The sequence below is a fragment of the Gossypium hirsutum genome, chromosome A07 (assembly GCF_007990345.1).
Source record: "Gossypium hirsutum isolate 1008001.06 chromosome A07, Gossypium_hirsutum_v2.1, whole genome shotgun sequence".
Classification (NCBI taxonomy): domain Eukaryota; kingdom Viridiplantae; phylum Streptophyta; class Magnoliopsida; order Malvales; family Malvaceae; genus Gossypium; species Gossypium hirsutum.
In genome coordinates, this window is record NC_053430.1 from 53008465 (window position 1) to 53080553 (window position 72089).

At 36.8% G+C, this 72089-nt stretch overlaps 1 non-coding gene across 1 annotated transcript; it reads right to left on the minus strand.

Moving 5' to 3' along the window:
- Window positions 1-30278: 30278 nt before the first annotated feature.
- On the minus strand, window positions 30279-30385 carry LOC121203980 (small nucleolar RNA R71). Its single transcript, XR_005898908.1, has one exon. It is a non-coding gene; the product is annotated as a small nucleolar RNA R71 (small nucleolar RNA).
- Window positions 30386-72089: the final 41704 nt, after the last annotated feature.

The window sequence follows — 72089 nt, forward strand, 5'->3', positions numbered from 1 at the left end:
TGCCAGTCTCTGTAAGTTTCAGTCCTTTTCCCCACTATCTTCTTGATGTTTTTGTTAGCAGCTTCCACTGCCCCATTCATCTTTAGGCGATAAGGCAAAGAGTTATGATGCTTAATCCTGAACTGACTGCAAACTTCTGCTATCGTTTTGTTGTTCAAGTTCAGTGCATTGTCTGATATGATCCTTTCAGGCATCCCATACCGACAAATGATCTCTTTCTTCAAGAATCGACTCCCAGCCGACTTAGTAACATTTGCATAAGAAGTAGCCTCTACCCACTTCGTGAAGTAATCAATGACCACAAAGATAAAGCGATGCCCATTCGAAGCTTTTGGTGATATTGGCCCAATGACATCCATGCCTCACATGGAAAAGGGCCATGGAGAAGTCATAACATGTAGAGGTGAAGGTGGTACATGAATCTTGTCTCCATAAATCTGACATTTATGGCATTTCTTGGCATAGTTGATACAATCCCCCTCCAAAGTAGACCAATAGTATCCAAACCTCATGATTTATCTAGCCATCGTGAAACCATTAGCATGCGTCCTACAAACACCCTCGTGAACTTCTTCCAAGATTAACTTAGCTTCCACAGCATCAACACATCTCAACAGTACTTGGTCCTTTCTTCTTTTATACAAGATGTCCCCATCCAAAACGTAGTCACATGCTAATCTCCTTAAAGTTCGCTTATCATTTTCAGTTGCCTGTTCTGGGTATTTATGATCTGTCACATATCACAATATATCCTAATACCAAGGATTATCATCATTTTCTTCTTCCTTAATGTTACAACAGTGAGCTGGAGCCTCAAAGATACTCATCTGAATGGGTCTCATCTCCTCCTCTTTATTCACTTTAATCATTGAAGCCAAGATTGCTAGATCATCTGCCATCTGGTTTTCGTCTCGTGGGATATAATTGAAAGTGATGTCATTGAACTCCTCAAGTAACCCCAAAACTACGTTTCAATAATTGATCAGTTTAGGATCCCTTGTCTCCCATTCACCTCTAAGCTGATATATTACCAATGCAGAGTCTCCATATACTTCCAAGGTTCTTGTTCCTCGCTCTATAGTCGCTCGAAGTCCCATGATGCACGCTTCATACTCGGCCATATTGTTTGTGCAATCAAAATCCAACTTGAACGTAAATGGATAATAATCACCATTTGGGGATATCAGGACTGCCCTAATTCTATTTCCCACTACATTGGATGCCCCATCAAAGCTCAAGTTGCAAGAATATTCCTCTGTAGTTGCTACACACATCAATTCCTCATTTGGGAAATCAAAATTCAACAGCTCATAATCCTCTAAAGCTCTACTAGCCAGAAATTCCACTATCGCGCTTCCTTTTATAGCCTTTTCGCTCACATAAACTATGCCAAACTCTGAAAGCAGAATTTGCCATCTCGCCATCCTCCCATTCAACGTTGTTGATTCCATCATATACTTCAGAGGATCAAGTTTTGAAATAAGCCAAGTAGTATGATATAGCATGTATTGTCTTAACCTTCGAGTCGTCCAGATTAAAGCACAACATAAATTTCTCAATTGGCGAATATCTCATCTCACACTCTGTCAATTTCTTGCTGAGGTAGTATATTGCCTTCTCTTTTTTTCCCGACTCGTCATGTTGGCCAAGCACACATCCCATAGAATTACTAAACACTGATAAGTACAAAATTAATGGTCTATCTGGACTAGGCGGAGATAACACTGGAGCATTTAACAAGTATTGCTTAACCTTATCAAAAGCATTCTGGCATTCCTCATTCCAAGTACCTTGGTTGTGTTTTCTAAGGAGGTGAAATATAAGATCACATTTCTCAGTTAATTGTGAAATAAACCGAGCAATATAATTCAACCTTCCAAGAAAACCCCGAACTTCCTTCTGAGTACGTGGTGGAGGCAAATCTTGTATGGCTCTAACTTTGTCTGAGTCAACTTCTATTCTGTTTTCGCTGACCACAAAGCCTAGTAATTTCCCCGACCTAGCTCCAAAAGTGCACTTTACTGGATTAAGTTTTAACTGAAACTTCCGTAATCTCAGGAACAGCTTCCTCAAAATTTCAATATGTTCCTCCTCCGTTCGAGATTTGGCAATCATATCATCAACATACACCTCAATTTCTTTGTGCATCATATCATGGAATAAGTTCACCATAGCCTGTTGGTATGTTGCTCCTGCATTCTTCAATCCAAACGGTATTACTTTGTAACAAAAGGTGCCCCACAATGTTATGAAAGTGGTTTTATCCATGTCTTCTGGATGCATCTTGATTTGGTTGTACCCTGAGAAACCATCCATGAAGGAGAACAACGAATATCCCACTGTGTTGTCTACCAAAGTGTCTATGTGTGGCAGAGGGAAATTATCTTTTAGGCTAGCTTTGTTCAGATCTCTATAATCAACGCACATTCGTACCTTCCCATCCTTCTTAGGGACTGGTACAATGTAAGCTACCCATTTAGAGTACTTCACCTCTTGTAAGAATCCTGCATCGAACTGCTTCTTGACTTTGTCCTTTATCTTCCATATGATATCTGGCCTCATTCTTCACAACTTCTATTGGATTGGTTTACAATCCTATCTTATTGGAAGACGATGCACTATGATATCGATATTTAACCTTGGCATATCTTGATAGGACCATGCGAAGATATCCTTGAACTCATGTAACAACTCAATCAGTCCTTGCCTTATATCATCAGCAATATGCATGCCAATTTTCACCTCTTTCCCTTCCTCTAGGGCTACATTCTCTACTGCCTCTTTCTTATGTGGCATGATTTGTTTCTCCTCCTGTTTTACCATCCTCAAAAGATCTAGAGACACATCACAATCCTGGACATCTTCAAAATCCTGTGATTCCTCTAAACACATGTCTTGCTCACGAGAGAAATCAGGATTTGTAATATCAATGCTCATGTCATTGATATCTAGGGATCTGTGAAGTATAAAGAATATACAAAGAATGAATGAATTTAAGAATGATTATTTATGTGCTTATGAATGAAAGAATAAGAATTGCCAAAATTTAACGGAATATTGGTTGATAAAAATGAAACAATACTCGTTCAAATTGATAAAAGTTATGCTTTATTAAAAAATAATAGATGATTGTAAGCCCATTTCACAAATGAAATCCTATTACTCCTAGGCTCTAGAGTAACAAGAATGTTTCGAGAATTACTCTGAAAAATTCTTAAAGAGTATAGGAAGTTCCTCCACAGTCCAATTGTTCAGAGAGCTTCCCGGTTCGTAAGGGCGAATGACCTCAAGGTTTCCTTGCTCCTTCATTCCTCTCTTTAGAGATTATCATCTCTCTTTTTACCATTTCTTCCCAAATCATCTTCATCGGCGTTCTCACCTCAGCCACGCCTTCCTTTATTCTCCTCTCACTGGTTTCACCAATGGCATTTACTCATTGATTGCTATGATTTGGTAATGGGTTTTCAATATTTGGGGTATTATCGAACTTCACTACCCCCATCTTAATAAGCCTTTCTACGGTCTTCTTAAAACCAGTACAGTTTTCAATCTAATGCCCCGGTATTCCAGCATGGTATTCACATCTGGCGTTTGCATCATACCATTTAGGATATGGGGGCTACAATGGCTTAAGGTGAAAAGGAGAAATAACATGTGCATCGTATAAGCTTTGATAGAGCTTACGATACGTCACGAGGATAGGTGTGAATTGCATCCTTTCAGAATTCTACCTTGTACCTAACTCCTGCCTTTGAGAACTCTGTTGCTTAACCGCAACTGTTTTAGGTTGACCAACTGTGATTGCCCTCATGTTGAAAGTTCTTGTGTTATTCACTTCACTATCCTTTCTTTTTGGGGCCGATCTTTTAGTTGTTTCCCCCTCAATTTTGTCACCCCTTATGGCATTCTCAATCATCTCTCCCGTCATGACTATATCCGCAAAGCTTTTGGTGGTGCTCCCAATCATGTGAGTGATGAATGGAGCTTTTAGAGTGTTGATGAACAACATGGTAGTCTCCTTCTCCAACAACGGTGGTTGAACTTGTATTGCTACCTTCTCCTTCTCTGTGCATATTGCCTAAAATTTTCATTAGGCTTTTTCTCCATGTTTTGCAGCGTGATCCTATCCGGAGTCATTTCAGTCACATGATTGTACTGCTGCATGAAGGCCTGTGCAATATCCCTCCATGAACTTATTCTGGCCCGGCTCAGTTGATTATACCACTTGGCTGCTGCTTCAATTAAACTTTCTTGGAAATAGTGAATCAACAATTGATCATTATTCACATACCCAGTCATCCTCCTACAGAACATCGTAATGTGGGCTTCTGGGCAAGTAGTCCTATTGTACTTCTCAAATTCTGGCATCTTGAATTTGTGAGGAAGCACCAAGTCTGGGACCAAGCTTAGATCTTTGGCATCAACCCTATGATGCCCATCAGCATTCTCTAAAGCCTTGAACTTTTTCTCCAACCATTTGCAGCGATCTTCCAACTGTCTTGTAGCCTCAGTTCTTAGATCCTCTTTTTCAGCCATGTCTAAGTCAGGAATGATAGGATTTGCAGGATTGTCACCCAAATTTAATCCTGAACTAGTTGGGAAATTCATGGGGATCCCAGTATCCACCGACCCTTGTTGGGGCCTTATAGTGACAGATGGCCTCCTAGGAAGTGCCTCAGTTTGTGTAGGCACGTGGGGTGGGGTGAAACTTGGAGGATGATCCTCACCCTCTTCACCAGTAATTGCCATGGGAGCTTTTCCCTTATCAGTGGCCCTCAGAAGTTGGGCCATCTTAGCCATCATGTTCCTTTGTGCCTCCAACATTTGCTCCCTCATGTCGTTTTGCATCTTTTCCAATTGCTCTTGCAATTGGTCCTGCATGTCCTTCTGTAACTGTTCAAATCTTTGGTCTATGTTCTTAGTTTTTGCACGAGTTCCGTAGTGATGGGTTGCTTCCAGATTTTCTTTCTCTTACTCTCTTTCTCCCTATTAATTTTAACTAATTAGGGTCTTTCTATAAACTTGAATGCATATGATACAATGAGATGCTATGAAATGCAAATGCATGAATGCAAAAAGATGTCGATTCTGATTCAATTTCATTTTAGAAAATGTTATTTAAGGAACAAAAATCCTTTCATAAAATGGATTACAAATACGCTTTCGCCTGTAGGCTTAAAGTCTTAACCCTATCTAATAACAATGTTAACTCTTGTCCTCTGTTTGACGATGACTCATACATTATACTCAGCGTTCTAGCTTGTACTGCCAAATCCTACAAGTGTTCAGCAACCTCTCAGATCTGAACTAAGGCTTCTCCCATGAGATAATCCCTATTTCCAACTTGATCCTGAAGATAGTGAAGTTCTCCCTTCCACTGTTCTTCTCTTGCCTCGAGCTGCTCAATCTGTAGCTCACAACCCTGTAGTGTTGCTTCCAACCTTCCGATATCATGTTTCATTTCCTCGATCTTATTCAAGCTTGCCTTTAACTCGATTGTAAGATTACGACTTCGATGATGATGAAGAGATCGTCCAAGTTCAGCCACCTTAGTTTTTAATCCTTGATTTTCCTTCTCTAGGGCCTGATTACGCGACTGCATCTCTTGGAACTTCTTCTCCTAATACTCATCTTTAGCTCTTTCTTCCTGAATCTCTTGCTGCCACTGCTCTGGAGATTCCCTAATCTGACCCTTTTCAACGTTACCTGGGCCTTTTTGTAGTGTGTCTTTAAATCATCTCGATCTTCTTCGATCTTTCTCTTTTCCTTTTTCTCCTTCTCGACTTCCATCTTTTGAACATCGACGTCGAGACTTAAGCACATTTTTTCCTCTTCGAGCTTTTCAATCCTCTTTTCAATCTCCGAATTCTTTCTCTCAAACTCTTACTTCATAACCTCCAACTCTGATGGAATCACTCGTAAGCTCTCCTCTAATGATCGAGCCACTCCCAAAATTGGCCTAGGGACATTATCGTTGACTCTCCTACGAAACCACCCTTTATACTCAAGGATTGACGTCGAGCCTTCAGTCAAGATCTTCATACAGAAAGGCTTCTTCCAAGCCTCAGAAATCTCTCGCATCTTTTTCTTATAGTGATCTCATTTATAAGAGAAATCACTTTGAGCTAGACCCTGTGTAACCGGTATGAACTGCCTCGCTCTATATTACCTTAGAATAAGCAATGGTGCATATCCAACAACTCCCCAAATTCCTGGCAAAGGGACCCAATCAAAACTGCCACAGTGGTAAAGGACTTCACTAGGAACCAACCAATGAGCCTTCCACATAACATCTTCCTCTCAAAGATTCTGAAGAATGTCTATCCACCTCTCCTCTAAAATGTCATCTCTCCTCATCATGTCTACTTCTTCTTTTAAGGGAGAATAATGCTCAAAGAATACTCGGCAAGGAACCTTATCAAGCTTCCAAAAATGACTGTGGAACCAAACCAACAACAACTGTGCACATCTAATGAATCTACCTTCGCCGGTTCTCCAACATGCACCCAAAGAACTAAATATCTCAGCTAGGATTGCTGGTACTGGTGTATTCTGCTTACCAACGCGATTGAACAAATTCACAACTGCCTCATCTATGTGCCCCAACGCCTTTGGGAAAATTACCATGCTGTAAATACTTAAAGCCAGGACATCGACCCTTTTCTTTACGTCTGGATGTGTCGATATCAAATCAAAACAGCCCGTGGAACGCACTTACTATCACCATTTTGTTGTATACGAGCTACAGCCCACTGCTCACTCATCCCAGTAATCATCACCAACTTCTTTGCAAAAGTTGGAAGACTAGCAGGCCTAACATAAGCCTTGTGACCCTAAATCCTCGGGCAACGCAGTAAAGTCATATACTCCTCCAAATTAGGTGCAAGATTAACATCACCAAATGTAAAGCAACTATAAGCAGGGTTCCAGAACTGTACCATAGCTCGAAACAAGTACCTATCTACTTTGACGTCTAGCAAATAGGGAAGGTCTCCATAATTCTAAAAGAAAAGTTGTTCAGCCTCGTCACCCCATTGGGCCCAAATGATTCTCAGCTTCTGAAACTCATTCTGCATCGAATTAATACGGGTGAAGTCCCATAACTCTGACGTATATCCCTCGGTGACACTATCTCCTTCCTCTAACTGGGTTTTCTCTTACTAGGTACAGACAGAAGCATTGTCCTCCACTCTATCAAGGTATTCATTTCTCATTACAAAACTTTCTAATCTAGAAATCGAGCCGTGAATCGACACCTTTAAATGCCAAATGACATGCAATGACAGCAAAATAAAAATAGGTCAGTATCATAAAAAAATGATAAATAAGTACTTACAAGGGTAGCTTACTAAAGGCTATCACTATCTTTCCTAAACTCTTTAAAGTTCACTATATGAGTTTTAGCTCTAAAGCCAGGGTACCTGAACCAGCAGATTCCTTGGTCTTCACCCATTATAGGCTCATATAGACCAAGTTTAGTTCAGGGGGACACATTTCCTTATGGCCATACGGAGATGAAAATCTCACGAAGACATAGGTACAGTATCCCGGAAGCAATCCACTAGCTCATACGAAGGTGAAAACCTTACGAAAGAGTAGCTTCTCACTCCCACTTAAGGGTGTGACCACAACGGTTATGCAAATGCAATGTACAGAAATAAGGTAACAAACATATGCAGCAAACACATGTAAAAAGGATCCAATTTTAAATTTTCCAAACTTTCAACATTAAGACAGGAAATACTCAATTTCTTGGCTTGACTCTCTTAAGTCCTGAGTGGAGTCGCCAAGCTGTCGAAACCATTTTTTAAAGGGATGTTTGAAAAATGGGGATCGACTTTTGAAAAACAAAAACGGGAGTCGCCACAAACCTTTTTAGGTGTGATTGGATCACCTTATAAAACGTTTTGGTCTACGAAAATTAAGAAAACAGGTTCGGGAGTCAGTTACGTACGAGGAAGGATTAGCACCTTCGTAACGCCCAAAATTGGTACCAATTTGAATAGTTTTCTGTCTTAATGTCAAAAATTTGAAAGGATTTAAAAATAGGATCCCTTTTTTAAAACTGAAATTATCTAAGTTGAAAAATCAAGATTCTTTAGCTCCGAAAGAATACAAACATCACATCTAGCTTGATAGGACACGATATTCTTAAACTCTCGTAACTAAAATCATCTCGTGATTTGCAAAATCTATTTATATGGATACTTTAGGCATTTAGACAAAAGGGAAATCGTAACCCAGCATGTTAGGGCACTATTTCCTGAATTCCTAAATACGAAAAACAGTGCCTCATTTTAGAAAAACTTTTGGATAAAATATGACAATTAAATGAAATATTTTTTTAAAATAATGATTTGAGTAAAATTTTAAAAATAATTTACTAAGAGTAATACTAAAAAAATTATTAAAAAATGAAAGAGTTTGATATGATACTAAAATTATTAAAAAAATTAAAATATATAAAAAAATCAGGAAAACATGGCTTAAATCAAAATAAAAAGGGTTGAAAAATGAAGATGAACAAAGAATAAAATAAGAACAAACCGTAGAAAATAAGAACATAAGAGGGAGAGAAATTTGAGTGAAAGCTCTCAAAAATTTTTACTGTTTCCCAAAACTTCAGTGTGTTTACAATGAAGGGAGAGGCCTCTATTTATAGTTGAACCTCCTCAAATCCAACGGTACAGATCAATTACATCAACAGTTAAGATTAAAATGTATCTACAAATTAAATCTCTAAGATTACAAAATCATATCTTCTAAGATTGCCTATCATATCTAAGATTGCTTATCATTGAAGATTATATTTCCATATGAGTCAAGCTTGTAGATGGACCTTAAATCTTTTCAAGTAATAGGCCATTCTGATCGGGCCAAATTATATTTGTAATTCTGGACTGAACTTGGACTTCATTTTTTTTTTGGGTTTATTATTTTTGTTTTGGACTTATTTCTGGGCCTGGGCAAAATTGAGTGTCTACATTCATGATTGGAGAACGTCAGAATTGTTTGGCTAATGTGACCTCTGCATTGGTGGCTAAGAAACTGGTTCCTAAGGGATGTGAGGGGTTCTTGGCCTATATTATCGTTTTCGTTTCTAGGGACTCTACTATAAAGGACATCAGAACTGTAAGGGATTTTCCAGACGTTTTTCCTAAGGAGTTATCGAGTTTACCTCCGAATTGAGAAGTGGAATTTGGGATTGAGCTTCTTCCTAGTACAACTCCGGTGTCTATCGCCTCCTATCGAATGGCACCGAAAGAGTTTATGGAGCCTAAGGCTCAACTTTAGGAGTTGCTGGACCATAGCTTCATCAGGCCCGAGTGTGTCTCCGTAGGGATTACCAGTTCTTTTTGTTACGAAAAAGGATGGGACCATGAGGATGTGCATAGACTATTGGCAATTTAACAAGTTGACCATTAAGAACAAGTATCCACTTTCGAGGATCGACAACATATTTAATCAGTTCTGAGGGGCTTCTGTGTTCTCTAAGATCGATCTCCATTCAAGGTATCATCAGTTGAGAGTTAAGAAGGTGAATGTCCAGACAATAGCATTTAGGACTCGTTATAGACATTACGAGTTCCTAGTAATGCCTTTTGGTCTGACTAATGCTTCGGCTGCATTTATAGATCTGATGAACTGAGTATTTCATGCTTATTTAGATCAGTTCACTATGGTCTTCATCGATGACATTTTGTTATACTCTAAGACTGAAGATGAGCATGACGAGTGAATTGCGCTTCAGATTCTACGTGAGAAGCAACTGTATGCTAAATTTAGCAAGTGTGAGTTATCGCTATGTGAGGTGACTTTTCTAGGCCATGTGGCTTATGCTAAGGGGATTCGAGTTGATCCTCGAAAGATTGAGGTTGTGTTGGATTGGAAACAGCCTAAGAATTTGTCTGAGATCTGCAGCTTTCTAGGTTTGGTGGGTTATTATCGGCTATTTGTGAAAGGTTTCCCTCTGATTGCAGCACCCTTAACTAAGCTGCTACATAAGGGTGTTCCATTTGTCTTGACTGATGTGTAGTAGAAGAGCTTCGAGAAGCTCAAGACTGTTCTGACTGAGGCTCCTATTATGATACAGCCTGAACCTAGAAAGGAGTTTATGGTTTACAGTGACAGGTCGAATGTGGGTTTGGGTTGCATTCTGATGTAGGATAGTAAGGTTATGGCATATACGTCTCGTCAGCTCAAGACACATGAGGCAAAATACATAACGCATGATTTGGAATTGGCTGCCGTAGTCTTTGCTTTGAAAATCTGGAGGCACTATCTATACAGTGAGAGGTGTATTATCTACACTGATCACAAAATCCTTAGGTACCTTCTAACTCAGAAGGAGTTGAATCTTAGGCAGCATAGATGGATTGAGCTGCTTAAAGATTATGACTGTACTATTGAGTACCATCCTAGCAAGGCCAATGTGGTGGCCGATGCGTTGAACCGTAGGGTGATGACTGGTCTGAGAGTGATGTTCACTCAACTTAGTTTGTTTGACGATGGAAGTTTGTTGGCTAAGCTGCAGGTTAAACTGACTTGGATAAAACAAATTTGGGATAGGCAGTTACAGGATGAACCGTTGGGTCTTCGGTTCCATTGAGTTGAGAGTGGTAGCATTACGGACTTTGGGTTGAATAATGATAGGGTACTTTGTTTCGTGTTTAGATTTCTATACCGAATTATACTGATCTGAGGCAGTCTATTCTGAGAGAGGCACATAGTAGCCCTTATGCTATGCATCCCGGTGGGAATAAGAAGTACTGTGATTTTAAAGAGCTATACTGGTGGCCGGGATTGAAATAGGAAGCTACTGATTTTGTGGCACGATGTTTGGCATGCAGTAGGTTAAGGCTGAGCATCAGTTACCTTCGGGTATGCCACAGCTGGTTAAGATTCCACTATGAAAGTGGGAGCGAGTAACGATAGGCTTCGTTAGTGGGTTGCCTCTAACACCCACAAAGAATGATTCTATTTGGGTCATCGTAGATTGATTGACCAAGTGTGACAGCCTTAAAGTGACCCTAGTCAGAAAGCGGTTTCGGGACAGCTAAACCGAGTCACCAAATTATTTGAATATGATATTTATTGTTTAAAATATGTGAATATGAATGTGTGAAAGTTTTAACCTTCGATTTAGTAAATTGCATGTGAATTTAGTCAATAGGACTTACGTGTGACACTTTTGAAATGTGGTAGGTCAAAACATAAGGATCTATTAGTGCATGTAATAAAAGGGGTGGACTTGCGTGTCAATTTCCCCCTAATTAGTAGTGGTCGGCCATGAAAAATAGGGTGGACAAAGTGTGATGGGCAAAACATGTCATAAACATGTTATGTTGGGGTTTCATGGGAGGAATGAATAAAATAAGGAGCATGGTAATAAAATAATGGAGGGGAAAATGATGAAAACAAAGAAAAAAAAAGTGTCCATCCTTTTACATTTTTTTGGCCGAAAGTTCTAAGGAGGAAGGAAGAAGGAAGGTGATCTCTTGCTTCATGTTTGGCTTGGAAGAGGATTAGGAAGAGGTTCGGCCATACTTGTATCTAGGTTAAGGTATGTTGATGTTGTTCCATGAGATTCATGCATGCTTTTAGTTGTTAGCTTGAGTTCTACCTAGCCCATGGTTCAAATCTTTGCTATGTCATGGAGATGATATTCGGCTAAGGTGGATTGGTGTTGATGTCATTTGCATGCTAAAAGTGAAGCTTTGTAAGGATACATGTGAGGGTGGATTGATGACATTTGAATTTTCTTTTTAGCATTTTTGAGTTAGACATTAAGTTCTTTGTTTAACCATGACCAAAATTGAAATGGTATGGTGTTTTGATGCATTCGGCCATGGTAGGAAGTAGAAGAGAAATATGGCTGTTGTTCACGTTATTTGGATGAGAAATGGTAGTAAGGTGAAGTGCAATTGTTAGTGTTTGATTTACTAGTGTATATAGTTGTACTAGCCGAGTTTTGAAATTGAAAAAGGGCTTGAGCACCATGTGTGGTATTGAGATTGTTTGAGTAAATTCATAGTTATTTATATGATGAATTCGGTTGTAGATATACATGCTTGAATAAGATGCACGCATGAATGAATAGATGGATTGGTGTTGCATGTGTTCGGTTATAGGTAAGCATGATGATGAATCTATCTTGACTTGGATAATCGGCTCAAGGAGAAATTGCTAAAGTGCTTAGTAATTGATATTAGGTTAATGATGTGTGTTTTCGGTCATAAAGGTGCACATGAGGAAATGTTAGATTAATTGTATTAAATTACTCAATGTGATTAAAAATGCGTATGACCATTTTGTATTTGAGCTAAAAGTGGCCATATGACCTATCAAACTCCTTGTCATATTCGGCCATAAGCTAGCATAATGAGACTTTAATAAGTTAAATTTGTTTGAATTACCTCAAGAGCTTAGAGGACCAAAGTTGGATAAGGGAAAGGAAAAAGTGATCGAATAGCCGCCGAAATCGTTCGACAACATCCGAGGTAAGTTTTCGAGTAACGAGACTTAATTTACGATTTGATTAAGTCATGACGTATGAGCATAACAAATATACGGTGATATGATGATTCTACTTGAATTATATGTTGAGTTAATTAGTCTATACGTATGACGGGTAGCCGTATGTGCATAGAGATCGTGTCATAAAGCAAACTAAACCATGCTGTTTGTATGTGGCTAGTGAGCCGAAAATGGGATTGCTTAATACGTGACTTGTGTTTGAACTCTAATTATGAAAATGAAATATAGATGTGTCATGATTTATTGATATGTGCATGAATATTTGGATGATAACCGGGCTAAGTCCCGAAGGCATTGCGCTAGTGACTAGTTCCGGGCTAAGTCCCGAAGGCATTTGTGCGAGTTACTATATCCGGGCTAAGTCCCGAAGGCATTTGTGCGAGTTACTATATCCGGGCTAAGTCCCGAAGGCATTTGTGCGAGTTACTATATCCGGGCTAAGTCCCGAAGGCATTGGTGCGAGTTACTATATCCGGGCTATGTCCCGAAGACATTCGAGCGAGTAGCTATACCCGGTTAAATCCCGAAGGTACTTGGCTTGGGAATGAGCGACCTTGCTGTAATAGTTTCAATTAATACGCTCGTAAAATCCCAGTGATGAGGTATGTTTCGTATATGCATTGAATTAGTTGATCCCTTACAAATAGTATTCGCTCAGTCGATAAATGAGCTACCGGCCTTTGGCTAAGTTGATCTTTTGTGTATGAATATAAGGGTTGGTAATGTGAAGTAAGTATGATATTGAGAATTTGTGCATATGAAATTATCCATTTAGCCATATGAATGCTACACTTTAGTTGTGTCTAATTTCATGGCTCAAAACTTACTAAGCATTAAATGCTTACTCCGTTTCTTTGAATCTCTGTTTTATAGATTTTGGTTCGTCAGCTATCGGACTCGGGATTGTCGAAGTCGAAGTCGTCCACACTATCAAAGCCCCTTTTGGTACACTTTTGGTTGAACTTTGAAATGGTATGTATAGGACTACCCTTTTTGATGTTGGTCATGTAATCATGGAAACTATGTAATAGGTAAAGTCTACCTTAAAGGCAGATGCTGACAACAGCAGTGGTATGAATTTGAAAAATCACTAAAAATAGTAGAAATGGAATTAAATAGTGAATAAATTATGTAATCGAACCTTGATGGATCTACTTCCATATGGTAGAAACGAAATGGTCATATGAGTTGTATTTTTAAGGGATATTTAATTTTTCGTGGGACAGGGCCAGAGCGATTTCTGGATCCCATGATCTGACTTTGGAAATTCATTATAAATTAACCAGAGATAATTAGAAGTCAAGCAATATATGTATAGATTCCTTTTTGAGTATAATTTCATTATAATCAAACGGCATAAGTATTGAAGCCCTGTATAAGGAGTTATCTATGTCGCAATACAGGAAGGTCAGTGTAGTCGAACCCCATAACAGGGGAGACTTTAACTAATAAACTGTACTAATTGGCTTGACCAAAAATTCTAGAAACAAATTTGTGGATGGATATATGAGTCTAGTTTCAGGGAAAAATTACAAAACTGATTTTCGAGTTTTGGAACTCAAGATATGATTTTTAAGGTGACAGTGACGCAGTTAGCCAGCTGTCTGGAAATTTTTAAAATGGACTGTGAACATACATGAATTATGTCTGTTAGCACCTCGTGGTCGCTTCCGACAACGGTCTCGGGTACGGGGTGTTACAATTTTATTGGTATCAGAGCTACGGTTTAGTCGATTCTAGGACTACCGTAATACGTTTGGGTCTAGCTATACATGCCATTATGTGATTATTTGATAGTGTGGTGATTTCTGACAATTGAAAATGTGTTTATTATAGTAATGGATCCCGATCCCGACCGAGCGGTAGCTGATGATCTTGAGAGTGTAGCGCCTGCTCCCGCACAAGGGACAGCTCCGGCGAACTCTCAACCTATTGCTAGTAACCCGAATGATGAAGCTAGACAAGCTTTTTATAGCGTGATGAATGATTGGTTCAACCAATACATTCGAACTAATACGGCTGTTCCACAACCTCCATTCCCGACTAATGCCACCCCTGCACCTACAATACCTCCGGCAACTGACCAAATAAGGTCAAATAAACCCCCAGTTGACAGAATCCGAAAACACGGGGCTACTGAATTTAAAGCTACGGACAGCGATGATGCCGAGCAAGCTGAATTTTGGTTGGAAAACACTATCCGGGTACTCGATAAGCTATCTTGCACACCCGATGAGTGCCTAAAGTGTACTATCTCCTTGCTACGTGATTCTGCCTACTATTGGTGGAATACGTTGACTTCTGTTGTGCCCAGAGAGCAAGTAACTTGGGAGTTCTTCCAAACCGAGTTTCAAAAGAAGTATATCAGTCAGAGATTCATTGACCAAAAACGAAAGGAATTTCTTGAACTCAAACAAGGTTCCATGTCGGTTACCGACTATGAACGAAAATTTGTGAGGCTTAGCCGATACGCACGAGAATGCATTTCCTCAGAAGCCGTAATGTGTAAACGTTTCGAGGATGGACTGAATGATGATATAAAGCTGTATGTTGGCATCTTGGAAATCAGAGAATTTGTAGTACTTGTCGAGCGAGCTTGCAAAGCCGAGGAGCTCAGTATGGAGAAAAGAAAAGCTGATATGGGAGCAAAGGAGTTTCGTAAGAGGTCTTCAGGGAGGCCCTTTCAACAATCATTGAAAAAGTTTAGAGATGATTTGGGCCAATCTAGAGACACTTCGGGTTTTTCTAGACGAGACCGTAATCGACCCCCTGTGAGTGCATGAGTCACTTCGGTCGCCAGTGTTGGAAATGACCTTCGAGACAGAACGGAGTGTCAGTATTGTGGTAAATGGCACTCGGGGAGTTGTAGGTTCCATGACCGCTCCTGTTACAAGTGCGGGTCAGCTGACCACTTTATTAGAGATTGCCCAAGATTGTCTGAACACAACGTAAATCAGAGTGGGAAGCCTGGTGCTACTACTGCTCGGGGTAGACCATCTAGGAATATGGGCAATGCTAGTGGCGATCAGAGAGGATCTAGAGATGCTACCACCAGATCTGAGGCTCGTGCTCCTGCTAGAGCTTACGCTATACGCGCGCGTGAGGATGCTTCCTCGCCAGATGTTAATACCGGTACTTTTACTCTCTTTGATACTAATGTGATTGCTTTGATTGACCCTGGTTCTACTCATTCTTATATATGTGAAACCTTAGCATCCAGTAAGACTCTACCTGTTGAGTCTACTGAGTTTGTAATTCGGGTGTCAAATCCCTTGGGTCATTACGTGCTTGTCAACAAAGTGTGCAAGAAATGTCCCCTAGTAATCCGAGGCTCCTGTTTTCTGGCCGATTTGATGCTCTTACCGTTTGACGAGTTTGATGTTATCCTCGGTATGGATTGTTTGACCGTACATGATGCAATTGTAAATTGCAAAAGAAAAACCATCGATTTGAGGTGTGTAAATAACGAGATAATCCGAGTTGAGTCTACTGACTTGAATAGGTTGCCAGCTGTAATATCCTCAATGTTGGCTCAGAAATATGTAAGAAAAGGGTGTGAAGCATACCTTGCGTATGTACTTGATGACAAAGAGTTAGAAAAGAAGCCTGAATCTGTGCCAGTGGTTTGTGAATACCCGGATGTTTTTCTCGAAGAATTACCGGGTTTACCACCTGTTCGGGAGGTAGAGTTTGGCATCGAGCTTGTACCTGGGACTACACCGATTTTGATAAATCCGTATCGTATGGCACCAATGGAATTAAAGGAATTGAAAGCTCAGTTGCAAGAGTTGACGGATAGAGGTTTCGCTCGACCAAGTTTCTCGCCTTGGGGTGCACCAGTATTGTTTGTGAAAAAGAAGGACGGAACCATGAGGTTGTGCATTGACTATCGTCAGCTGAATAAAGTGATGATAAAGAATAAATATCCGTTACCACGTATTGATGATTTGTTTGATCAACTGAAGGGAGCCTCGGTGTTTTCAAAGATAGATTTGAGATCGGGTTATTATCAGTTGCGAATTCGAGATTCGGATATACCCAAAACTGCTTTCAGAACGAGATACGGCCACTATCAGTTCTTAATGATGCCGTTTGGGCTCACTAATGCCCCTACGGTATTTATGGATTTGATGAATCAGATCTTCAGACAGTATTTGGACCGGTTCATAGTTGTGTTCATTGATGACATCTTGGTCTATTCAAGAGATAAGACCGAACATGCTGAGCACCTAAGATTAGTGTTGCGAATTTTACGGGATAAGCAGTTATATTCTAAGTTCAGTAAGTGTGAGTTCTGGTTAAGAGAGGTTAGCTTCTTGGGTCATGTGGTATCCGCATCGAGTATTCGAGTTGATCCGAGCAAAATTTCAGCCATACTTAACTGGAAGCCTCCGAGAAATATTACTAAGGTTCGGAGCTTTTTGGGACTTGCCGGTTACTACCGACGGTTTGTAAAAGGTTTCTCGATGATAGCCACACCAATGACGAAGCTACTTCAAAAAGATGTTAAGTTCGAATGGACAGAAAAATGTCAGAAAAGTTTTGATCAACTGAAAACTTATTTGACTGAAGCTCCAATTCTAGTGCAGCCCGAATCAGGCAAAGAGTTTGTCATTTATAGTGATGCCTCCCTACTTGGGTTGGGTTGCGTATTGATGCAAGAAGGTCGAGTTGTGGCCTATGCGTCGAGACAATTAAAGCCATCCGACCCATGATCTCGAATTAGCTGCCATCGTATTCGCTTTGAAAATATGGCGACATTACTTATTCGGTGAGAAGTGCCATGTATTTTTGGATCACAAAAGTCTCAAATATTTGATGACCCAAAGAGACTTAAATCTGCGACAAAGACGTTGGCTCGAGTTGTTAAAAGATTATGAGCTTGTCATTGACTATCACCCGGGAAAGGCTAATGTGGTTGCGGATGCCTTAAGTCGTAAATCACTGTTTGCTTTACGAGCGATGAATGTACACTTGTCTGTTCTATCCGACAATGTGTTAGTGGCGGAATTAAAGGCCAAACCATTGTTGATTCATCAAATTCGTGAAGCTCAGAAAGTCGATGATGAATTGGTTGCAAAACGGGCTGAATGTGTTCCGAATATGGAATCAGAGTTTCAAATTGATGATGACGATTGTTTGAGGTTCAGAAGTCGGTTGTGTGTTCCAAGAAATTCAGAACTCATTTCGATGATTCTGAACGAAGCACATTGTAGCCGAATGTCAATTCACCCGAGGAGTACGAAAATGTACAACGATCTGAGACGTCATTTTTGGTGGCATGGTATGAAACGAGACATTTCCGATTATGGTTCGAAGTGTTTAATATGTCAACAAGTGAAGGCGGAACATCAAGTGCCTACGGGTTTATTTCAGCCGATCATGATACCTGAATGGAAATGGGATCGAGTCACGATAGATTTTGTATCTGGGTTGCCATTGTCGATAAGTAAGAAAGATGTGATTTGGGTTGTTGTTGATAGACTGACTAAGTCGGCTCATTTTATCCCCGTACGTACGGATTTTTTATTGGATAAACTAGCTGAATTGTATGTTTCTCAGATTGTGAGATTACACGGGGTACCGATTTCTATTGTGTCGGATAGAGATCCGAGATTCACCTCGCGATTTTGGAAGAAATTGCAAGAAGCTTTGGGTACCAAGCTTCATTTTAGCACCGCTTTTCATCCACAAACCGATGTTCAATCCGAGCGGATAATTCAGATACTTGAGGATATGTTGAGATGTTGCATCCTCGAGTTTAGTGGTTCATGGGAGCGGTATTTACCTTTGATTGAATTCGCTTACAACAATAGTTTTTAATCAAGTATTAAGATGGCACCTTACGAGGCTTTGTACGGGCATAAATGCCGTACGCCATTGTTTTGGACTGAGCTCGGTGAAAGTAAAATTTTCGGAGTGGATTTGATTAAAGATGCTGAACAGAAAGTAAAAATAATTCGTGAAAGTCTGAAGGCAGCATCAGATCGTCAGAAGTCGTATGCGGATTTAAAACGAAGAGATATTGAGTATCAGGTGGGAGACAAAGTGTTTCTTAAGGTCTCACCTTGGAAAAAGATACTCAGATTTGGCCGTAAGGGCAAACTGAGTCTGAGGTTCATAGGGCCATATGAAGTATCCGAACGAATTGTCCAGTTGCGTATAGATTGATTTTGCCCCCTGAACTTGAAAAGATTCACGACGTCTTTCATGTTTCGATGCTTCGACGTTATAGATCTGATCCATCACACTTAATTAATCCATCAGAGGTTGAAATTCAATCCGATATGAGTTATGAAAAAAAACCGATTCGTATCCTAGCTCGTGAAGTGAAAGAGTTGCGAAACAAAAGGGTTCAGTTAGTAAAAGTGTTATGGCTCAAACACGGGATGGAAGAAGCTACTTGGGAACCCGAGAACTCTATGAAAGAGCGATACCCAAACCTATTTACCGGTAAGATTTTCGGGGACGAAAATTTCTTAAGTGGGGGAGAGTTGTGACAGCCTTAAAGTGACCCTAGTCGGAAAGCGGTTTCGGGACCGCTAAACCGAGTCACCAAATTATTTGAATATGATATTTATTGTCTAAAATATGTGAATATGAATGTGTGAAAGTTTTAAGCTTCGATTTAGTAAATTGCATGTGAATTTAGTCAATAGGACTTATGTGTGACACTTTTGAAATGTGGTAGGTCAAAACATAAGGATCTATTAGTGCATGTAATAAAAGGGGTGGACTTGCATGTCAATTTCCCCCCTAATTAGTAGTGGCCGGCCATGACAAATAGGGTGGACAAAGTGTGATGGGCAAAACATGTCATAAACATGTTATGTTGGGGTTTCATGGGAGGAATGAATAAAATAAGAAGCATGGTAATAAAATAATTGAGGGGAAAATGATGAAAACAAAGAAAAAAAAGTGTCCATCCTTTTACATTTTTTTTGGCCGAAAGTTCTAAGGAGGAAGGAAGAAGGAAGGGGCTCTCTTGCTTCATGTTCGGCTTGGAAGAGGATTAGGAAGAGGTTTGGCCATACTTGTATCTAGGTTAAGGTATGTTGATGTTGTTCCATGAGATTCATGCATGCTTTTAGTTGTTAGCTTGAGTTCTACCTAGCCCATGGTTCAAATCTTTGCTATGTCATGGAGATGATATTCGGCTAAGGTGGATTGGTGTTGATGTCATTTGCATGCTAAAAGTGAAGCTTTGTAAGGATACATGTGAGGGTGGATTGATGACATTTGAATTTTCTTTTTAGCATTTTTGAGTTAGACATTAAGTTCTTTGTTTAACCATGACCAAAATTGAAATGGTATGGTGTTTTGATGCATTCGGCCATGGTACGAAGTAGAAGAGAAATATGGTTGTTGTTCACGTTATTTGGATGAGAAATGGTAGTAAGGTGAAGGGCAATTGTTAGTGTTTGATTTACTAGTGTATATAGTTGTACTAGCCGAGTTTTGAAATTGAAAAAGGGCTTGAGCACCATGTGTGGTATTGAGATTGTTTGAGTAAATTCATAGTCATTTATATGATGAATTCGGTTGTAGATATACATGCTTGAATAAGATGCACGCATGAATGAATAGATGGATTGGTGTTGCATGTGTTCGGTTACAGGTAAGCATGATGATGAATCTATCTTGACTTGGATAATCGGCTCAAGGAGAAATTGCTAAAGTGCTTAGTAATTGATATTAGGTTAATGATGTGCGTTTTCGGTCATAAAGGTGCACATGAGGAAATGTTAGATTAATTGTATTAAATTACTCAATGTGATTAAAAATGCGTATGACCATTTTGTATTTGAGCTAAAAGTGGCCATATGACCTATCAAACTCCTTGTCATATTCGGCCATAAGCTAGCATAATGAGACTTTAATAAGTTAAATTTGTTTGAATTAGCTCAAGAGCTTAGAGGACCAAAGTTGGATAAGGGAAAGGAAAAAGTGATCGAATAGCCGCCGAAATCGTTCGACAACATCCGAGGTAAGTTTTCGAGTAACGTGACTTAGTTTACGATTTGATTAAGTCATGACGTATGAGCATAACAAATATACGGTGATATGATGATTCTACTTGAATTATATGTTGAGTTAATTAGTCTATACGTATGACGGGTAGCCGTATGTGCATAGAGATCGTGTCATAAAGCAAACTAAACCATGCTGTTTGTATGTGGCTAGTGAGCCGAAAATGGGATTGCTTAATACGTGACTTGTGTTTGAACTCTAATTATGAAAATGAAATATAGATGTGTCATGATTTATTGATATGTGCATGAATATTTGGATGATAACCGGGCTAAGTCCCGAAGGCATTTGCGCTAGTGACTAGTTCCAGGCTAAGTCCCGAAGGCATTTGTGCGAGTTACTATATCCGGGCTAAGTCCCGAAGGCATTTGTGCGAGTTACTATATCCGGGCTAAGTCCCGAAGGCATTGGTGCGAGTTACTATATTCGGGCTATGTCCCGAAGGCATTCGAGAGAGTAGCTATACCCGGTTAAATCCCGAAGGTACTTGGCTTGGGAATGAGCGACCTTACTGTAATAGTTTCAATTAATACGCTCGTAAAATCCCAGTGATGAGGTATGTTTCGTATATGTATTGAATTAGTTGATCCCTTACAAATAGTATTCGCTCAGTCGATAAATGAGCTACCGGCCTTTGGCTAAGTTGATCTTTTGTGTATGAATATAAGGGTTGGTAGTGTGAAGTAAGTATGATATTGAGAATTTGTGCATATGAAATTGTCCATTTAGCCATATGAATGCTGCACTTTAGTTGTGTCTAATTTCATGGCTCAAAACTTACTAAGCATTAAATGCTTACTCCGTTTCTTTGAATCTCTGTTTTATAGATTTTGGTTCGTCAGCTATCGGACTCGGGATTGTCGAAGTCGAAGTCGTCCACACTATCAAAGCCCCTTTTGGTACACTTTTGGTTAAACTTTGAAATGGCATGTATAGGACTACCCTTTTTTATGTTGGTCATGTACCTTTCGGTATTGTACAAATTTGGATAGGCATGCGAAAATGGCTTATATATATTTTTGAGCATAATGTTATAATCGTTTTGTATGTATATGGTTATTGAGAGGTGTGGATGTGCTTGGCAATGATTGGCCATTGGAATGGTTAATCACAATCATACTTTGTGCTATATATGCTAAAGGGTTAGTTGAATCATGGAAACTATGTAATAGGTAAAGTCTACCTTAAAGACAGATGCTGACAGCAGCAGTGGTGTGAATTTGAAAAATCACTAAAAATAGTAGGAATGGAATTAAATAGTGAATAAATTATTTAATCGAACCTTGATGGATCTACTTCCATATGGAAGAAACGAAATGGTCATATGAGTCGTATTTTTAAGGGATATTTAAGTTTTCGTGGGACAGGGCCAGAGCGATTTCTGGATCCCATGATCTGACTTTGGAAATTCATTATAAATTAACCAGAGATAATTAGAAGTCAAGCAATATATGTATAGATTCCTTTTTGAGTCTAGTTTCATTATAATCAAACAGAATAAGTATTGAAGCCCTGTATAAGGAGTTATCTAAGTCGCAATACAAGAAGGTCAGTGTAGTCGAACCCCGTAACAGGGGAGATTTTAACTAATAAACTGTACTAATTGGCTTGACTAAAAATTCTAGAAAAAAATTTGTGGATGGATATATGAGTCTAGTTTCAGGGAAAAATTATGAAACTGATGTTCGAGTTTTGGAATTCAAGATATGATTTTTAAGGTGACAGTGACACAGTTAGCCAGTTGTCTGGAAATTTTTAAAATGGACTGTGAACATACATGAATTATGTCTGTTAGCACCTCGTGGTCGCTTCCGACAACAGTCTCGGGTACGGGGTGTTACACCAAGTCTGTGCACTTCATTCCAGTTAGGACCGAATATTCACTTCAGAAGTTGGCGAAGCTCTAAATTTCTGAGATACTGAGACTATATGGGGTACTATATGAGGTACCGGTCTCAATCATTTCTGATAGGGATCCTCGCTTCACGTCTCGATTTTGGAAAATGTTATATGAACCTCTGGATACTAGATTGGACTTCAGTACTGCGTTCCATCCTCAGACCCATGGTCAATCTGAGAGGGTGATTCAGATACTGGAGGATATGTTGAGTTTTGTTATCGAGTTTCAAGGTAGTTGGGATGATTATCTGCTGTTAGTCGAGTTCGCCTACAATAACAGTTTCTAGTCGAGTATTCAGATGGCACCTTACAAGGCTCTGTATGGTCGTAAGTGTCGTACTCTTTTGTGTTGGACTGAGTTGGGAGAACGTCGAGTTTTGGGTCCTAAGCTAGTTTTCGAGATGAGGATAAGGTTTGACTGATTAGGGATCATCTGAAGGCAGTTTCTGATAGATAAAAGTACTATGCATATTTGAAGAGGCATGTGATTGAGTATTTATGTGGGACTTCGTGTTTCTCAAGGTCCCATCATAGAAGAAGGTTCTGAGGTTAGGTCGCAAGGACAAATTGAGCCCCAGGTTTATTGGGCTTTACCAAATTCTAAAGTAAGTACCCATCCATCCCTACACACAGTGTTGTGATTATATGTCACATTTCAGAATAGTTGCAGCCTAGTTGCCAATTAGTATGCAATAAAATGCCAAAATTAGAAATATTTGTGGCTTAGGCACCAGAACCGATAGATAATTAAACTCACTAACTCCTCTATCTCAATATTCCCATCCCAATGCAAATACAAAGTTGTCAGATATCAAGAGTTTATGTATGATTATCCAGACATAATTCATATAAAGATATACAGATCATAATCACTTAATAGTTATCGTATTAGAAATAATGTTTTAGCAATTATCGCATCAGATGTAAGCATTGATAACAGCTTAATCAACCTCAGATCCTCATATATCAAGTTATAGAGCCTAATTCAAATCATATGAACCCTATGGAAGGCATACGTTCGATTTGAACAATGTTTACGACCCTAGGGAAAATTCTAAATTTCGGCCCACACGCCCATGTGGATTCACATGACCTGGATGCTTGGCCTGTGTGGTCCAAATGACCTAGCACACACCTGTATGGCCCTCTTAATGTCACGCACGGCCTGGCATATAGTCGTATGGCTCAAAATTGTGACTTACACGGTCTAGTACACAGCCAAACGCATGCTCGTGTGACTCAAATCTCAAAATACCTCTCACACGACCTGGACACGCCCATGTCTTTGGATTGTGTGACTTTAATTCCAAAATAGTGAGTTACACGGCCTAAACACACGCCTATGTCCTGTGTGGCCCTAATTCACAAACAATGAGTTACACAGCCTAGCATATAACTATGTGGCATCGACACGCCTAATATAGTTTCGAAGTACAAACAACGCAGAAGACTCCTGAGACCTAAAATGACCACCCAATAACCAATTAAACAACTTAATCGAAAAAAATCATGCAATTCAACACAAAACCAACTATGTCAAAAGATTCGACGCAAAACCTTCAAATGAAACTAACACTTACCGACGAATCAATGGCAATTACTCAAATTAGCGTGTTGGGGATCGCTACCTTCGATATATATGCCTAAAAAGGAAGCCAAGTGATCATTTAATAGAGAATTTAAACAAGCCAAGTCAAAACCCACTTCAACATAAATGAATGAACAAAAGTTTAACAGAAGTTCTACAATAAAACTTATGCAATTAACCTTTCAGTCGACAATAATGAGATGTGTAATTACTTGATTACACTACCGAAACATTTTAAAGGTAAGCCAAAAGGAAAAGAAGGAAAAAAAAGAAAAGAGAAGGAAAAGAAGAACGAAGAAGGAGAAAAATAAGAAACGAACAATAAAAAAAAAGAAAAGAAAAATTAAATTTTAAAAGAGCAATTAAACTAATTCTGCAAAGTAGCAAAAACATATCGCCGCTTAACTTACGCAAAGACTTGAACCCCTAACCTTAAACACATAAGTAAATTACATAGCCACAAAAATAAAGACTTAACTACAATAGAAATCAGCAGTCAAACATTCAAATTTTCGAGAGGTTACATGTAACATCCCAAAAATCGGAGGTTAGTATAATCGGGTTTGTGAATCGAGAAAGAGTGGTCATACCTTTATTTTTTAGATTATCTATGCATTTTTAAGAAATATGCATTTTTAATAAATAAAAGAGGTATTGCTTTTTTAGATAAGTGTTAGTGAAACGTTCCTTGAAACCCAAGTTCAAATCCCTCCTTTTGCATTATTTTCATTATTTTGCACAATTTAGCTTAAACCCTAGTATGTGACATGCCTTGTTTTTAAAATAAATGAAAAATTATTTCAAGAATGAGGAAAAAGCCTAATGGTGAAAATAAATATGAGAAAGCATGGAAATTAAATGAGGTCCCAAGTTTGAATCCTTTCTCTTGCAAAATGATTAAATTTTGCAAAATCCCTTGTTTTTTTAGTATGTGTGCCATCCATACCTTTGAACCCTAAGTATAAATACAAATTTTTATTGTATTTTGCAGCCTTCAATTTAATTTTTCCCTACCCTAGCTGTTCACCCTATTCCTCTCCTTTTTTCTCTTCAATTTTCTTTCGTTCTCCCATTGTTATCGTCGCCTACACCTCCCATTTTACCTTCTCTTGCTTCTTCTTTCTGCATCAAGATTGTGCACCATCTCCTTTACTCTATTTCTTCCATTTATCGTCATCTAGTTCATCCCAAAATCTGAAATCTTCAACCCAAGATTGATCTTGAACATTGCCAAGAAAGTGTTATTGTCGTTTCTCTCAACTAGCTTGGGTAAGATCTCTTTTCTCTTCAATTTCTTGATTAATCTTGTCAATTGAAAAAATTATAGATTTGGAATTTGGGGGATTTTAAAATATTTCAAAGGTTTTTTTTTAGATTTTAATGAGATCTCAAACCGTTTCCAAATTTAGCCCCAATTTTGGCCACCATGGATGGTGGTGCGTGTGCCTTTGTGCATGAAAGGGGGTTGTTTTGTTTCTTGGGTCTTGACCATATTTTTCCAAAATTAAATTGTGTTCTTGAACCCTCCTAATCAGCCTTTAATCAAATTTTAATTAGGAAGAGATTTTCTTGATCAATTAGCCAATTGGATCCCACAAATCGTGAAGCGTAAGTGCAATTAAGGATAACTAGATTGTTATTTCCACATAGCTGTTGGGTAAAGGTTATGAATTGATTAAATGAAAGAATTTAGTCATTAATTAGCTACTAATTTCTAGTATATTATTGAATTAGGTTCTGACCCAAACACCCCAAATCATCCGTAAAGGTGAAGAACGATTGTACGTACAGTTCCCATAGATACAGTGTAAGGAATCTAACTAGTTTGGATTCATAAAATAGTTTTAATTTCAATGATTGGTTTGAAATCATAATTGAGAGTTTGGGGGATGTTTTAGTGGTAAATTGATTAAATTTATACTGAATTTTGGTTTAAGTTCGTTTAAGGAATTATTAAGGAAAATTGGAAGATTCGCTAGTGTGCTGCGAGGAAGCGAAAAATAAGGTGTGGATCTTAAACTCATAATTTTTTTTGAAAATGTTAAATATCATATTTTATTTGATAAATTAGCTTGCTGGGATTGGCTTAATAGTCAAATTATTGTTTTTTTGAGTGGCCGAACTAGGTATGTTTCGAGCCTTAAAGGAAATTGCTAGTTTGATAGTATGAATGCTTGATTGAGTTTGTAATTGCATATTTGAGTTATGAGATATGAGAATGTTTAATTGAATGATATAATGTGTTGAGATATTAATTTTATGTATGATTTAAATAAATGAGATATTTGTTATATTGTGTACTGAAAATGGTGCTATTAATACACAATGAAAATCCGTAAAGTATGTGAAACTGAATGATATTGATTGATACTTACACAATGGAAATTTGAAAGATTGGAACATTGTTTCCATTTACTGAAAGTATGTGATTATTGAGGACATATTGAGTATTTCAAATGAATGTGAAACGTATTGAGATATAATTATGTATGAGATTGTGTGACATATTGCATATGCATTGGGTTGGGATTTTGTGGTTGACAGAGGAGTTCCGTGGAGTACCAGTGGCATATTAAGTCTGTATTATTCGTAGTCAGTGCAGTGCACATGGAGTACCGAGGGGAATGGTGATTCATCGCATTTTTACTGGCAGCTTGTTTGCATTTTTACTTGCAGAATTTTCTACATATTGTTATCGGTGGTTTTAACCACAACGGGCTTAAGCCCATATTGTTTAGGAGTTCGGATGACTGGTTCTGGGGAACTCGTGGTGGAAAGTGGATGGTATGGGTAGGAACTTTTTGCATTGCATCATGCTCATGACATATTCGAATGTTATTGATTTATGCTGTGCATTATATTGTGTTGTATTGAATGGTATTGAAGTTAATGATTGTTACTCGAATGAATTATGACCCATGCTCCTACACCGTTTGACATCAATTTGATAATGGCTATGTAATGATATGAAATTCCAATGATGGTTCTGTGTTCTTCTGTTAATACTAATATGTTTCACTGTATTTGATATTTATGTTTTTGTCTGTTTAAATAATTGTTTGACTCACACTGAGCTTTTCATAAGCTCACCCCCAATAGTGTTTAACTTTTCAAGTAAACCTCGAAAGTAGGATCGGACTCAGCATTTGGATAATCTCCTTGGACCTCGGACTATTCTTAATAAGTATTATTAAGTCTTTATTGGTTTTGGTTTGTAATTTTTAATTATTTATAGACTGTGGCTTAGTAACATTTTTTCTACAATTTTTGCATGCATGGATTTCTCAAGCATAATAATCGGATAATGCATGATATCAGGCTTTATTAAAATTTGATATTGTTCCCTAGTTTCCGCTGCATTGCAAAGGAACTGTTTTTGAAAAGCAAATTGATAAGGCAACTAAGTTTCCAAAATGACTTGAAAAATGGTTTTTCTATTGCATTAGTTTAACATCGAGTTTTTTTTTTAAGAAGAGCGACAAGCAAACGGTTTTTTTAAAACAACACTATCAACAATAAAATGAATCATAAGTAAACACGACTAATAAATCATAAATGTAACTTGTTTTAATCCCATGCTTGGCATGTTTTTGGATGATTTATTACATAATTTAGTGAATTTGATGCTCCTAATCCTTTAACTTCATGTTTATACACTTAGGCGAGCTTAGGGGAGCAAAAGGAGCGAAAAATAGAAAAAATCAGACAAAACGGGCGATCTTAAAGATACACACGGTCAAGCCAATCCTACAAGTGCCAAAATAGGATTTTTCCTATATAATTCGTCACCTTTTTACTTAAATTTGTTGTTAAAACCAAGTAATTACTTAATAAATTAATGAAATATATGAAAATATGAAATTGGGACATAGAAATTATTAAAATGTGATTTTATATTTATTTTATAGTTTTCATGCACAAAATGGCTTCTTTTATATTAATTTGAGCATATTATATTTTCAAGATATAAAGTGGGTCATGCATGATTAAATTAAATAATAAAATATAAAGTTATATTAATAATTTATTTTAATATGTTTCATTAATAAATTGGGTTTTAATTAATTAAGTAAATTGATTAATTAAAATGGTTAAATTACATTTTTTGGTCCTCTAAATTATCTACTATTACTGGACAGGTATGAGAGCTTTATGTTCTTTACAAAACCATCCAAATGGAAGACCAAGTCAACCCAAAATTTGGCTACATGTGGATGTTCATAAATCAAATTTTGGTTTAATTACACAAGATCCTTGAAGAGTTGAAAAAATCAAAGATTTACCCAGAGATTTGCAATTGACCGAGTCCTGATCCTGATGATGTTGTGGCACTTAAATCAAGGAAAAATTAGCCACATTTTAGCAAATCATGGTCAGCCACCATTGGATGAAATTCTAGAAGATGGACACTCCTATTTTTAGCAAACTAGCTCCCTTGTCTCATCTATAAATAAGACCCAATTTCTCACTTTTCTAATCATCCCTCACTCATTCATCATTCTCTCCTCTCTCAACTCTCTTAGCCCTCATGCCTATCATCATCTTAGCCTCTTAAAGAGCCCTTGGTCGGCCACCTTGAAGAGCCATCAGCAAATGAGCGAAGCAAATGAACGAAGGAGCCCTCGTCAGTCAGAGTCTTAGGTGACAGCCACTTTGATTTGGGTTTAATCTTTCTTTTCTTTAACTTAATTCAAGAATGTTTGCTATGTTTTTACTATTCTTGTTTACAACAATGATAGCTTAATTTTATTTAAGCTAGGATAATTAGTTTGATTGAATAATATTTATTTGATTCATGCTTATAATGTTTGTGCCTCAATCGATTATGCTTTCAATTAAAATCAAGTCTGTATTTCGTTCATACGTGATTGAAATGCACCTAAATTAGTTGAGCGATCCTAACCAAACGACGGCTAATGGACACATAATTGAAATGTGCATGCTCAATTTAGATCCTAACCCGATTAAATTGTAGGTTACATAACAACCCTAACCAGGCTCTGTTATCTGCATAGTTTTTAGATTTTTGTGATTAAACTGTTTCAAACCTAACACGTCATTGTTACCTCGCGTGAATACTAAGAAACCCTTAGTAAATAAGGATTTGTAAAATGCGTATTTACTAAGTAAAGGATTCTGAAAGGACCTATTGTGGTTTCCAAACTCATGAAAGATCGAGTTGCCGTGGAATATTTTTCCGAATATTGATAAACATGTTGATAATAATTTGAGTTTAATTAAAGTAACTTTCCTAGCTTATTTATGTTATAATTGTTGCTTATTGTGTTAATTCTGCTAAAATCTATTTCATTCATATAGTTGCATGTTAGGATAAATCACATAAGGGATCATTGCATTTAGTTTAATATATTTTAATCATCACTTCTCAATTATGTTGTTTTATTATCAAATTGTTAATATAATTTTACAAATTAATTGACTTAGCACAAATACAATATATGTGGAGACGATAACTCGATACTTACTTATTACTTGATAACGACTATGTACACTTACACAAACCCGAACGTTACAAGTTTTTGGCACCGTTGTCAGAGATTGTCAACTGTTTCCATAGTCATTTTTTGTGAAATTATTTATTTTCAATTTGGTTATTTCTAACATTACTAACTTATTTTTTTATTATTTTGTGATTTTCTTTTCAGATGTTTATGAGCATAGATCGGGTTATCGATTTATTCCCAATAGACCCTGAAATTGAGCAAACTTTCAGACAAAGAAGACGTGAACAAACAGCTCAAGGACAAGTCGAGATGGACCTTGGAAATCAAAATCAAGACCAAGGTAATGAAGCTGAACATGTACAAAATCCATCCTCATTGCTGATGTTAGGGATCGATGCATCAGACAATATGCTGTGCCACTTTTCAGTGAGTTAAATCTAGGAATTAGAAGGCTAGATATTGAGGCAACCCAATTCGAATTGAAACCAGTGATGTTTCAAATACTACAAACGGTGGGCCAATTTAGTGGAATGCCCACGAAAGATCCATATCTCCACCTTCAATTGTTTATGGAGGTGAGTGATTTATTCAAGATAGCCGGTGTGACTAAAGACGCACTAAGGTTGAAATTGTTTCCATACTCATTGCGAGATCGAGCACGAGCATGGCTCAATTCATTGCCACCAAGTTCTATATCTACATGGCAAGAATTAGCAGAGAGATTTTTGGTTAAGTATTTTCATCCAAGCAAGAATGCTAAGTTGAGGAACGAGATCACAGCTTTCCAACAATTAGATGATGAGTCTTTGTATGAGGCTTGGGAGCGATTCAAGGAGTTACTTCATAAGTGTCTTCATCATGGGATTCCTCATTGTATCTAGTTGGAGACATTCTATAAAGGTCTCAATGCACATACAAGATTGATGGTAGATGCTTTTGCGAATGGTACAATTTTGTCTAAGCCTTATAATGAGGCTTATGAGATCATCGAGAGGATTGCGAGTAATAACTCTCAACGGCCAACAAATCAAACAGCTTCAGGAAGACATGTAGCCGAAGTTCATAAAGTTGATGCTCTCACTTCGTTATCAGCTCAAGTATCGTCTATTTCTTCTATGTTAAAGCATTTTACCGCTAATAGTGCTAATAATTTTGCAGCTCAACTACCAAGTCTGTTTGAAGTAGTTTTCTGCGTGTAATGTGAGGAAGGTCATTCTTTCGAGAATTGCCCATTAAATCTCGAGTCAGTGTACTATGTGGGGAACCAACATCAAAATAGGAGTGGACAAAGACCCTAATCCAACTTCTATAATCCTTCATGGCATAATCATCCCAACTTTTCTTGGAGCAACCAAGGAAATAGACCAAACAACAACTTTATACAGCATAGACCCAGCCAATCTCAAGGTTTTAATGAGCAAGCTGCAAACTATCTCAAGCTAAGGCATCAAACAGTTTGGAGAACTTCTTGAAAGCGTATATGACAAAGAATGACACTTTGATCTACAGCCAAGCAACAACACTAAAAAATTTGGAATACCAAATAGGCCAATTAGCTATGGAGCTTCGTAATAGACCGCACGGAACATTGTCGAGCAATACTGAGAATCCAAGAAACTTGGGTAAAAAATAGCTCAAGGAAATGGCATTTCGAAGTGGTAAAATTTTGGAACCCCAAATGATTAATGTCGAAGACGATCCTGTTGAAAAGGAGGAAAGTCAACCGGCTGTTGAAATTCCTACACCAAAGGAATCAGAATCTGTAAAGACTAATAAGGTAAATCTTAACTTAGTGAATTCAGATACTTTAACATCTTCTATGGATGCAGATTTACCTACTCAGAAGAGTTGTCCAGTTCAACCGAAAGTTCCATTACCTCCATATCCGTAAAGATTACAGCAACAGAAGCAGAAACAGGAGGTGTAATTCAAGAAGTTTTTGGATGTTTTGAAGCAATTACACATCAATATTCCATTGGTGGAGGCTTTAGAACAAATTCCGAATTACGTGAAGTTTATGAAGAATATACTATATAAGAAGAAATAACTGAGTGAGTATAAGACCGTCGCCTTGACAAAGAAGTGCAGTGCATTCCTGCAGAACAAGCTACCATAGAAATTGAAGGATCCAGGAAGCTTTACGATACCCTGTAACATTGGTGAATCTTACTATGGTAAAGCTTTGTGTGACTTAGGAGCAAGTATCAACTTGATGCCAAGTCTATTTTCAAGATGCTAGGGATAGGAGAAGTAAGACCTACAACTGTGACGCTCTAACTAGCGGACTGATCTTTAGCATACCCCGAAGAAAAGATCGAGGATGTTTTGGTAAGAGTCAATAAATTTATTTTTCCTACTGATTTCATTATTCTAGATTTTGAAGTAGATAAGGAAGTGCCAATTATCCTTGGGAGACCTTTCCTTGCCATGGGAAGAACGTTAATTGATGTGCAAAAAGGCGAACTCACCAAGCGAGTTCAAGATGACCAGGTAACTTTTAACATTCTTAAAGTGATGAAATTTCCCGATCTGACAAAAGAGTGTTCAGTTATGGAAGCGTTAGAAACCTTTATTTCTATGGAAAGAAATTTTGAAGACGATCCATTAGAGAAAGCCTTAGGGTTTGACCCTTTGGAGGTTGAAGAAAGTGAAGAAAACATGGTTCTGGTGGAAGCCAATCAGAGAAATTTTATTCAATCCACAGGGTTTGAACCGTAGGAGTTAGAAGTCAGAGAATTTGTGCAACGTAAATTTTCAATCAAAGAACCACCTACACTCGAACTAAAGGTATTTCCTTTCCATTTGAAATATGTTTATTTAGGTGACTGTTCCACTTTGCCTGTGATTATTTCAGCAGAACTGACAAAAGATCAAGAGGAGCAACTAATTGCTGTTCTAAAGAAATTTAAGAAAGAAATTGGTTGGACCATATCTGATATTCGAGGTATAAGCCCTTCATTTTGCATGTACAAAATTATGAAGGATGTTGTGAGAAAGGAAGTGATCAAATGGCTAGATGTAGGAATCATTTATCCTATTTCAGATAGTTCGTGGATAAGTCCAGGTACAGTATGTGCCGAAGAAAGGTGGAATTACAATTGTTGAGAATAAGTGTAACGAGTTAATTCCTACGATAATTGTTAGCAGTTGGAGAATTTATGTTGACTATAGAAAGCTAAATTTTCTATTGCCTTTTATGGATCAAATTTAGATCAACTGGTAGGTAATGAATTCTATTATTTTTTAGATAGTTATTCGGGATATAACCAAATATTTATAGCCCTGGAAGACCAGCATAAAACAACTTTTACTTGTCCGTACAGTACGTTTTCTTTTAGGCAAATGCCTTTTGGTTTATGTAATGCACCTGCAACATTTCAACGATACCTGATGGCAATATTCACTGAGATGGTTGAAAATTTTTTTGAGGATTTCATGGATGATTTTTCTGTTTTTGGTAACACTTATGATATTTGTTTGAGTAATTTGGCTAAGGAACTGAAGAGATGCGAAGAGACGAATCTTGTCCTTAACTGGGAGAAATGTCATTTTATGGTTAAGGAAGGGATTTTCTTAGGGCATAGAATTTCAAAGAAAGGAATTGAAGTCGACAAAGCAAAGGTGGACGTAATTGAAAGATTACTGGCCCCAGTAAATGTAAAAGGAGTCAGAAGTTTCTTAGGCCATGCCGATTTTTACCAAAAGTTTATTAAAGATTTTTTGAAAATTTCTAAACCATTGTGTTTGTTGTTAGAAAAGATGCAATGTTCGATTTTAACAAAGCATGTTTAGAAGCTTTTGAAGAGCTAAAAAAAGGGTTAATCTTAGCCCCAATAATCATTACACCCGATTGGAGCACACCTTTTGAGTTGATGTGCGATGCAAGTGATTATGCTGTTGGAATTGTGATGGGTCAAAGAAAAAAATAAAGTGTTCCGCCCTATTTACTATGTAAGTAGAACCTTGACGGGAGCCCAACTCAATTATACGGTAACTGAAAAGGAACTATTTGCTATAGTCTTTGCTTTTGACAAATTTCGCTCATATCTTATAGGTACCAAAGTTACAGTATTTACTAACCATGCGGCCATTAAATACTTGCTCACGAAGAAAGATGCAAAATCGAGGCTAATTCATTGGATACTTTTACTCCAAGAATTTGACCTTGAGATCCAAGACAGAAAAGGTGTTGAAAATCAAGTAGCTGATTATCTATCAAGGTTGGAGCAAGATGAGGTAACTCGATCACATGTGCCTATCAATAAGAATTCCCCATATGGATTATTTAAGGTGAGTCAAATTCATGAAACACCTTGGTTTGATGATTTTTCCAATTATCTTGCGTGTGGAATAATTCGTCAAGAAATGACATACCAACAAAGGAAGAAATTCCGTCATGATAATCGGTATTATTTTTGGGAAGACCCGTTCTTGTTTAAATAGTATGCAGATAATATAATCCGAAAGTGTGTAGCTGAAAGTGAGATTGCTGAGATCTTATATCATTTCCATTCATCTCCAAGTGGGGGACACTTTGGTGGTGCACGTACTGTGGCTAAGGTTTTGCAAGCAGGATTCTTTTGGCCTACACTATTTAGATGCTTATGCCTATGTGAAGAACTGTGATAGATGCCAAAGGAGCGGAAACATATCAAGGAGGAATGAAATGCACTTAATAAATATTTTGGAGATTGAATTATTTAATGTATGGGGCATTGACCTTTTAGGCTCGTTTCCTTCTTCGTATGGGAACAAATACATCTTAGTTGCTGTGGACTATGTATCCAAGTGGGTCGAGGCTAAAGCGTACCGTACAAATGATACTAAGGTAGTCATGTGATTCCTGCAAAAGCATGTGTTTACACGATTTGGAGCACCAAGAGCTATTATTAGTGATGAAGGTTCTCATTTTGTGAACAAGTGGCTTAAGTGCTTGCTTGACAAATATGATGTGAAGCAGAAAATTGCTACTGCTTACACCCCCAGTCCGATGGGCAAGTTGAAAGAGTGAACCGTGAAATCAAAGGTATCTTGGAAAAAGTAGTATGTTCCAGCAAAAAAGATTGGTCTCAAAGGCTCGATGATGCATTATGAGCCAATCAAATAGCATTTAAGACACAATTAGGAATGACTCCTTATCGGCTGGTTTTTGGGAAGGCATGTCATTTGCCATCAGAGTTGGAGAATAGAGCTCACTAGGCTTTGAAGAAGTTGAATTTTGATCTTAAGCAAGCCGGTGAGAGAAGGATGTTACAATTGGATGAATTGGAAGACCTGAGGTTGTTTTCTTATAAGAATGCCAAAATGTATAAAGAAAGATAAAAAAGATGGCATGATAGTCATATACGACCTCGCGAGTTTAAAGAAGGTCAGAAGGTTTTGTTGTTTAATTCAAGGCTGAAGTTATTTCCTGGGAAGTTGAAATCCCGATGGAAAGGACCTTATACCATCTATCGAGTTTATCCTTATAGAGTTGTTGAATTATACGACAATTACGGACGTACGTTAAAGTCAATGGTCAACGTCTCAAACATTATTGGGATGGTGACGTTGAGCGAGTTGAATCCTCGTTCAAATTAACAGACCCTTTATTTTTCATAAACTGTTTTGTAAATAAATAAATAATTAGGATTTATTTTCTTAATTTAGTACATTTAATTAATTCTGTCTAAGGAGATTGGAACTTAAGCGGGACCAATGTGACCCCTCCAACCTTTCCTGAGAATTAATTTAATGTAATTTATTGAGAAGAAATTTTCTAATTAAGATTTAAAATTTTTTAGTTTCATTTGTTTTGTTTAAATTTTAAATTTTTATGTTAATAAAGGGGGTCAAATTTGGCCTAAGTACTAATAAGATTTTTTTAGTAAGATAAAGTTTGAATATGAGGCCCAAGATAGCAAAAAGAGGGAAAACTCTGCACCTATTGCCGCCACTTTCGTTGCTTGCTGCCCAAGTAACCCTAATGTAGCTAAGTTTTTGCTACATGTTGCCCTAATTTTCCCTATATAAACCCCTCTTCATTCTACCAATTTTCATATCCCTCAAAGCTATTTCCTTAAACCCCAAGAATCCTTAAACTTTTCTCTTATGCCGTCAAACTCAAATCTCGAAAGAAACCCTAGTTCTCCTTCCTTTTTGCAGAAATATCCTAAATTGACGCAAAGAGATCGCTGGAGCATCAATGTCGCTGCTGCACATAGCCGCTAGCGCCACTGAACACTACCATTACTGCCGCATGCTGTCTTTGCCACTACAACCTCTTCGCTGTTGCAAGGTTAACTGAAGTAGATCCTACCTACTTGTCAATTTCTCTTCTTCCCCTGTAAGCAGAACTTTGCAAAATTTTTGGGAAAATACCATGTCTCGCAAAAGAACTAGATCGTCGAAGACTACTCCTCAAAACCCGATTGTGATCAATGAAGAAGTGAAAGAGAGATTTGATTCAATTTTCAAGCATTGACCTATGATGCCGGAAAAAGGTTTTAACTTGAAGAGTAATGATTTGATGGTTGTCTCTGTGCCAATTAGAAAGACAATCAATGCTACAAGTGGGAACGATTTTGTGATGCTCGTTCGCTTCCCGATGATGAACTAGTTCGAGAGTTCTATGCAAGTTTGACCACACAAGATGCTACTGAGGTCATCGTTCGGAAGAAAAAGGTACCTCTTACTTCTAGTCCATCAATAATTTGTTTAACTTACTTGATATTAAAGAAGATGAGTACTTTCTTCATCAAGTACTTGATGTTGTGACAGATCCCTGATCCTAATAGATTATAAGAAAGTATGGAAGCCATTCTTACCAAGGGTATACCTAAAACCAGTAGCAAATGTATGGTTTTATTTTGTTCGCTATAGTTTTATGCTTATCTCACATAGTTCCACCATCTCGATGGAAAGAATGCTCTTCTTATATGCCATGTTGATAGAAAAGTCCATTAATGTTGGAAAAATTATTCTCAAGGAGATTTATGACTGTACTAAAAAGAAACCAGGAAGTGCTTATTTCCCATCATTAATCACTTCACTTTGCTTAAGGGCCCGTATTAAAACACAAGCGAATTTGAAGGGGCAATATGTCCAAGGGTGCATTACAAGTCATGATCTTGAAAGGTTAGTAGAGAATGTGCATGAGTTGAATCAAAGTGAGGAAAAAGAACCAACTGAGCCAGATATTGAGGAGTCAACAAATGAAACTGAAACTGAACCAGTTACAGCCACTGAAAAAGAAAAATCTGATAAGGAACCAAATAGCCCTAAACCAGTTGAACTATCTGAAATCCCTGAACCAAGGGTTGAGCCAGAAGAAGAACCAGTCAAGCTAAGTGTTGAACCTGATTATACAACTCCCATGCCAACTTTTGCAAGTACTTCAAGGAAATCAGAGTTGTCAATGTTGATGGATATGTGCAAGTTCATGCACAATCAACAACAAACTTACTAGAAATATGCAAAAATTAGAGATGATTCGATTTAAAATACATTTAAGAATACCAATAACACTTTTGTTCTTGAGTTCCCAGATGCTATCTTTGAGACATGGACAGAAGATACTGATTATACAAGCGGAGAAGGAGCTAAAGAAGTCAAAGGGAATGAGTCAGAAAAATAAAATAGGGGATTATTGTTTATTTATTTATTTATTTTAGGTCTTTAGGAATTTGTTTCTCTAGTAACTAGGATTTAATTTCTGCAAAATAAAACATAGCAAGCATGAATAAATGCTTCTTTAAAAGAAAAAGCCTAAGTGATGTGGTAATGGGAATGAACATGTCTAGGATTGGATTATGAGAAAAAACTTGGTATTTAAGCAGTCTTAATGACTCACCTCTCTTTCTTTTTAATCCTTCCTGGTGTTTAGTTTTCATTCATTACTTTGTTCTTACAATGAGGACATTGCTTCTTTTGAAGGGGGTAAGGCAAATAATTGGTCAAATTTTTTTAAATCTTCAAGTATGTTTCAATCATTTATTTCATGAGTATGTTTTAATAAATGAATGTTTAGAGAAATTCGTTATCAATGAGATAGCTTGTATGCAAGCATGAATGATGATTTTATCTGAGTGATTGCATGTTATCATGAAGAATGGAATGATTGTATGATCTTAGTCTTAGGTAATGTTTGCCATGAAAACTTAGTTTCTTTTGAGATTAGACATGCATTAAGGTTTATATCTTTAGAATTGACTTAGTAACTTTCTTGAGGCGAAATCCTAGGAGACATAAAAGTCTAAAATGATATAGGCACTATTTTTTTTGGATCGTTTGAGCCTTTTCAAGCCGACCTTATGATATTAGACCCTTGAAACTATAATTTTGAGCTTAAAAGGCTTGTTTATTGCAATGAACCTACATTACAAGCCATATCTCCATCTTTTGAAGTTATCCTAATTTTGTGCACCCATCTTAACTAAAGTTGTCTTGGTAAATGACATTTGAGGAAATTTTCAAAGGATGTACGTGTTCATGCTTAAAAAAAGAGTGAAGAAAAGTTTGCTCAGTTTCCACAAAGAAAAATGTATGAGCATGAGTTCAAAATAAGTTTGGGGGTATTCCAAAGGATCACGTAAAGAAAAAGGTTGAATTTCGAGAAATCCAAGACAAAGTTAAAGGTTAAGATTTTGAAACTGAAATGTCTCATCTCTTAAAATCCCTACATTTAACTGAGCCCCATTACAACCTTATAAAAGACCTATTGATTTGATGATTATGTCGCCTACAGTAGTGGAGAGGGAGTTCTAAGTTCAACATATGAAGATCATAAATAAGCCTTATGATTGTATTGCTTGATTGAGGAGAAATTATGCTGAATGAAGAATATTATCTATGGCTGCGACATATATACATACTATGATTCATGTTGGCATATCTTAAAACTTAGTATAAAATTTTCAAAATGTTTGCGTATGATTTACTTGTTAATCAAGAAGATCTATGAGCATGAATTTATTAATACATGATTATGGGGCAAGGATTGATGCTAGTTACACTTTTAGCAATTTTGCTTTAGCGAAACCTTGTGTGTGCATGAACATTACTTGGGACGAGCAATGATTTAAGTTTGGGGGTGTGTAAACTGAAAAATATATAGGATTTTTCTATATAATTTGTCACCTTTTTACTTAAATTTGTTGTTAAAACCAAGTAATTGCTTAATAAATTAATGAAATATATGAAAATATGAAATTCAGACATAGAAATTATTAAAATGTGATTTTATACTTTATTATATAGTTTTCATGCAGAAAATGGCTTCTTTTATATTAATTTGAGCATATTATATTTTTAAGCTATAAAGTGGGCCATGCATGATTAAATTAAATAATAAAATAAAAAGTTATATTTAATAATTTATTTTAATATGTTTCATTAATAAATTGGGTTTCAATTAATTAAGTAAATTGATTAATTAAAGTGGTTAAATTACATTCTTTGGTCCTTTAAATTATCTACTATTACGGGACAGGTCTGAGAGCTTTATGTTGATTACAAAACCGTCCAAATGGAGGACCAAGTCAGCCCAAAATTTGGTTACATGTGGATGTTCATAAATCAAATTTTGGTTTAATTACACAAGGTCCTTGAAGAGTTGAAGAAATCAGAGATTTACCTAAAGATTTGAAATTGACCGAGTCCTGATCCTGATGATGTTGTGGCACTTAAATCAAGCAAAAATCAGCCACATTTCCACAAATCATGGTCGGCCACCCTTGGATGAATTTGCAAGTTAGCAAACTAGCTCCCTTGCCTCACCTATAAATAAGACCACGTTTCTCACTTTTCTAATTATCCCTCATCCCTCAATCATCCCTCACTCTTTCATCATTCTATCCTCTCTCAACTCTCTTAGCCCTCATGCCTATCATCATCTTTGCATAAAGATTTTTAGCAAATTAGCCTCTTAAAGAGCCCTTGGTCGGCCACCTCAGAGAGCCATCAGCAAAGGAGCAAAGCGAAGGAACGAAAGAGCCCTCGTTAGTCAGAGTCTTGGGTGACAGCCACTTTGATTTGGGTTTAATCTTTCTTTTCTTTAACTTAATTCAAGAATGTTTGCTATGTGTTTACTATTCTTGTTTACAACAATGATAGCTTAATTTTATTTACGCTAGGATAATTATTTTGATTGAATAATATTTATTTGATTCATGCTTATAATGTTTGTGCCTCAATCGATCATGTTTTCAATTAAAATCAAGTCTGTATTTCGTTCATATGTGATTGAAATGCACCTAAATTAGCTGAGCGGTCCTAACCAAACGACGGCTAATGGACACATAATTGAAATGTGCATGCTCAATTTAGATCCTAACTCAATTAAATTGTAGGTTACATAACAACCCTAACCAGGCTTTGTTATCTGCATAGTTTTTAGATTTGTGTGATTAAACTGTTTCAAACCTAATACATCCTTGTTACCGCGCGCGAATACTAAGAATCCCTTAGTAAATAAGGATCAGTAAAATGCGTATTTACTAAGTAAAGGATTCCGAAAGGACCTAATGTGGTTTCCAAACTCATGAAAGATCGAGTTGCCGTAGAATGTTTTTCCGAATATTGATAAGCATGTTAATGATAATTTGAGTTTAATTAAAGTAATTGTCCTAACTTATTTATGTTATTATTGTTGCTTATTGTGTAAATTCTGCTAAAATCTATTTCATTCATATAGTTGCATGTTAGGATAAATCACATCAGGGATCATTGCATTTAGTTTAATATATTTTAATCATCACTTCTCAATTATATTGTTTTTATTTATAAAATTGTTAATATAATTTTAAAAATTAATTGACTTAGCACAAATACAATCCCTGTGGAGACGATAACTCGACACTTACTTATTACTTGATAACCACTCTGTACACTTGCACAAACCCAAGTGTTACAGGTACTATAAATAATAAAACACCTGAGGAGGCTTATGAGTTCATAGAGGAGATGTCACTAAATAATTATTAGTGGCAAGTTATGAGGACAAAGCCTACAAAAGTAGTCGATGTTTTTAACATAAATGCGGTCACCATGTTATCAAACCATGTAGAACTCTTAAATAAAAAGATTGATGGTTCATTTGTTTCTACCCAGGTACATTCGGTGATGCAATGAAACACAAGTGGAGGTGGAATGAACAACTCAGAATATTTACCCTACGATCCTAGCATGGAGAATGAGCAAATAAATTATATGGGTAATAATCCTAGACCTCAAAATAATGAAGAATGAGAAAATAAATTATATGGGTAATAATCTGAGACCTCAAAATAATCTTTACAGTAATACTTACAATGCAGGTTGGAGGAACCACCCGACTTTTTCATGGAGAGGTCAAGGAAATCAAAAACAACAACCCCCTCCAGGTTTTTAGCAACAACCTTATCGGCAGGAACAGAAACTGAGCTTGAAGAGATGTTGGAAAAATTTATTACGGTGTCAGAGACTCATTTTCAAAACACCGAGATAGCATTGAAAAATCAGCAAACGTCAATTCATGGGTTCGAAAATCAAATTGGGCAGCTTGCTAAATTAGTTTCAAAAAGGCAACAAGGTAGTTTGCCTAGTAACACCGAACCCAATGATCGTGTGATTTCGTGATAGGTTTTACATATTTATAATTACTCGTTCTTGAAACTGACTATTATCGCGATGTAAGCAAGTGTTCCTATCGAACAGTAGTATAGTTTTAGCAAGATCGGATTGTCGAACCCAAAGGAACTAAAAGTACTAGTAATGATTATCTTTTTATTATCTAGCCTAAGAATAAAGAGGTTTTTGTTTTAACTAACTAATTATCTAAACTAAGAACTCACAGAGAATAGAATTGGAAAATTTCTTTTGGGAAAATCGATTGAATGAAGGCAATACCTAAGGAAAAATCCACCTAGACTGTACTTGTCATTCTGGCTCCGAATCGGATGATTTATTCATTTAACTTGTTCTGTATAGATCCCTAAGTTATGTTATTATCCCTATTCAAGACTAATAATGTCTAATCCCTAGATTGAATAACCGAGACTTTTCTCTAGTTAACACTCTAAGGTTGTATTAACTCGATCTATGGATCCCCTTATTAAGTTTCACCCTAATTCGGCAAAATCTTGTCACCCTATGTCTAGGTGCGCAATCAACTCTGCTTGATTATAACAAATGTACTCTTAAACAGGGTCTATTCCTCCTCTGAATAAGATCTTATCTTGAATCAGTATCCTGGGATATCAAAACAAGAATTAAGAACACATAATTAAGAACAAGTTAAGTATTTATCATACGATTCAGAAAATAATAACAAGATTCATCTTAGGTTTCATTCCCCTTAGGTATTTAGGGGTTTTAGTTCATAACTAAATAAGAAAATATCTCAGAATAATAAAGAATGCAAAATATAAAGAAAACCCAAAACTCCTGAAGGGAAATTGAGGAGACATCTTCAATCTTGATGATGAATCCGGCTTCTGAAATGGATCAATCGGCTTTCTTGGGGTAATTCCTTGCCTCCTATTCTGTGTGTCCCTTTTCTTCCTCCTCTAGGGTGTATTTATAGGCTTTGGAATGCCTAAGAGCCCTCAAAATTAGCCTTTTCTAAATTGGACTCAACTTGGGCTCGGCAGGGACACGCCCGTGTGACACGTCTGTGTGCGATTACTTCAGACCGTGCTCGAGCCTGCCAAATTGACACAGCCGTGCGGTCCACCCGTGTAAGGAGGTCCAGGCCGTGTTGATTTTGTACTTTGGCCCATTTTCTCTGTTTTTGGCCTGTTTCTCGTTCCTTTCGCTTTCCTATGCTCTCCTAGGTATAAAACATGAAATTAAAGCATTAGGAGCATCGAATTCACCAATTCTAATGGGAAATCATCCATAAAATGCGTTAAACATGGGGTAAAAATATGTATAAATTATGGTTTATCACCCAACCCAAAAGAGCATGTGAAAGCAGTTACCCTAAGGAGTGAGAAGTGTTAACTAAACATGAAAAGAAGCTGCAACAGGAATCCAATAAGAAAAAGGATGAGAAGGTAAAACCTGAAGTAAGTGAAAAATCGGTACTTAAGGAATATAAACCACCAATCTTGTATCCAGTAAAGTTGAAGAAAGACTGCATAGATGCACAATTCGGTAAATTTCTTCAAATTTTGTTGTGATAGGTAAGACAAAAGTTGATTTAGGTTCTAATGAGTCTTCACTGAGATAGAAGATTTATGAGGGTATTGAGGTAAACGATGAATTAAAATTAAAACCCTCTATTGAAGAACCTCCTAAATTAGAACTAAAGCAATTACCAAATCACTTAGAATATGCGTTTATTAGAAATAATTCTACATTACCAGTGATTATTACTTCAGATTTGCAGCCAAATGAGAAAGATGAGTTACTTCAAGTATTGAAGGAGCATAAAAGAGCCATAGCTTGGATGATTTCTGACATTAGAGGAATCAGTTCTTCTTTTAACACCCATAAAATTTTAATGGAGGATAAATACAAACCATGTGTGCAAGCTCAAAGACGACTGAATCCTAACATGAAAGAAGTCATTAAGGCTGAGGTAATTAAACTTCTAGATACTGGATTTATTTATCGTATTTCTAATAGTTCTTAGGTGAGTCCTGTGCTAGTTGCTCCTAAGAAAGGAGGCATGACTGTTGTGGCTAATAAGAAGAATGAGTTGATCCCAGCAAGAACAGTCACAGGATGGAGAGTTTGCATTGACTATAGGAAGTTGAACGATGCCACAAGAAAAGATCACTTTCCTTTGCCATTCATTGATCAAATGTTGGAAAGATTATCTGGGCATATGTATTATTGTTTCCTAGATGGACTCTCTGGCTACTTTCAAATCCCAATAGCTCTCGAGGACCAAGAAAAAATGACATTTACATGTCCATGTGGTACGTTTGCTTATCGAAGAATGCCTTTTGGATTATGTAATGCTCCTGCTACTTTTCAGCGATGCATGTTGGCTATTTTTGATGAACTCGTAGAAGACATTATGGAGGTATTTATGGATAACTTCTCGGTATTCGGTAATTCTTTCCATTTTGCCTTAAAATTTTAAAACGAGTTCTAATGAGATGAGAGGAAATGAACCTTGTACTTAATCGGGAAAATGTCACTTCATGGTTCGTGAAGGGATTGTATTAGGCCATAAAATTTCTAGTAAAGGGATTGAGGTTGATAGAGCAAAAATTGAAACTATTGAAAAATTACCTCCCCCTAGTTCAATTAAGGCTATTCAAAGCTTCTTAGGACATGCTAGATTTTATAGAAGATTTATTAAAGATTTTTTCTAAAATAGCTAAGACTTTAACAAATTTGCTAAAAAAAGATGTGCCTTTCGATTTTAGTCAGGAATGTTTAGAAGAATTTAATACTCTTAAAGATAAATTAATTAATCCTTCGATTGTAGTTGCACCTGATTGGAACTTACCCTTTGAACTAATGTGTGATGCAAGTGATTTTGCAGTAGGTGCAGTTCTTGGACAGCGAAGGGACAAGCACTTTCAACCAATTTATTATGCTAGCAAGACATTGACAGCTACACAAGAAAACTACAGTACTACAGAAAAAGAATTGCTAACTGTGGATTTTGCATTTGACAAATTTAGGCCATAGTTAGTGTTATCTAAAGTTATCATTTACACTGACCATTCGGCTCTTCGTTATCTCCTCACTAAATCAGATGCAAAACCTCGACTAATAAGATGAATTTTATTATTGCAGGAGTTCGATTTAGAAATCCAAGATAAGAAAGGAGCTGAAAATATTACAGTAGATCACCTATCCAGGTTAGAGAATTCACATCTCAAGGAGCTTGATGAAAATGAGCTAAATGACTTATTTCCTGAAGAACAACTTTTGGCTATAACTGACTCTAAAGTCCCTTGGTTTTCAAATATTGCGAATTATCTAGCTGCTAACATCCTTCCAAAAGGGTTGACACAACATCAAAAGAAGGGATTCTTTGCGAATGTGAGAAACTATTTTTGGAAGGATCTTTTTCTTTTTCGTGTATGTGTAGATCAAGTAATTCAGAGATGTGTTACGAAATTAGAAGCGAGTAAAATCTTGGAATATTGCCACTCAGAACTGACAGAAGGACATTACAGTGGGACTAGGACAACACATAAAGCGCTTGAATCAGGTTTTTATCGGCCCACACTATTCAAAGGCACTAACAAGTATGTTACTTCTTATGATAGATGCCAGAGAATAGGTAATATCTTTAATCGTGATGAAATGCCTCAAATGTATATGCTCTCATGTGAAATATTTGATGTTTGGCGTATTGATTTTATGGGCCTATTTCCTAGTTCGTTTGGAAATAAATATATCCTAATAGCGGTCGATTATATGTAAAAATGGGTAGAAGCTCAAGCTTTACCTACTAATGATGCTAGAGTGGTGGTTAGATTTCTCAAAAAGCTTTTTTCTTGATTTGGAACACCTAGAGCAATTATTAGTGATAAGGGTACGCATTTTTGTAATGCTCAATTTGATAAAATACTTAAAAAAAAATGGAGTGCATCATAGGACAGCTACCCCTTATCATCCTCAAACTAGTGGGCAAGTCGAAGTCGCAAATCGAGAGCTTAAACGCATCCTAGAGAAAATCATAGAATCAAGTAGGAAGGATTGGGCGATGAAAGTAGATGACGCTTTATGGGGATGTAGAATTGCTTTTAAGACACCCATAGGAACATCTCCTCACAAACTTGTTTACGGGAAAATTAGTCATTTACCATTTGAATTAGAGCACAAAGCATTTTGGGCTATAAAATTTCTAAATTATGACCTCAAACTTGCAGGTGAGAAGAGATTGATGCAGCTGAATGAGTTAGATGAAAGGCGAGCAAACGCTTATGAGAACTCACGACTATACAAAGAAGTGATAAAGCGATGCCACGACACGACACTCGTTTAAAGTAGCCCAAACAATTAGAAGCTAGAGATATTGTCCTCTTATATAATTCAAGGCTCAAGTTGTTTCCCCAAAAGTTGAAATCAAGATGGTCAGGGCCATTCATAGTACAAACCATTTTCCCATACGACACGATAGAGGTAACTCACCCAGAATATGGCACATTCAAGGTAAACGGTCATCGACTTAAACTTTATAATGGTGAAAATTTTAGAAATGATAGAGAGGATCTTCAGCTCTACGAACCTTCATAATCGTGCGCACAAGGTAAGTCTAGCTTAGACTTTAAATAAGCACTTCTCGAGAGGCAACCTGTAATACCTTGATTTAGGGACTGGTTAAAACAGTGGTCTCGGGACCACAAATTTGAATCTGGGAAATTATTTTTATTATTATTGTGAGGTTTTAGTATGATTATTTTAGTGCATGAAAAATTTGGTGAGTTAATTTTAAAGTTTGCGAGCCCGATTGCGAAAAAGGACTAAGTCGTATAAAAGGCAAAAGTTGCATTTTAGTACCCAAATGTGTTAGATAGCTAGAGAATTAAAATTGGGCACTTTTAAAGTGAAATTAGACCCCTAAATATGGCTTGGCCGGCCATGAGACAAGATTTTTGCAAATGGTCAAAAGTTTAGGTAAGTGATGTCATGATTTAGAGATAAAATAATGCCTAAAGCCTATCTACTATTTTTCTTCTTCTCCATCCTTTCTCTCCACCAAAAATATCAGCAATTAGGGAGGTTTGAAAGCTGAAAATTTGCAGCAACTTATTCCTCTCGTAATGTAAGTGATCTTGATGATTTTCTTGATGATTTTTACATTTTTGGAATGCTTGTATTATGGGCTTTCAAATGAGAGGACTACCTTGCAAAATGGTGATAAGTCTAGGGTTTCACCATGTTAATTTTCATGTTACTTTCTGAAATTTTATGGAAGAATATGAGTCTTAGAAGAGTTCTAAACAACTTTTGTGAAAGGTGTTAGCATGAAAACACATAAAGGGGCTATTTTGCATAAGTTGCAAAATAGGTGATAAGTGTGTGAAATAATGGGATTTTGGGGTTGCTATAAGAGTAGAAATAGTTCTAGGTATGAAATATGATGAAATTCGATAAAAATTAATTTTCGATCATAAGGGTAAAATGGTCATTTTGTCAAAGTCAAGGGGCAAAATGGTCATTTTACCAAAGATGTAAATTTATGATTTCCTAATTGTAATTAGTGATTAAATGAGTGTATTTTGTTATTATAGATCAAGAGTTTCCAAATCCGAACCTAGACCTAGGGAAAGCCAAGCAAGTCGAATAAATCGACTAGTCGAGTACATTTTGTAAACCGAGGTAAGTTGTATGTAAATAATACAACTATATTGCTAATATATGTGTTTCAATTGATATAGCATGAATTGTTTGTTTGTGAATTGGGATATGGTAATTGAGATGGTAGAGATCTCGTTGTAACCCTGGGAAATAAACTGGATATTCATGCCGTAACAATTGGTCACTTGTGTGAGCTAGTGTAAGACATGTCTGGGACATGCATCGGCCACATTATGAGAGCTAGTGTAAGACCATGTCTGGGACATAGCATCAGCATTGAGACGAGTGCTAGTGTAAGACATGTCTAGGACATGCATCGGCTAAACGTTGTGTTTGTGTAAGACCATGTCTGGGACATGGCATCAACACAGATGTGATAGATCTAGTATAAGATCATGTCTGGGACATAGCATCGACCTCGATGATGGTAGCCATGTAAGACCATGTCTGCGACATGGCATCGGCTTCTTATCCCATATTAGAGGCTTATAGAATATCCGGTAGTATTTCAAAAGGTTCAACGGTAGAAGTTATAGATGTGAGTTAATATGGAAAGTGTAAAAATGTTGTGAATGGTATAGGTACTTAAATGGTACGCATGAGTCATGAGCTCGATATAGAAACTATCGCTTGAGTGGACAGTGATGAGTAAGTCAAGATTACGCTTACCCTTGTGCTATGAGCAAGACGATCATTGATGAAATTTATTGTATATTTATTTATATACAACTTACTAAGCTTGTCTGGTTGCTCCCTCTTTCTTTCCATTTTTTTCTCAGTGGCACCTAGCTGGCTTAAGGATCATCGGAGGTCAGAGATATCCATCGCTCTATCAGCCAAAACATTAGTATAGTTGGTTTTATATCTTTGAGCATGGCATGTATAGGACTAGAATTTATTATTTTGTGTCTTGAGAATTGGCCACAAAGGTTGGCTTGGGATAAATCCTACACTTGGTATTAAGCCTTAAATGATGGCTAATATTCATTTTGGTTATATGCAAATATGTCATTTCCATAGCGGAGTAATTCGTCTTGTGAAATAATGTCTATTGTGGTTGACTTAGTCATATAAATAGTGATACTTTGGTAATTGCTTATATCGCATGGAACTATGTATGGGGGGTTGGCAAGGAGGCTTTGGTAAATAGCCTCATATTGTCTACACAGATAGACACATGGGTGTGGGGTCTGGCCGTGTGTCCTCTGCACGTAGGAATTTTAAGTCAATATACAATGTAATAAACACACGGGCAGAGATACGGCTGTGTGTCTCAGCCATATGGTGGACACGGCCTGGTGCACGGGTGTATGCCTTGGTCGTGTGTCATTTTGGGTGTGCTGACGTCAGAAACAGAATACTCAAGTTTTCTCACATGGGCTAAGACACAAGCGTGTCTACGCCGTATGAGCAACACAGGCCAGGGACACGGGCATATACCCAGGCCATGTGAAGTCTGCTCTTATTTTTATGAAAAATTTTATGGAATTAAATTGGCCACACTGGCGTGTAGAAGCACACAGCCTACCGACATGGGCGTGTGCCCTGTTTTTCAAGTAAATTTTTCAAGGTGGGTTTAAAGACTCAGAATAGTTTTGAATAGTTTTTAATTATGGATTTAGGGCTTGTAGGCCATAATAAGGAGTCTAAGGTGATAATTAAAAGATTTTAATTTGGATCGAGTCCCGGTGACTTGAGGTTGTTTGATTGCAGGTGAACAAGTTAGGTAATGCCTCGTACTCTACCCCGGTATGGGTTACGAGTATGGAGTGTTACATTTAGTGGTATCAGAGCTATGGTTTAGTCAGTTCTAGGACTAACCTACTAGAGTATGAGTCTAGCTATACATGCCATAAATATATATTGATAGTGTAACGATTCTTGGCGATTATAAATTATGTTTTTATATAGAAATGGATCCTGATAGAACCACGACGGATGACGTGGAAAGTATTGCGCCAGCTCCCGCAGAAGGGACCGCGCCAGTAGAGAGTGAGCCTGTGAGTATGGGCCAAGGCGAAGGGGCTAGGGAAGCCTACCTCCGAATGATGGATGCTGGGTATACGGATTTTGTTCGTGCAAACCCGAACACTCCACTTCCCTCACCTCCTCTGATTCCTCAGTATGCCCCGATAGCTCCGCAAGGTGCCGACATATTCAGAAGAGAGAAGCCTCTGGTAGACAAGATCCAAAAATAAGGGGCCAAGGAATTTCAGGCTAGTATAGATGACAACCCAGATAGAGTAGAGTTTTAGGTAGAAAACATCATGAGGGTATTCGATGAACTGTCATGCACGTCTGATGAGTACGTGAAGTGTGCCTTGTCACTTCTACGAGACTCAGCTTATCAGTGGTGGAACAGTCTGGTGTCCGTGGTACCAAGAGAGAGGATCAATTGGGAATTTTTCCAAGAAGAGTTCCGAAAGAAATACATTAGCTAGAGGTTCATGGACCAGAAAAGGAAAGAATTTTTAGAGTTGAAACAGGGTAATAAGACTATGACGGAGTATGAACGTGAGTTTGTGGAACTCAGCAAGTATGCGCGAGAATGCGTATCCACTGAAGCTACCATGTGTAAGAGGTTTGAGGATGGCCTCAATGAATACATTCGAGTGTTTGTGGGCATCCTAGAATTAAGAGAATATGTGGTGATCATTGAGAGAGCATGTAAAGCAGAGGAGCTGGTAAAAGAGAGGAAGAAAGTGGCCATTGAGTCGCGAGATTTAAAGAAAAAACAGATGGGGAAAGCACATCAGTCTTCATCCAATAGATCAAAAGAATTTACTACCCGATCGAATGCTTCGGTTGGGCATTAGAAGAGAAACAAGAATCAGCAGAATATGGCATCTAAAGCCCAAACTACTTCAGTCGCAAGTGTTGGTAGTGCTCGGCCAAATAGGCCAGAGTGTTCGCAATGTGGAAGACGTCACTTAGGTGAATACCGAGTAAACGAGAGGGGTTGTTTCAAGTGTGGGTCACTTGACCACTTTATTCATGATTGTCCTGAGATGGATGAGAGAGAGAGAAAATAAGATGTGAAAGCAAGCAGTGCTCCCTTGAGGAGTAGGCCACAAAAGAACCCTGGGAGTGGGATTAGTAGTAGAGGCATGCCAAGAGATGCCGTGATGAGGTCTGAAGGCAAAGCGCCAGTGAGGACCTATGCTATACGTGCCCCGGAAGAGGTAGAGTCTCCTGATGTGATCACTGGTACCTTTTCTATCTATGATATAACTGTTGTAGCTTTGATTGACCTAGAATCTACCCACTCTTACATTTGTATGAAATTGATATCTCGTATGAATATGTTAGTAGAGTCCACTGAATTTGTAATAAAAGTTTCTAACCCGTTAGGCAAGCATGTGTTAGTGGACCAAGTATGTGGAAATTGTCCTTTGATAATTAAGGGCCATTGTTTTCCAGCCAACTTGATGTTGTTGTCGTTTAATAAATTTGATGTAATCATTGGGATGGATTGGTTGGCCTCCCATGGTGTTGTAGTAGATTGTGGACGAAAAGAAATAGAGTTGAGATATGAAGATAGGAATGTTCTTCGAATTGGACTAGATGAATCAGAAAATCTACCTGTAGTAATATCATCATTGACTGCGGAAAAGTATTTGAGAAAGGGATATGAGGCTTATTTAGCTTTTTTGCTGAATACTCAAGTGTCTGAGTTAAAGATTGAATCAGTGCCGGTAGTCTGCGAGTTCACAGATGTGTTCCTGGAAGAGTTACCCGGATTACCTCCAGTGAGAGAAGTTGAGTTTGAGATTGAATTAGTTTCTGTAACGACACTCATCTCGATCGTCCCGTATAGGATGGCTCTAATGGAGTTGAGAGAATTGAAAATACAGTTGCAAGAGCTAACAGACAAGGGTTTTGCTAGACCAAGCTATTCCCCGTGGGGTGCTCTGGTACTTTTTGTGAAGAAGAAAGATGGGTCGATGAGGCTATCCATCGACTATAGACAACTCAACAAGGTTACAGTGAAAAACAAGTATCCTTTGCCAAGGATTGATTATTTGTTCGATCAGTTAAAGGGAGCCACCATGTTTTCTAAGATCGACCATAGGTCTGGCTACTATCAGCTAAGGGTTAAAGAGAAAGATGTGCTGAAGACTGCATTTCAGACAAGATACAAGCATTATGAGTTCCTCGTCATGCCTTTTGGCTTGACTAATGCCCCGATAGTTTTTATGGATCTGATGAACCGCATTTTTAGGCCGTATTTGGATAAGTTTTTCGTCGTCTTCATTGATGACATATTAATTTACTCGCGTGATGAGGGTGAGCACGCGAATCATCTGAGATTTGTATCGCAAACCATGAGAGACAAGCGGTTGTACGCCAAATTCAGTAAGAGTGAATTTTGGCTTAAAGAGGTCGGGTTCCTAGGACACATTGTGTCGGGTGATGGGATCCGAGTGGACCCAACAAGATCTCGGCTATTTTTTAGTGGAAACCGCTAAGGAATGTAACTGAGGTCCGAAGCTTTTTGGGTTTGGTCGGATACTACAGACGATTTGTAAATGGATTCTCTATGATAGCTACGCCAATAACAAGATTGCTACAAAAAGATGTCAAGTTTGAGTGGAAAGAAAAATGCCAACAAAGTTTTAAGAAACTGAAGGCTTTATTGATGGAAGCACCCATGTTAGTGCAACCGGAATCAGGAAAAAAAATTGTGATATATAGTGACGCCTCCTTGAATGGTTTGGGATGTGTGCTCATGCAGGAAGGCAAGGTTATAGCCTATTCCTCGAGACAGCTAAAGCCACATGAGAGAAATTATTCAACCCATGACTTGGAATTAGCGGCTGTAGTGATCGCATTGAAGATTTGGAGACACCATTTATATGGGGAGAAATGTCAGGTATTCAGCGACCATAAGAGTTAAATTACTTGATGACTCAAAAGGAGTTAAATTTGCAGCAACGTCGATGGTTAGAACTAATAAAAGATTATGAATTGATTATCGACTACCATCCGGGAAAGGTAAACGTGGTCGCTAATGCCTTGAGTAGAAAATCATTGTTCGCTCTGAGAGCCTTAAACACCCAATTAAAGGTGTCTAGCAATGGTTCAGTTTTAGCAGAGTTGAAAGCTAGATCGACATTTTTGCAAGAAATCCGCGAAGCTCAGAAAGGTGATGAGAAAGAGCAAGCCAAGAGAACTCAGTGTGAGTCAGAGATTGAATCAGATTTTTGTATTAATACCGATGGTTGTATAATGTTCAAAGACAGAATTTGTGTACCCAAGAACGATGAGCTTATTCAAAAGATTCTGAGAGAGGCACATGGTGGTTGTTTATCCGTCCACTCGGGTAGTGTGAAAATGTACAACGACCTTAAGAAAATGTATTAGTGGTCGGGTATGAAAAGAGACATTTCAGAGTTTGTTTCCAAGTGTCTAGTGTGTCAGCAAGTAAAGGCTGAACATCAAGTACCTTCAGGTTTACTTCAACCTATTATGGTCCCCGAGTGGAAATGGGATCGTATCACTATGGACTTCGTAACCAGTTTGCTAGTAACCCTGAAAAACAAAGATGTAGTATGGGTTATTGTTGATAGATTAACTAAGTCGGCACATTTTGTACCAGTGCGTACTGACTACTCTCTCGAGAAATTGGCCAACTTATATATTTTTGAGATTGTGAGGCTTCATAGAGTACCATTGTCGATTGTTTCAGATAGAGACCCAAGGTTTACCTCAAGGTTTTGGAAAAAGTTACAAGAGGCTTCGGGAACAAAGTTGAGCTTTAGCACGGCATTTCATCCACAAACTGATGGACAGTCGGAAAGAGTAATACAGATCTTAGAGGACATGTTGAGATGTTGTGTTCTTGAATTTCAGGGTAGTTGGGAACAATTCTTGCCATTGGTTGAATTCACCTACAACAACATCTATCAGTCAAGTCTGAAAATGGCGACTTATGAGGCCTTGTACGGGCGAAAGTGTCGAACGCCCTTATATTGGACTGAGCTCAGAGAGAATCAAATTCACGGGGTCGATTTAGTCAAAGAGGCCGAAGAGAAAATTAAAGAGATGACTGCTTGAAAGCCACCTCGGATAGACAAAAATCCTACGCAGATTTGAGACGAAAGGAAATTGAATTTGTAGTTGGTGATAAGGTATTTTTGAAATTTTCCCCATAGAGGAAGGTCCTCAGGTTTGGAAAAAGGGGCAAGTTGACTCCTCGTTTCATAGGACCTTATGAAGTTACCGAGAGAGTAGGACCTGTTGCCTACCAGTTGGATTTTCCACAAGAGTTAGAGAAGATACACGACGGGTTTCATGTGTCCATGATACGCCGGTATAGATTGGACCCTTCGCATGTAATTGCTCCAACAGAAATCGAGATTCATAGGATATGACTTATGGTGAGGAGCAAGTTAAGATTTTGGCTCGAGAAGTCAAACAGTTAAGATATAAAAGTATACTGGTTGTGAAGGTTTTGTGGCATAAACATGGGGTCGAGGAAGCCACATGGGAACTCGAAGAGTCTTTTAGAGAGTAGTACCCGAACTTATTCACCGGTAAGATTTTCGAGGACGAAAATTTCTAAGGGGGAGAAATGTAATACCCCGATTTAGGGTCTGGTCAAAACAGTGATCTCGGAACCACAAATTCAAAGTTTGGAAATTATTTTTATTATTATTGTGAGGTTATAGTATGATTATTTTAGTTCATGAAAAATTTGGTGAGTTAATTTTAAAGTTTGCGAGCCCGATTGCGATAAATGACTAAATCCCATAAAAGGAAAAAGTTGCATTTTAGTACCCAAATGTGTTAGATAGCTAGAGAATTAAAATTTGGGGCTTTTAAAGTGAAATTAGACCCCTAAATATGGCTTGGCCGGCCATGAGTCAAGATTTTTGCAAATGGTCAAAAGTTTAGGTAAGTGATGTCATGATTTGGAGATAAAATAATACCTAAAGCCTATCTACTATTTTTCTTCTTCTCCATCCTTTCTCTCCACAGAAAATATCAGCAATTAGGGAGGTTTGAAAGCTGAAAATTTGCAGCAACTTATCCCTCTCATAATGTAAGTGATCTTGATGATTTTCTTGATGATTTTTACATTTTTGGAATGCTTGTATTATGGGCTTTCAAATGAGAGGACTACCTTGCAAAATGGTGATAAGTCTAGGGTTTCACCATGTGAATGTTCATGTTATTTTTTGAAATTTTATGGAAGAATATGAGTCTTAGAAGAGTTCTAAACAACTTTTGTGAAAGGTGTTAGCATGAAAACACCTAAAGGGACTATTTTGCATAAGTTGCAAAAATAGGTGATAAGTGTGTGAAATAGTGGGATTTTGGGGTTTCTATAAGAGTAAAAATAGTTTTTCTAGGTATGAAATATGATGAAATGCAATAAAAATTGATTTTCGATCATAAGGGTAAAATGGTCATTTTGCCAAAGTCAAGGGGCAAAATGGTCATTTTACCAAAGATGTAAATTTATGATTTCCTAATTGTAATTAGTGATTAAATGAGTGTATTTTGTTATTATAGAGCAAAATTTGCCAAATTCGAACCTAGACCGGGGGAAAGCCAAGCAAGTCGACTAAACCTACTAGTCGAGTACATTTTGTAAACCAAGGTAAGTTGTATGTAAATAATACAACTATATTGCCAATATATGTGTTTGAATTGATATAGCTTCAATTTTTTGTTTGTGAATTGGGATATGGTAATTGAGATGGTAGAGATCCCGTTGTAACCCTAAGAAATAAACTGGATATTCATGCCGTAACAATTGGGTCATTTGTGTGAACTAGTGTAAGACATACTTGGGACATGCATCGGCCACGTTATGAGAGCCAGTGTAAGACCATGTCTGGGACATGGCATCGGCATTGAGACGAGTGCTAGTGTAAGACGTGTTTGGGACATGCATCGACTAAACGTTGTGTTTGTGTAAGACCATGTCTGGGACATGGCATCGACACAGATAAGCGAGAGCTAGTATAAGACTATGTCTGGGACATGGCATCGGCCTCAATGAAGATAGCTAGTGTAAGACCATGTCTGGGACATGGCATCAGCATCTTATCCCATATTGGAGGCTTATAGAATATCCAGTAGTATTTCGAAAGGTTCAACGGTAGAAGTTATGGATGTGACTTAATAAGGAAAGTATAAAAATGTTGTGAGTGGTACAGGTACATAAATGGTACGCATGAGTCATCAGCTCAATATAGAAACTATCAATTGAGTGGACAGCAATGAGTAAGTCAAGGTTATGCTTACCTTGTGCTATAAGCAAGACGATCATTGATGATGTTTGTTGTATATTTATTTATCTGAAACTTACTAAGCTTATATGCTTACTCCCTCTTTCTTTCCATTTTTTTCTCAGTGCCGTCTAGCTAGCTTAAGGATCATCGGAGGTCAAAGATTTGATCGCACTATCAACCAAAACATTGGTATAGTTGGTTTTATATCTTTGAGCATAACATGTATAGGACTAGACTTTATTATTTTGTGTCTTGAGAATTGGCCACATAGTTTGGCTTGGGATAAATCCTACACTTAGTATTAAGCCTTGAATGATGGCTAATATTCATTTTGTTTATATGCAAATATGTTATTTCCATAGTGGAGTAATTCGTCTTGTGAAAGAATGTCTATTGTGGTTGACCTAGTAATATAAATTGTGATACTTTGGTAATTGCTTATATCGCATGGAACCATGTATGTGGGGTTAGCAAGGAGGCCTGGTAAATAGCCTCATATTATCCATACGGGTAGACACACGGGCGTGGGTTCCAGCCGTGTGTCCCGTGCACGTAGAAATTTTAAGTCAGTATGCAAGGTAATAAACACACGGGCAGAGACACGACCGTGTGTCTCAGCCGTGTGGTGGACACAGCCTGGTGCATGGGCGTGTGCCTTGGCGGTGTGTCATTTTGGGTGTGCTGACGTCAGAAACAGAATACTCAATTTTTCTCACACGGGCGTGTCTAGGCCTTGTGAGTAACACGGGCCAGGGACACGGGCGTGTACCCAGGCCGTGTGAAGTCTGCACTTGTTTTTATGAAAAAATTGTTGAATCAAATTGGCCACACGGGCAATGGACACAGGCGTGTCCCATGCCACACAGGCGTGTGGAAGTACACAGCCTACCAACACGGGCATGTGCCCTGTTTTTCAAGTAAATTTTTCAAGGTGGGTTTAAAGACTCGAAATAGTTTTGAATAGTTTTTAATGATAGATTTAGGGCTTGTAGGCCCATAATAAGGAGTCTAAGGTGATAATTAAAAGATTTTAATTTGGATCGAGTCCCGATGACTTGAGGTTGTTTGATTGCAGGTGAACAAGTTAGGTAATGCCTCGTACTCTACCCCGGTGTAGGTTACGGGTACGGAGTGTTACACAACCTGAGTATTAATATTGCTAATTTTCCTTATTTTCATTTTATAATATTTTTTTAAAATTAACTAAACATTAAAAATACAGGTTTTTAATCTACACGGCCTAGACAAACGGGTGTGTCCTTGGCTGTGTGACCCACACGACCTGGATACACGGGCATGTCCTTGGCCATGTGTATCTCATGAATTAGTTTTTAAATTTTAAGGAAATCGACAGAGAGTTACACGGCCAAGCGACACGACCGTGTAACCCACACGTCTAGGACACACAGGCATGTTCTTGGCCGTGTGGACCCTGAGACTTAATTTTTCCAAAAATCGATGGAGACATGGCCTAAAAGAGTCTACACGAGCATGCGACACAATCGTGTGAATCACACAGCATGGACACACGAGCGTGTCCTAGGCCGTGTGAAAACTAAGTTTAATTTTTCAAATTTAAAACAAGTCAGATAGTTACATGGGCAAGACACACGGCCGTGTGTGGGAGACCACACGGGCGTGGGAGAAGCGAAAAGGGTAGCACATGGCCATGCAACACGGCTGTGTGGACCACATGGCCTGGACACATGGGCGTGTCTGAGGCGTGTGAAAGCTAGGCTTAAATTTTTAATGCACACAGGCATATGAGAGGTCACACGAGTGTGGGAGAATCGAAGGAGATCGCACATGGCCGTATGGTATACACGGCCTGGACATACGGGCGTGTCCAAGGCCATGTGAAAATTGGGCTTTCATTTTTAAATGCACATGGGCTGGCAAGAAACCACACGAATATGTGACACAGCCGTGTGGCCCAACATGGTCCTTACACGATCGTGTCACCCATTTAAAGCCTAAATCTATTTTATTATTTTACTTTTGTCTTCTTCTTCTTCACACTAACCCTAGCCATTGCAAGCCCCCTAATCATCCTTTTCGGCCACCGCACCGTCTCCTCTCTCCATTCCTTCCCTCAGTCGTCCCACCTCGTCCTCGAACTTCCTTTCCCTATTAGACCCCTCTCTCAACTGAACCCCACCCCTCAGCCACCTTGCATGCGCCAACCCCGAACCCCCACGTGCAAGAACCCCACCCCTTTCGTCCAACCATCTCCCCCACAACCCTCTTCCTTTTCCTTCTCATTGGATACACGGGCATGTCCTCAGCCATGTGTATCTCATGAATTAGTTTTTAAATTTTAAGGAAATCGACAGAGAGTTACACGGCCAAGCGACACGACCGTGTAACCCATACGTCCAGGACACACGAGCATGTTCTTGGCCGTGTGGACCTTGAGACTTAATTTTTCCAAAAATCGACGGAGACATGGCCTAAAAGAGTCTAGGCCGTGTGAAAACTGGAGTTTAATTTTTCAAATTTAAAACAAGTCAGAGAGTTACATAGGCAAGACACGCGGCCGTGTATGGGAGACTACACGGGCGTGGGAGAAGCGAAAAGGGTAGCACATGGCCATGCAACACGGCTGTGTGGACCACATGGCTTGGACACATGGGCGTGTCAAAGGCGTGTGAAAGCTAGGCTTAAATTTTTAATGCACACTGGCATATGATAGGTCACACGGGCGTGGGAGAATAGAAGGAGATCGCATATGACCGTATGGTATACACAGCTGGACACACGGGCGTGTCCAAGGCCATGTGAAAATTGGGCTTTCATTTTTAAATGCACATGGGCTGGCAAGAAACCACACGAATATGTGACACGGCCGTGTGGCCCAACATGGGCCTTACACGATCGTGTCACCCATTTAAACCCTAAATCTATTTTATTATTTTACTTTTGTCTTCTTCTTCTTCACACTAACCCTAGCCATTGCAAGCCCCCTAATCATCCTTTTCCGGCCACCGCACCGTCTCCCCTCTCCATTCCTTCCCTCGGTCGTCCCACCTCGTCCTCGAACTTCCTTTCCCTGTTAGACCCCTCTCTCAACTGAACCCCACCCCTCAGCCACCTTACGCGCGCCAACCTCGAACCCCCACGTGCAAGAACCCCACCCCTTTCGTCCAACCATCTCCCCAACAACCCTCTTCCTTTTCCTTTCTCATCCAACCCGACCCTCCCAATTCCTTCCTCTCCCTAAGCCAAACCTTTCCCTTCCCCTTTCACGCACCGTCGCGCCCCTTACTCCGGCCACCATTTTCACCACCCAGCCGGTTTCGCCTTTATTTTTTTTCCTTTTACTTATCTTTATTATTTATTTTATTTATTTTATATTGGTTTATTATTATTGGTTTTACTGACTATATTATATTTTTTTATTGCTCTTGTTTATGTAGTTGTTTTTACTGGTTAATTTTGATTTTAGTCTTGAATTAGTTATTGAACATTTTTTCTAGTTTATTTCATTCTAGCTTATGATTCATTCAGCATCAGTTGGCATTTAAATTGTTTTATACTTCATTTTCCTTTTGACTATATCCACACTGCGAGTATAGTCGTCATTTTTATTTTGACCAGTTTTAGTTTTATACTATATAGTAACCTTTTGCTTATAACTCATTCTTTCTATTTAGTCTAAATTGTTGAGTTAAACTTGGCTGCTTATTATGAACTTGCCTATTGTGTTGATTAGTCAATTTGATTTAGTTGATCACTTTATTTTCAGGCCCATTATGACAAACACACGTGGAAAAACCAAGACAGTCGTTTTCGCTTCGAAAAAGCAAAAGGGCCCCGGTAGGACCTACTCATTGAGCTCATCTATCGAGGGTCGCCCCTTTCTCTAATTTGCGGCGGCCCCCAAGAAGACTTATACCATCTCTATCGAGTACGACCACTCGGTCTGGGCTGCTGCATAGATTGGGCCGTGTTGGAGCAGGTCCAATTAGCTAATGATGTGAGCGCTATTATTGCCACAACTCCTTGGGATAGGTTTTTCGCTATCATCGAGCCTACCTACACTGAGCTTACCTTGGAGTTTTGGGCTACATTTTTGGTGCCGCAGGTCATGATGGTCCATGACGAGCCAGGCACCATCACTTTTCACCTCGGTGGTTTGGTGCGATACATGAGAGTCCCAGAGTTTGATGTTGCCATGGGACTCTATACTAAGGAGTTCATGAGCGTCGAGGACTTCCTTCGACTTCATCAGTATATACATCACTCGACATCATGTTGTTGGATCGAATTTACAGATAGCTAGACACCTTACGATGCGAGTCGCTCGAAAGCGACTTCTCTCTCTCTCCAGCCCTACGATATACTCACCCACTCCTCACTTACACCTTGACAAAATGGAGAGAGAGCACTGGAGTCGTTAGCACCCACGACACTTACTTCTTATGAAGCATGGCCCATGGCCATATTATCAACTTGGCGTACTTCAGTGCTCTATCTTTCTGCCATCAGGCTGACCGCCACAAGAAGGGCCTCATCTATGTAAGCCTTTACGTGACTTGCCTCACTTTACATTTCAGTCTTCTCGACATACCAGAGTAGTCCTCGGCACTTTCCTTAGTCAGTTATATGTCCTCTTAAGGTATCTCGAGCATGACCCACATGAGGGTGATCGAACGGGGACATGAAGTAGATCTTCCTCAGTACAGATTGTTTCATTCTGACGTTCAGGATTACCTCGAGGACTTCACTAATGATGTTTCTCCCTATCATGAGGATCCACCACAACTACCACCTTTAAGTCATAGACTTTTTCATTCTACTGCTAGCTCTCGAGGAGTATCCTACAAGAAATTCTCTAGTTTCCGTCAGTACTGTGCTGAGAGGTTTGATAGTATTGATACGACATTACAGCATATTTGTCAGCATTTTCATATTTCTCTTCCAACGCTAATGACATACGCGCCTGATGGTGAGGACATTAAGTCCATTTATTTTCTTTTATTTTTATTTTTTTCTTTTTCTTTTTTATTCTATTTTTAGTTTCATTTCTATCTTTCTGTTTATGTTTATTTTTATTTTACTAAACTTCTTTCGCTTTTATAGTTTAAACTACTATTTTATTTATTATGGTTGTTTCTTAACGAGTAACCATTTAATCTTCTTCAGCATTGTGTTTATTTTCTTATCAATTGCTCAGAATCTTGCACACACCTACATTTATCTACAATTCCACTTTTCACAATTCTGATAATTTCATCCACTATTCAGGGCAGTTTCAATTATCTCCCTCTCTTATGATATTTTGTTTCTATTGTGATTATTGTTGTTTGTATATTGAGGACAATGTACATCTTAAGAGTAGGGAGGTTATTTATATGATTATTTGAAAATCTCTGAATTATGCCTTGTGTTTAACTAATTTTCTCATATTATTATTAGAATGAATTCTTATTGATTTGTAATTATGACTGATGTATTTTAGATTAAATTCATAGATAATGGTGCATTGATTGTTTAAACTTTAAGACATGAGAGAATCAAGCATGATAAGTCTATTTTCAAAATTAAAATTTGTAGGTTGTTTTCCTAAATTTAAGTATTACCTTGAAGTTTGAGATTTGCAAGATTGACATCAAAAACCATAACTTTTGTGAGATTTTGAACCTTTAGAGCATACACCTCTCTTGCTCACATTATTATTGGTTATGAGTGTGTCAATATTGGTTTGTTATTCTAGAACTTTCTTTGATTATACATGTTGAGACCACACCTTTGATTTGATATACTGAGATGATAAAGGCACCTAGGTTTTAACCCACTTATCCCATTAAAAGCCTACCTTCATAATTAACCCTTAGTGAACCCCTTTAAGCCTAACAAACCATTTCTTAATTTACCCATTAATATTAATCCATAGCTCATTTTTAATTCTTTGAGAATTTTTTTCCTATTTTATTGACTTCCTTTTTGTCAAGATTGGATTTGGTTAGTTGCCTAACTATGTTCTTTTTATTTCAATTGTTAAATTTTCTCTTATTATCCATTTGTTCTTGAAAAAAAATACATATATGTTGATTATTACTATATAAAGCCCCAAATTTCTGTAAATTTGGCTTTTGTGATTGTTAAGCATGGAGGTGTCTAAACATTTTTTTGTGTTGGTTTGGCATAAAATTTATGTTGGTTTAAGTGTTTATGGACTCTGGGGTGTGTTTGGGAGGTCTCAAGTTCGAACCTTAACTTGGGCTAGTTTTGGGTTTTTGTTTGAATAAAGCCTGACTTTTGGTTAATGGGCTTAAAAGAAATTATTGGTAAAAACTTAACAGAATGGGCCTACTTGTCTAGTGGTTAAGTGGCAAGGGTTTATGCTAGAGGTCCTGTGTTCGAATCCTGGCTTGGGCATTATTTTTGCCACTAAGGTTGTGATAGAATTGGAGGTGAACTAAAACACTGAAAAGGTAGGGTTTATCAGATTTTTCTGAAAAGTTCCCCAAAAGAACTCTCCCTGCCGAATTTCTCTTCTATTTTTCCCTCTCCGCATTCTTTCTCTTTGTTTTCTTTTTGCCGAAAATCCCCTCTTGTGCTGTCGAAATTTCTTTACACTACTTCCTTTTCGTTTCCTCTCTTTTCAATAGTTTTATTTTCATCTTTGGAGACGCGCTTTCAGAGACAGTCAAGGTTCTGTGGATCACTAATCGACGATCTAAATAGCGAGGAATCGTCATTTTTCTTGTAAGGTTCTGGAGTGCTAGGGATTGCGTTAGCTTCGAATCGATACTAGGTGTGTACTCTAATCGATCTAAAATCGCGTTTCGACAAAATTTGAAAACACTACTATTGACACCACACAGGCGTGTAGACTGCCCGTGTAGAGGCCATGTGGCGATACATGGCAGTGTGATCAATGAGTCAAACCATGCGCGTGCCACACGGGCACGACGGGCACGGGGATGTAAGGCTAGCTAGGCCATGTACGAGACACGGGCTAGATCAGTTGGGCCATGTGGGACATACGGGTGAACCACATGGGCGTGTAGGAATCTGGGCCAGGCCATGTGATCCACACAGGCAAGGCCAATTGGGCCTGTGTGGGCCACAGGGGGCTTGTGGACCCACACTAGCAGGGCATATGGGCGTGTGAGCCCAACTTGTTTAAAATGTTCTATAAGGTTGCACGGGTCGCCCAAGTCGACTGTGACCTGACTGTAAGGTCGGTAAGCGTTATTTAGACCCCATACTCTGATTTGTTACTGGATTGGATGCAAAAGCATGTTAATTTTAAGCATGTGTATCTGTCTGATTTTGTATACCTACTTTGACTTGATGATGGTATGATCTGATGTCTGCATATAAGCATGCCACGTTATTTATGTTGCATTGCATTGGGTTGAGATTGTTGTGAAGAGAAGGAAGACTTAAAGGCTTTTAGCTTGTTATTTGGTAGTTATGTTGCATGCATCTGTAATGTGCCGTTTACGGTACCATTTAGTGTGTAGGGTTGGATGGGTTGATTATATCCCCATATCTGGTGTGTAGGGCTGGGTGGATCGATTCTATCCCCACATGGTGTGCTGGGTTGGACGGAGATGGTGTGCAGGGTTGGTGGACATGTTTCTCTGATAATCTGATCTGCTATGCATGCAATAACTGTATTGGCTAAGGCTCAATTATTCTGATTCTGTATCTGAGTGGGCTAGGGTCCACACCGATTTTGAAAAGGGCTTAGGCCCGAATTATATGTACTCTATTATCTATTCGTATGCATGCTGCCTGTGGGGATGTACACACTAAGTTTGCGAAAACTCACCCCTTTATTGTTTTATCTATCAGGTAATCCCCAGTAGTAGATGGATTGGTGCAGCGGAGGGCTCGACGGTGACCACTACTTCTTATACTCTGGTTTTATGGTTTTAATGCTTTTATTATTTTAACTGCTATGATTGAGAGTGTTTATGTAATTTCTAGACTCAGACTGTTTGGTTTAAATTCGAGATTTTGAACTACTAGTTATGGATTTTGGAAATTGTAACGTATCACGATAACTTTATTTTTTAAGCTCCCGTGTATAAAGAAATGTTTTCAAGCAAACCAATCAATACACATTTTTTGAGCTAAGTAAAAGATAGTAACTGGAACGGGTTAGGGTAAATGCGGTTTTAAATACACTCTCATGTGACATCGCCAGATTCAGCCATAACGTCTAGGCGGGTTTGGGGTGTTACATACTAGTTCTTTGGTTTGACCTTAAATAGTTAATTTCATATTCTGAGAAGAAGCTCGTATTATTCTTTAATAATTTCGATTGATGTAACTATTCAGTTTTAGTTTATTTTTCTAGTTAGGTAATTTATCAATTTTGATCTTGATTCTAACCTTCTTTTTCAGCCTTTATCCACACCTTTATCCCAAACCCTATTACAACCCTTTAAAGACCTTTTAATTTATGTATCATCTCATTTATAGTGGTAGGGATTTGATTTTCATGCAATCCTATGGTAATAACTTTTCATGTTTGACTTTTGAGTGCTTAATTTTTAAACCTTAAACACTTTAAGTGATTGAGTGAATCTTTAGTGAGGATGTCAATTCTTGTCAGTTTTGAAATAAAAGGTAATTATTGAGATAAGGGGAATACCTATGTTTTCATGCTTTAAAAATTTGAGACTTGGATTGTTTGAATCTTTAGTACTCTTTTAGTTGACTTATCAATGAGTAAATATTTGTGACTTATGATAAAACATTGTTGATGAGAATTATGAATTGAGAAAGTTTAATTTTAATTGTGAGTTGAGGATTTTGCTTGAGGACAAGCAAACCCTTAAGTGTGAGGATATTTGATAAATCATAAATGTAACATGTTTTAATCCCATGCTTGGCGTGTTTTTGGATGATTTATTACATAATTTAGTGAATTTGATGCTTCTAATCCTTTAATTTCATGTTTATACACTTAAGTGAGCTTAGGAGAGCAAAAGGAGTAGAAAACGGGCCAAAATCAAACAAAACGGGCGGTCTTAAGGATCCATAAGGCCAAGCCAATCTCACATGGTTTGCGCACACGTCCGTGTGAACCACACGGGATGGCCACATGCCCATGTGGTAGCCCGTGTCAATATCTCTCCCTATTTTCCAAACACGCAAAAAAAGCCAATTTTTAGGGTTTCTGAGCATTCTAAAGTCCATAAATACATACTAGAAGAGGACTTAAGGGGGGCACACAGAGTAGAACGTAGAAATTACTCGAATAACACCGATGAACTCAACTCAGAAGCAGGATCTCCTTCAAGACTGAAGATCTCCATTCAATTTCTTTAGAAGTTTTTGGGTTTCTTTATGTTTTGTTGTTTTCCTATTTTTGAGATGTTTTCCTTTCCAAGCATGAACTAAATTCCCTAAATACCTAGGGAAGATGAAACCTATGACAAATCTTATTATATTTTTCTAAATTATATGATAAATATTTGTTCTTGATCTCAATTATGTTTACTTACCTTCATGTTTAATGTTTTTAGGATATTAATTTATGATTGATGTGCTTATTTAGTGGAGCAAAAGTCCCTATGTAAGAGTAGATCTGGCATAATTGAGTGGAGTTGCATGTAATCCTAGAAATAGGACGACATAAATCTACCGAATTAGAGTCAAACCTAATAGGGGAATCCATAGATCGAGTTAATGCGACGATAGGGGTTTTAATTAGAAAGAGATTTTTAACTAATCAACCTACAGTCAGTTATTTTTACTCTCGAAAGAGATATAATATAATTTAGGGATTTCTACGGATCAAGTCAAATGAATAAATCATTTAATTCAGATTTAGAATAATTAGTGAAGTTTAGGTGGATTCTTTCCTAGGTATTGTCTCTCTCATAAGTTTTCTTCGATTATTTTCCCAATTCGCTCTCTGCCGCTTAGTAATTAGTTTAGTTTAATTTTAAATTAAAAACAACCCTTCAATTTATAGGCTAGATAATAAAAAGATAGTAATTACTAGTATTTTTAGTCATCGTCGATACGATATTCCCGACTCACTGTAGCTATACTACCATTTGATAGGTGTGCTTGCCTTTGTCGTATTTTAGTTAGTTCGTGAAGTCATCAACACGACCTAATGAGTGAATGCTTTTAAGCTAACTCCAAGTTAAATACGATTTTCTCTAAAATGAGTTTATTTAAGGTCTTCAAAAGTAACGTAAGTTAGCTTAGCCATTTCGGTGGCCAATGTAGCCTTCTCAATCTAGCCATAATGTCTAGGCAGAGTTTGGAAGGTTACATTTAGTGGTATCAGAGCCTTGGTTCAAAACCTTAGACTGATTTTTTATTTTCAAAAATGATTCTGCATGCATGCATACATGAAAAAGGGGTATTTGGCGAAAAAAGCCACGATAATTTTGAAAATGATATTATACAAAGAAAATCAGGTCCGAAACTCTAATGTCGATTGCCATAGAAAAGATATTGTTATGTTATAGGTAAACACTTAAGGTGTATTATTGTAGACATAGAATTGAAATAGTTAGTATTTAATTTTTCTAAAGAAAAATTAAAGTTAGCTAGTGATTTTTTTTCTGAAATTGTAAATTAAATTTAAGATCGTAGGATACATAATGAACAATCGTAGAATTAGGAACCATGGAGATCAAAGTCAAGCTACCAGGTTGAGTCATTTGTTTTTCAAGGAATTGTGCCTAACCTTGAGACGAATGAATCGTGATTGAGGTTGAGGATGATGCATTGTCCCAAGCGATATTGGGAGTCTTAGAAAATGTTTTCAAAATTATGGTTGAAAGGACTAATGTTGAGGGAGAGAGTAAACACTTAAAGTGCAAGAGAAAGGAAAAGATTAAAATTTTAAAAAGGAGAGAGTCTACTTCCACTTGTCCAAATCTGTAACCTTTAAAAAGGGCGAGAGGAGCCAAACCTTGATGAAATGTTATAGTAGTTATTACTGGAGAAACTTTTAGATCAGCTAAGGTTCCAAATTGTAGATATTGTGGTAAGCGTAATCCAGTAGAGTTTTTGTTAAAATTGGGAATTGGGGTAGAGGAATATGTTAGTAACATTTTCGTAATAGATTTGCAAGATATATGTTGGGAATTTAAGGAGACGCATTATCTAGAATTATGTTGGAATAAGAGTTGCGCAACGGAAGCTTGGTGGCCCGATTTGAAGGAAAATAAGTAACAGATTTTGTGACTAAGAAAATTTTGAGAAGCGTAATCCAGTAGAGTTTTTGTTAAAATTGGGAATTAGGGTAGAGGAATCTGTTAGTAACGTTTCCGTAATTAGATTTGAAATATATATGTTGGAAATTTAAGGAGACGCATTATCTAGAATTGTGTTGGAATAAGAGTTACGCAGCGAAAGCTTGGTGGCCCGGTTTGAAGGAAAATGAGTAATAGATTTTGTGACTAAGAAAATTTTGAGGACGAAATTTCTTTGAGGGGAGAATTGTAACATCCCAAAAATCAGGGGTTAGTAGAATCGAGTTTGTGAATAAAGAATGAGTGGTCATGCCTTAATTTTTGAGATTACCTATGCATTTTTAGGAAATAAATGAGGTATTGGTTTGTTGGATAAGTGTTCGTGAAACGTTCCTTAAAACCCAAGTTCAAATCCCTTCTCTCGCATCATTTTTATTATTTTGCAAAATTTACCTTAAGACCTAGTATGTGACATACCTTGTTTTTAAAATAAATATTGCAAAATTATTTCAAGAATGAGGAAAAATCCTATTGGTGAGAAGAAATATGAGAAAGTATGAAAATTAAATGAGGTCCCAAGTTCGAATCCCTTTGAACCTTTGAACCCTAATTATAAATACAACTGTTTATTATATTTTCCAACCTTTAATTCAGTTTTCCCTACCCTAGCCGTTCACCATCTTCCTCTCATCTTTTCTCTTCAATTTTCTTTTTTTATCCCATTGATGTTATCACCTACACCTCCCATTTTCTATAATTTCATTTTTTAAATATTAAAATTCAAATTTCGAGGCAACGTTGATTATAGAATCAAAGATAAAGTATAAATTTTTAAGAGGTTAAAATGAAAATTTATCATGTGATGCATAGCAAAGTTCTCGTGTTTTATGATTTTTTATAATTTCATTTTTAAATATTAAAATTCAAATTTTGAGGCCAAGTTAGTTATAGAGTTAGAGATAAAGTATAAATTTTTAAGAGGTTAAAATGGAAATTTACAATGTGATGCATGGCAAAGTTCCCATCTGTTATGATTGTTTTCAATTTCATTTTTAAATATTGAAACTCGAATTTTGAGGCGAAGCCCGTTACAGAATTAAAGATAAAATATAATTTTTTAAGAGGTTAATATGGAAATATACAATGTGATGCATAGAAAACTAATTGTGTGTTCCGCTTTTTTAAATTTTATTTTTAAATATTAAAATATGAAATTCGAGGCAACGTCGGTTACAAAATCAAAGATAGAGTATAAATTTTTAAGAGGTTAAGATGGAGATTTATCATGTGATGCATAGAAAACTTGTGGTGTTTTATGATTTTTTTTAATTTCATTTTTTGATATTAAAATTCGAATGTAGAGGCAAAGTCAGTTACATAATCAAAGATAAAGTATAAATTTTTAAGAGATTAAAATGGAAATTTACAATGTGATACATAGCGAAGTTCTCGTGTCTTATGATTGTTTTTAGTATATTTTTAAATACTGAAACATGAATTTTGAGGTGAATTTCGTTACGCAATTAAAGATAAAATATAAATTTTTAAGTGGTTAAAATAGAAATTCACCTTGTGATGCATAAACTTCTCGTGTTTTATGATTTTTTATAATTTCATTTTTAAATATTAAAATTCAACTTCCAAGGTAACATTGGTTTCAAAATTAAAGATAAAGTATAAATTTTAAGAGGTTAAAAAGGAAATTTATAATGTGATGCATAGAAAACTTCTCGTATTTTATGATTTTTTTAATTTCATTTTTAAATATTAAAATTTGAATTTTGAGGCCAAGTCCGTTACAGAATCGAAGATAAAGTATAAATTTTTAATAGATTAAAGTGGATATTTACCATGTGATGCTTAGCAAAGTTCTCGTGTCTTATGATTCTTTTGAATTTCATTTTTAAATATTGAAACTCGAATATTGAGTCGAAGTTCATTACGGAATTATAGATAAGAATATAAAATTTTAAGATAAAATGGAAAGTACCAGGTGATGCATAGAAAACTAATCGTGTTTTGCATTTTTTTTTTAATTTTACTTTTAAATATTAAAATTTGAGTTTCGAGGCAACATCAGTTACAGAATAAAAGTTAAAGTATAAATTTTTAAGAGGTTATGATGGAAATTTATTATGTGATGCATAGCAAACTTTTCGTGTTTTATGATTTTTTAAATTTTATTTTTAAATATTAAAATTTGAATTTCAAGGCAAAGTCGGATACTGAATCAAAGATAAAGTATACATTTTTAAGAGGTTAAAATGGAAATTTACAATATGATGCATAGCGAAATTCTCATGTCTTATGATTGTTTTTAATTTATTTTTAAATATTGAAACTCAAATTTTGAGGTGAAGTCTATTGTGGAATTAAAGATATAGTGTAAATTTCTAAATGGTTAAAATGGAAATTTTCAATGTGATGCATAGCGAAATTCTTGTGTCTTATGATTCTCTTTAATTTCATTTTTAAATATTAAAACTCAAATTTCAAGGCGAAGTCGGCTACAGAATTAAAGATAAAGTATAAATTTTTAAGAGGTTAAAATTGGAAATTTACCATATGATGCATAGCAAAGTTCTCGTGTTTTATGAGTTTTTTAATTTCATTTTTAAATATTAAAATTTGAATTTCGAGACCAAGTTGATTATAGAATCAAAGATAAAGTATAAATTTGTGAAAGGCTAAAATGGAAATTTACAATGCGATGCGTAGCGAAGTTCTCGTGTCTTATGATTCTTTTTAATTTCATTTTTAAATATTGAAACTCGAATTTTGAGGTAAGTCCGTTACAGAATCAAAGAAAAAGTATACTTTTTTGATAGGTTAAAATGGAAATTTACCATGTGATGCATAGCAAAATTCTCATATTTTATGATTTTTTTAAACTTCATTTTTAAATATTAAAATTTGAATTTCGAGGCGAGGTCAGTTATAAAATCAAAGATAAAGTATAAATTTTTAAGAGGTTAAAATGAAAATTTACCATGTGATGTATAGCGAAGTTCTCGTATCTTATGATTCTTTTTAATTTCATTTTTAAATATTGAAACTCGAATTTTGAATCGAAGTCCGTTACGGAATTATAAATAAAGTACAAACTTTTAAGAGGCTAAAATGGAAATTTACCATTGATGCACAGAAAACTAATTGTGTTTTGCGCTTTTTTTATTTTATTTTTAAATATTAAAATTCAAATTTCGAGGCAACGTCGGTTACAGAATAAAAGATAAAGTATAAATTTTTAAGAGGTTAAAATGGAAATTTATCATGTGATGCATAGCAAACTTCTAGTGTTGTATGATTTTTTTTAATTCCATTTTTAAATATTAAAATTTGAATTTCGAGGCCAAGTCGGTTACAAAATCAAAGATAAAGTATAAATTTTTAAGAGGTTAAAATAGAAATTTACAATGTGATTCATAGCAAAATTCTTGTGTCTTATGATTTTTTAAATTTATTTTTAAATATTAAAACTCGAATTTTGAGGCGAACTCCGTTACGGAATTAAAGATAAAGTATAATTTTTTAAGTGGTTAAAATAGAAATTTACCTTGTATTGCATAGAGAACTTCTCTTGTTTTATGAATTTTTATAATTTCATTTTTAAATATTAAAATTAAAATTTCAAGGCAACGTCGGTTACAGAATCAATTATAATGTATAAATTTTTAAGAGGTTAAAATGGAAATTTACCATGTGATGCATAGCAAACTTCTTATGATTTATGATTTTTTTAAATTTCATTTTAAAATGTTAAAATTCGATTTTCTAGGCAAAGTTGGTTACAGAATCAAAGATACAGTATAAATTTTTCAGAGATTAAGATGGAAATTTACAATGTGATGCATAGCGAAGTTCTTATGTCTTATGAATCTTTTTAATTACATTTTTAAATATTGAAACTCGAATTTTGAGGCAACGTTCGTTATGGAATTATAGATAAAGTATATATTTTTAAGAGGTTAAAATGGAAATTTACCATGTGATGCATAGAAAACTTCTTGTGTTTTATGCTCTCTTTTTTTAATTTCATTTTTCAATATTAAAATTTGAATTTTAAGTCAACATCAATTACAGAATCAAAGATAAAGTATAAATTTTAAAGAGGGTAAAATGGAAATTTATCATGTGATGCATAGCAAGCTTCTTGTGTTATATGATATTCTAATTTGATTTTTAAATATTGAAATTCGAATTTCGACACCAAGTCTCTTAAAGAATCAAAGTTAGTGTATAAATTTTTAAGAGGTTAAAATGGAAACTTACAATGTGTTCTCGTGTCTTATGATTGTTTTAAATTTATTTTAAGATTTTGAAACTCGAATTTTTAGGCGAACTTTACAAAATTAAAGTTAAAGTATAAATTTTTAGTTGGTTTTTAGTTGGTTAAAATGGAAATTTACCATGTGATGCATATAAAACTTCTTGTGTTTTATGATTTTTTTGTAATTTCATTTTTAAATATTAAAATTTTAATTTCGAGGCAACGTCAATTAAAGAATAAGAGATAAAGTTTGAATTTTTAAGAGGTTAAAATGGAAATTTATCATGTGATACATAGCAAAGTTCTCGTGTTTTATGATTTTTTAATTTTATTTTTAAATATTAAAATTTGAATTTCAAGGCAAAGTCAATTAGAGAATCAAAGATAAAGTATAAACTTTTAAGAGGCTAAAATGAAAATTTATAATGTGATTCATAGCGAAGTTCTCGTATCTTATGATTGTTTTTAATTTATTTTAAGATTTTGAAACTTGAATTTTGAGGCAAACTCTATTACAGAATTAAAGATAAAGTATAAATTTTTAAGTGGTTAAAATAGAAATTTACCATATGATGCATAGCAAAGTTTCGTGTTTTATGAGTTTTTTAATTTTATTTTTAAATATTAAAATTTGGATTTCGAGGCCAAGTCGATTATAGAATCAAAGATAAAGTATAAATTTGTAAGAGGTTAAAATGGATATTTACGATGCGATGTGCAATGTTCTCATGTCTTATGATTCTTTTTAATTTCATTTTTAAATATTAAATTAAGAAATTCGAGGCAAAGTCGATTATAGAATCAAAGATAAAGTATAAATTTTTAAGAGGTTAAAATGAAAATTTACCATGTGATGCATGGCGAAGTTCTTGTGTCTTATGATTCTTTTTAATTTCATTTTTAAGTATTGAAGCTCCAATTTGAGTCGAAGTCCGTTATAAATAAAGTATAAACTTTTAAGAGGTTAAAATAGTGTGATGCATAGAAAACTATTAGTGTTTTGTGTTTTTTTAAATTTTAATTCTAAATATTAAAATTCGATTTTCGAGGCAACATCGATTACAGAATCAAAGATAAAATATAAATTTTTAAGAGGTTAAAAAAGAAATTTACCATGTGATGCATAGCAAAGTTCTCATGTTTTATGATATTTTTTAATTTTATTTTTAAATATTAAAATTCGAATTTTGAGGCAATGTGGGTTACAGAATCAAAGATAAAGTATAGATTTTTAGTAGGTTAAAATGGAATTTACCATATGATGGATACCGAAGTTCTTGTGTCTTATGATTCTTTTGGATTTCATTTTTAAATATTGAAACTCGAAATTTGAGTCGAAGTCCATTTCGCAATTATGGATAGAGTATAAACTTTTAAGAGGTTAAAATGAAAATTTACCATGTGATGCATAGAAAAGTAATTCTGTTTTGCGCTTTATTTTATTTTATTTTTAAATATTAAAATTTAAATTTCGAGGCAACGTCGGTTACAGAATAAAAGATAAAGTATAAATTTTTAAGAGTTTAAAATGGAAATTTATCATGTGATGCATAGCAAACTTCTCGTGTTGTATGATTTTTTTAATTTCATTTTTAAATATTAAAATTTGAATTTCGAGGCCAAGTCGGTTACAAAATCAAA